This window comes from Ascidiella aspersa, chromosome 6 (assembly GCF_963924565.1).
Source record: "Ascidiella aspersa chromosome 6, kaAscAspe10.2, whole genome shotgun sequence".
Lineage (NCBI taxonomy): Eukaryota > Metazoa > Chordata > Ascidiacea > Phlebobranchia > Ascidiidae > Ascidiella > Ascidiella aspersa.
This window is the reverse complement of record NC_139452.1, coordinates 2023984-2096072: the sequence shown is the minus strand read 5'-3', so window position 1 is coordinate 2096072 and position 72089 is coordinate 2023984. Positions and strand designations below refer to the sequence as shown.

Here is a 72089-nt window from a genome sequence, read left to right as displayed (position 1 = left end):
GAATATCTTGGACGGGATATTGACCTTGAAAACGGTTACCACTTGGGCGATATTTTAACTAAAATATGCTTTGTTTGTGGCGATGATGCAATCTACGATCAAATGAAGATAAAAACAATTGACATCTTACAACAACCTCGTTTTGATGAGAATCTAGAAAACCAACTTAAGGAGGATACTGACAAATTTAACATAGATGAATGCTTGGCTTTGATGATTAATGAAGACTCAGTAAACATCAAAAGCGTCGTTTTTCGAAGCGTCACTTTGTTTATAGCAGCACTTGGTAGACGATATAATTGCAAATCGTCGTCTTCTTTCGATATTCTGCGGGAATTGACTCCAAGCCAAATAACACAGCAACAATCGGATGATTTTATGTCCGCACTTGCTTTCGCCTGTGAAGTTAGGTTGCGAGTTTACTTCAAATACTCCGGCCAGTGCGATTATCTTGACGCAAGATTCGAACCTTTTCATGATTTGTTGCTCGAAGTATTTGGAAAATCAAGAATTGTTGAATTTTTTACTTTGGCTTCCACTTTGCAATTGTTTACCAACAAGCAATCTGAAACAAGAGAATTAACTTGGAGTCGTGTTATACTTTCACTTATCTCTTTACGTTTGTTTAACGAAGCAATTAGGTCATAAAAAAAACAAGAAGCAACAATATATTTGAGTTAAAAGAAGCAAAATCACCGAGTTGCTTTTGGGAAGGTTTTTGTCACTATCATCTTAATCAGCATAAAATCGCTTTGAAGCGCTTTCGATGTGCTTTAGATTGCATGGAAGACCACGATCCAATGCGGTCTGTAGTGTTGTATATGATGGGAAGTTGTTACAATGAGCTTGGAATGAATTTGGATGCGATTAATTGCTACGAAAAAGCTTTGCATTCAAGCAGCACAGATATGGTTACACGAACAGTCCAATGTGGTTTGTTAGGGTTGTATGTTAAAGAGCAAATGTTTGAGAAGGCTGGTAACATGATTAATCTTGTTTTAAAAGACAATATTTCGAAAAACACTCAACAAAATGCTGCTCGATATTACTGCTATATTGGTAAATACAAAGAAAGTATTGAATACGGCGAGAAATATTTACTTCAATGTCGTGAAAAGGCCTTCGATGAAACTTCAGATCACGACACAGCAGATGCGTTGCTAAATCTCGCTTATACTTACATCGAGATGGAAAACTACACAGAAGCTAAAAAGGTCATTAAAATGGCGGAAAATATTTCTAAGAGTAAGCATTATGTTCCAAACAACAAATATCATCTCCCTGCTGAATGTAAATGGCTCTGGGCGATAATACATATAAAAAAGAAAAAATTTTTACAAGCAAGTGATTTTCATAAGGAAGCTTATGAGCTCTACTCCTCAAGCAAACAATTTCAGCGACGCAAAGTTCGTGTCAAAGCTGAAATGCATAGGTGTATTGGAATGCACAATGAAATCAACAATAACTACAAATTAGCGTTAGATCAGTATAAAGAAGCAATTTCCACATATGATGGACATCAGGGATATGACTTTATGATGTTAGTTGCAAATGCGAAATTAAATGCTGGAATTTGTCTCAACAAACTTGATCGTTCCGAGGAAGCTTACAACACACTAGAAACTTCTCTAGGAATGTTTTTAGGATTTCATAAAACAAAAAAAGATGAGTGTATTGGAAAATGTTATGGGGAACTTATTGTTGGTAGATTTAAACTAAACAAACATGAGCAGGTTGTTGATTATTTTGATAAAGGGCAAGAATATATAAAACAGCTTCCATTTGAAGATCTAAAATATTTATTATGTTTTGTCGGTCGTTCGTATCAACAACTTAATAAGTTTGAAAATGCGGTGAAATGCTTTAAACAAGAAATCGAATTTCTTTCGACGTCGGATCCCGATAAAGATGCAGCAATGTGTATTGCAGATTGTCACAAGAGAATCGGTGAATGTTATTTGCAGATGAAGCTTCATGACAAAGCAATACAGAGTTCAAAAACAGCAATCAAGATGTGGAGAAAAATCGACGATCCTTTGGCGAGTAAGATAATTAAGGAATGCGACAAAACAATAAAACTTGCAAGACGTGGTTTGAAACTGAAAAAATAAACTTCTTTCTAACTGTTGCTGCTCATTTGAAACCTTAAATGGTGGCCAAATCACATTTGAAACCTTAAATGGTGGCCAAAGCTCTGGCCTACAGACATGTACTTTTATTAGAAATTATTATAATTAAAGCGTTAAAACAAAATATGAAAGCTCATAATGCTTACTTTTGAATCCTATTCAGCCTCTTAAAGGTTTCTTATTGGTAAATTATTTGCAGTTGTCAAAAATTTGATCTGTAGAAGCCTAATATAAAATTTCGAAAATGTATATATGAGTGTTGTTCACCAATTGTTCTTTAATTAAAATTGACACAAATTAAACTTTATTAAGTTTTTTTTCGAAGATTCTATAAGGTTGTAAGAGTAATTAGGATAGGGTAGAGATTTTATTATGACGAAAAATTTACACAAAAACCTAATAAATATTAGTTTACTAACTTTGTTGATAGTTCAGTTGGTAGAGCAGTGGTCGCCTATTCCCGCATACAAGTTAAATATCAAGCGATTTCAAGCGAACTAGAGTTCCTAAAATATCAAAAATCTCACATTATAGAACCCAAGCCATTGTTTGGCAACACGCGTCACAATACAGCGCAGCGCTCGGCATTGTTACGTAACACCTTCCCTTTTTATGTGTCTCGAGTCTGTGAAGAGAGATCGAAATCAACTTTCACAGAATGGACGAAATTGAGTCACACGAAAATAATTGATTATTTCAATTAGTACTGTTGTCTCTAAGTGCAAATATATTTTAAAATGATTTTTAATAGTTTTGCAACAGATTAAATTACTCGTAATTGGTTCATTCACCATCTGAACTGAAAACAAACTTAAGAATTCACAAAATTTCCTCAAACTACGAAACTTACTCTAAACATGACTCGGCAATTTTATTTGCCCCCACCGAACTTTTTTACAGCGGTGACCTTTAACCTACTTTGCCGGCATTATACGAGTGCGTGTATCGAGTATGAAGGTGTATTTATGTGCTTGTTTATATTATGTCTGGGTGTTTTTTTGTGATGCAAATTGCTGGTTGGGCGATCACTTTGTAAACGTCGCTGTTTGTGTTGATTGATGAAAATGAGAACAATCGTGAAGTTAATATAATTTATTTGCGTTAGAATTAAGTATTTATGGAGAAATGTCCTCTTTGCTTACATCCCAGTATCATGGAAAAACTACCATGGTATCTATGAAACTAGAACACGTGCGATAAAAAATATTTACCTCCAGGAAATGAGTAAAGAATTTGCATTGTTAAATCAAATGACAACAGGGTAAATTAAACCAGAAGTTTTAACTAAATATGTTACAATTAAAAAGGTCAAATTATCAAAATTAGTGAAATTCTACAGCGTTTATGTCAACCAAAATAAAAAAGCTTGAATAGTTTATTTAAATTGACTCAAAATCCCTTGTATTGTGATTAGGTGGTTTAGGTTTCACTTGATTCCAGTAATAAAACAGTAATTGGAAAAACATCAACGTCAAAATAAAACTGAATTTTGAACCAAATTTAGACTAGCAAATAAGTGTCGCAATAGCATATTATCGAATAAAGGCCTAAGCCCTTTAAAATATGAAAAAAAAAAATATATGAGATGAAAAAATTAAAATATGCCTAAAAAACTTGTAACTAACCTAAAACCCTACCCTCAACATCATCACTAATCCTAACAATTCCAACTCTAACCCGAACGCTAGCCCCTTCCTATTAACACTCATCAACCCAAACAAGTTCAATCATCCGGTGCGTCCAACGGTGGCGTTTAGAGCAACTTTTTGAGACGTTTTTAGAGATGACGTCATAAGTTACGTCACGTTTTGCGCGAACACAGCTCGTTTGCTTCTAAAACAGTGAACTACCCAACAAGACTGCCCTCGTGCTCTAGAACGGTTTGCATCGCAAACAAAAGAAATGCCCCTCCAAGGCCAAAACAATAAGTCATTAGTAGGGCCCGCTAAAGTCAATAAAGTTAAAAGAAATTTTTTTTAAGGTTAAAAAATGGCCCTAGTGATTAGTAGTGAAAACGTAAAAGTATAACAGCAAGATACGAACTAAGGCAAGGAGTGAAGTGCATTGAAGCAAAGTAAATTAAACAAAAGAAAACCAGCTACTTTTAAAACATCTGCTGTTCTCCAGTGAACATGTGCGCAAATATGCAAGTGAAATCTCAGGTTAATCACGCGAAGCACAAAACAAATCTTTTTTAAGAAGTGGCATTAAATGATAATTTGGAAACAAACTGCATTTAGAGTTTGTGGCAAAAATAGTTTATGATTCCACACATGACAAAACATGCAATCGTATGCATATAGCGCCTTTGGGCTGACATATTGCATAAAACGGTCAAAAAAGGAGGAAAATAATAAGTTCGCAAAGTCCAGAAATTTGGTATTTGCACCCTAAATGCTGGAAACAACATGTTTATGTCGGGTGAGGACATGGCCTCGTGGCCACCCCCTGGGTCTGACCCATGGTAGCTTTACAATATCGCGTTTAAAGCAATCAGCATCTTAAGTGAGTTGCTGTGTTGGAGATTTATAATGAAGACGTCATAAAACACGGGTGGCAGCCTTGTTTGTGTTAGATGAAGCCAATAAGTAAACACATCAATTTTTTTACAGGGTTTATATTTGTGAGGCTTTCATTAAAATGACTGTGGTGAGTTGTGGTTAGAAATCTCGAATCAAAACGTAACGTTTACACAAGAAAAAGTGCGAAGTTTCAAAGATATCAAGGTTCGTCTGATTTGTCGATAAAAATAATGTAATGTTAAGGAGCCGCAATTGTTATCCACAAGCTAGGGCCACAAATATCGACAAATAAACGATAAATTAACTGCTGTGTGCAAAAATGAAACATCTCTCATTCGCAGCGCCGTGTTGTTCTGACAGCCTTGCTCAGATAAAGCTTCAGCCATTTGATCGCGGTTAATTAATCGAGCTCAAGGGCGACATCGAGCGGTTGAAGTGACACTTGTACGAGTTCTTGATTTTTAAGAAGCTTACAAGATTTATCCTTAAAAAATATTTTAAAAATATTTGTTAAATTGCTTCATTTGATTGTTCAGTCACGATTATTTACTTTGGCCTTCACTGGACGAAATACCCGGCGTTGCCCAGTTAAATAGATTACTTAGCAGTTAATTTCTAAATATTTACAATAATACGACAAAAAAAATAGTTTGTGAATGTTTTAGTGCGTTTTATTTTAAGATAACCTTTATATAACCAGCTAACCTTGCTCAGATTAAGCTTCAGCCATTTGATCGCGGTCAATTAATCGAGCTCAAGGGCGACATCGAGCGGTTGAAGTGACACTTGTACGAGTTCTTGATTTTTAAGAAGCTTACAAAATTTATCCTTAAAAAATATTTTAAAAATATTTGTTAAATTGCTTCATTTGATTGTTCAGTCACGACTATTTACTTTGGCCTTCACTGGACGAAATACCCGGCGTTGCCCAGTTAAATAGATTACTTAGCAGTTAATTTCTAAATATTTACAATAATACGACAAAAAAAAATAGTTTGTGAATGTTTTAGTGCGTTTTATTTTAAGATAACCTTTATATAACCAGCCAACCTTGCTCAGATTAAGCTTCAGCCATTTGATCGCGGTCAATTAATCGAGCTCAAGGGAGACATCGAGCGGTGGAAGTGACACTTGTACGTTATCTTGATTTTTAAGAAGCCGCGTGGCGCGAACAACAACGATGGTCTCTTTCTTGGGCGAATGTAGCTCGCTTGCTCCCAAAACAGCGACCATATCATATCACAAAAACAAGACTAATCTCGTTCTCCAAACCGGTTTGCAAACGAAGGAATGTCACTTCAAGGCTAAAACAGTAAAATAATGAGTAATTAGGAGTGTAAAGGTAAAAGGCTAGTGACAAAAAAAGATGTGAAGTAAAGTAAAGTGAAGCGAAGCGAAGCAAAAGGAATGAAAATTAAACTTTTCTGTTCCAATGAAAAGTCGTATAAGTGCACCAGAAGCGAACATAGAGACATTTTGATAAATAATGAAAAACATATATTGAGATATAATTAAATAAAAAAATTCAACTTTATTTTATGTAAACTAATAACTTTAAATTTTATAAAAATTGTAGGGGCAGCTAGAATAAAAAAGCGATTTTGTTACGAAATTAAACATTTACACAAATCTTAGTAAACATTAGGTTGTTTACTTTGTTGATAGTTCAGTTAGTAGAGCGGTGGTCGCCTACTTCCGCATACAAGTTAAATCAAGCGATTTCAAGCGAACCAGAGTTTGTAAATTATCGAGGACGTCACATACCAGAACTCTTGCAGTCAAGTTTGAAACTTTGCCAATATCAAGACATGTAACGTGCAAGAAGTTCAATAAACACGTAATTACAACAATCATGACAAAGTTTGCACGCAAGGAACGACTTAACAAACGTCGCAATAATTGATTTACAATGTTCCCAATTGTCTTTGGATTTCCAGTTCGCTCATTAACCTCCAGAAATTTTAATTTTAGTTTTTACTTTGCTCAACCGGTAAAACAATTACATTAAATTTAATCCAAAATTATTGTTGGTAAAACATATTGGCACAAATTTTTAATATTGGTTTTACTGTATTTTGTCCTGCACAAACTTAATGCTTTTGATGATAGTAATGTTTGTGTCCATTTTATGAATAAGCTTTGATTTAGAATATATTAATTAATGTTACAATTTGCTAAACCAGTGCTTCCCAACTTTTTCAGTTTAAGTTTCATTGCGCGACCCACAATGAAAAGACCGAAACGGTCCCGCAAATTCCTCTAGCGGTTTCCCAAATTTTGGACTTGCAACTTTTTGGTATTTAAATGAAACAATTGCGGTCTCTTAAAACTACTTGCGGTCACCCAAATCAAACCTTAAAAAAAAACTGCCAAAGAGTGAAAAAAATTAATGAGAAAAGAAACGGTAAAGTTTGATTCGCAATTGGTTGCTGGTCCAATCAAACAAAAACGACATTTTGGCAACTATAGCATTTTTAAGCGATTTAGGAGGAATTACAACCTAAAACAAAATGAACAAAAAACTACAAATATACAAAGAGGTTCGTAAAATTTTTCGTTTTAAATTTCTTGTGGACAAACTTGAACCTTTAAAAGCCAAATTAAAACAACCCGAAAGTGCAAGAATGTCGTTCCTGAAAAACGTGATTTCAGCATTAATGACAATATTGCACCCAAGATTGCCTAAACGTGACGGAAAAACGTCATTGCAATTTGAATAAACTTGATTTTAAGGCGTCGTAGTTGTTTGTTCTAAACAGATGGCTGGAATATATGGTCCGTGAAAGGTCTTCGCTAGAAACCGAAGCAGGGAAAGAAAATTTGAACAACTAACCTTAGGAAGCATGAGGTTACTGGAATATTAGTCGAAATACATTCAAAAGATACCTTTTTTACCAGTACGGAGTACCTGGATAATTATTTTTGTGAAATGTCTGTCCGACTTATTTTTAACACTGAAGCTAAGCGTAAAGAATTACAAGAATAACTTATTCTTTTTGAACACTAATTTTATTCAGAAAATACTAAACATGATAAAAGAGTAAGGTATAAAATTTCTATAATCTATATATCTACCGATTTTATGATATAAGATTTAAAATATTTTTAAAGGAAATATATGTAGCTTGCGTTTAACATATTGAATAAACAACTTTGTTTACAGTTTAATTGTAAAAGTTAGCGATAAGTTGAAAATGAACAAACTGATATTTCTTGTTGTGGTTTGCGCTGCTTTTTTGATGATGACTGATACTGTGACGTCACAAGGACCGTAAGTTCACGCAAATAAAAAAAAAACGTAATCAATAATGATAATAATTTGAACTACTGCTATCAATTTAAAACAGTTTGCTAAAATGTAAGACCTAAACAAACATTAAACTTTGATCGAAGCCAGAATGTACAAATATAGTTACAACAAACAGCCAAACCGGTGTTAAATATAGGAAAACATTTTACTCGTCGATTCGACTAGAAAATAGAAACAATGTTGTTGACTCCTTAAGTTGAAATTGGTAAACTCGTATAATTATAAGCCATAACTCAACCAAAAATAACAAAGATTACCTAAAGCAAATTGTGTTGTGTGCAAAAAGTATGATTAATAACACAATTTTATAAAATGTATTCAATGCAAACACTTCATTTAAGAGATATTTGACAAAAGTCCAAGTTATGTCTTGTTGCATGATTTTTCTGTACAGGGGTGGTGGCGGCCTTGGAAAACTAGAGAGAATCAGAAGTTTTCAGGCGAAAATAAAATTGAGGGTGAGAATAAGTTTTTGCTAATAAAGTATTGAGTTGTTGCTTGCTGGTTTGACACAACTATTATAATTCACTAGGATTAAAATAAAAATCCTCGTTTAAATCACTTTACATTTTTTGATTAATTTTGTAGGATACGCCCACATCTATACATAACACAATAATACTTGTTTAAACATTAATAATGTAAAATAATTTCAAATTCCTTCAGGAGGAAAATAATCAGATTGTGAACGACTTCAATCAAGAAAAAGCATCTTTATATAACAAAAAATGGTAAGTTTAACAATTGATTGAGAACTATGATGTTGTACGGACACTTAATTTATTTTAGTCCACATATTGGATATTAATTTTCCGTTATCGTTGACTAATGTCATTTTAGTGAAAAAAGTCGTTAATTTCTTGAAATTACTTTTACTTTGTGTATGTGCCAGTGTTGTAAACAATTCATTTTGAAACGGCTTAAGTCACATTTGAGTCAAAATCCCAATCAAGTCATAATCAGAGCAAGTTTTTAAGTCAAGTCTTTGTCATAAAAATTAAACCTCAAACTATTAAAATGGTTAAACTCATTCGATTATGAGTAACAATAAAACAAAGAATAACAAACACGCAACATGTAGCAAGTTAATTGTTTGTGTGTAAACAACTGAGATAAATAAGTCAATTTTATAAAAAAAAAGCTTAATAAAAACACTTTGTTTTAACCCAAGCCCCCTGTCCAAAAGACTTAAGTCAAGTCATTTGAAAATCGTAACCTAAGTGCACTTAGTCGTTAACTTAAGTCATTACAACACTGGGTTGTTGTTTTAATTATCGTGATTCATGTTTCAGAGATTCGTCATCTTCAAAATGGACCAAAAACAACATTGTACAAACAACATAATCAACTAATCTTTCTAATAATTAATCATTAGATGCTTTCCTAAGCTTATAAAGGTCACTAAATCGCTACAAAATATTATTACAAACTAACTGTAATGTTTCATGATTAAATTTTTTTTAAATATCGTTTTTCCTGTTTTAAAGATGATTTGCCATTATATCGTGAATTATTGTTTCGTTGTGTAAATAAACCAAATTTCTTGAATTAATATCATTGTTCTAATAAATTAGCAAAAATGTAGCAAAAGCCTCCCGATTGATTCATTTTTATTGTTTATTTGAATCAGGAAGCCGAACCGACCCTGAACGAAATAAAAACAGTTTTAAAAAAAAACTAACTTAGTTAGTCATTACAAAGCTTGTTTTTGGACTCCGCCATGGTGTTTTTTGTATTCGCTTCTGTTTGGTCACTACATTCGCCGAGATGATTCCTGGATTATTCTAATAATGCGTTACCACCATTTATTAAATACGCTGTACATAACCTCGCTAATTATTACGTAAAAGTTGTCTATGCACCTGGCATTAACTTTTTTTTGCTCGCCCAACAGCATTTGACGGAAACTTAAAGATTACGTGAAAGTTCTCGAAAAGTAATTAATTTGCTGCCCGAAAAAACGCTGACGCCGCACCACATATGGCTACATATAAAGCAAGACAGTAGTTGTTTCAATATTCTACTTTGAACATCCCTACTGGCGAGTAAATCAAAGAACGTGTCAGAAAAATGAGTTACAAAAAAGGCCATAATTAATCACAAATATAAGTTAACTGGCAAATTTGTAAATAATGACACTTGTTTCGTTGGGTTTTGCAATACTACGACCTAGCTCAAAAGTTATGCTTTTTCTAATGTTGTTCTTTTTTTCTCTGGTGTTAACTGAATTTGGTATTAGTTTTATTTAGTGTTTACTACTAATGGACAAAAAGTAACACTGAACACTAAGTTTTTTATTAAAACATAAGATTAACAATTCAAAGGCGTGTCCAAAATAAGGACTTAGCTCTATTTGCGTATTTAAACTATAGAACCTGGCATTATTATTCAGCATTAGCTAAACAACAACACGATCTTAAAAATACCAAAAAAAATTTTAAGTTTTACATAAATTACAGAAATGTTTAAATAACAAGGCTTTATTAACAATTGATGTAACATATCCACGACATCTATTATCTTCCAGGGATTAAACAGTGATTATAAAATCCTTACCTCAATATTATACATTTTGAAACTTTGACATCATTTTCTAGTTGACATGGAAGTAGTGACATTACCTATTATATAACACGTCATAATGACGTAACTAGACCAGCTCACGTGACTAAAAGAATTCCTAATTTTGGCAAAAATTGTTAGGCTTTTATAAACATCGTTGGTGATTTGAATCATGAAGGAAAAAACACAATTGTCAATGTAAAGACAACTTTAAAAGAAAATATAAAATATAAATGTAAAAGCAACCTAACACCGACACACTGACAACACGCCACCAGCAAACTGCCAAAATGACACTGATAATTTTCTAACAGGTCATTAAAACTGGCACTAAAAGTCCAGCCAATGCCACCGGCCACCAGCCAATATGACATGACACTGACAACCTGTCAAAATGACACTAACATGGCACTGAGTGACCACTACCTGCTAATGACAGCGACCAACAGCCACAAGCCAACATGACACCGGCAATCTGCCAACCACAACCTGTCACATTGTCGATGACATCGACAAACTACCAATATAATACTGACCACGCCATATCACCGTGTCAATGACATCGACGATCTGCCAACATGACACTGAACACAACCTGTCACCTTGTCAATGACACTGGTACCGAAAGGTAACCACCTGCCAACATGATGGCAACGGCCACCCTCAACACAAACCAACATGACTTCGCCAAACTGCCAGGATGAATACCACCTGCTCATTACACACCACCTGTCACAAGCCAACATGACACATGACAATGACACATGACACCACCAAATTACCAACATGGCACTGAAAGGCCACCACATGAAAGATCAACACTCTGCCAAAATGACACTAATAATTTGCTAACATGACACCGACCACCAGCCAACATGACTGCCAGCAATCTGCCAATAAGACACTGACCACCAACCAAAATGACACCGACCACCAGCCAACACCATGACACCGACCACCAGTCAACACCATGACACCGACCACCAGCCAACACCATGACACCGATCACCAGCCAACATGACACCGACCACGTGCCAACATGACACCGGCAATCTTCAAATAAGACACCGGCAATCTGCCAATAAGACACCGGCAATCTGCCAATAAGACACTGACCACCAACCAACACCATGACACCGACCACCAGCCAACATGACACCGGCAATCTTCCAACAAGACACCGGCAATCTTCCAATAAGACACCGGCAAATGACACCGACCACCAGCCAACATGACACCGACCACCAGCCAACATGACACCGACCACCAGCCAGCATGACCCCGACCACCAGCCAGCATGACACCGACCACCAGCCAACATGACACCGGCAATCTTCCAATAAGACACCGGCAATCTGCCAATAAGACACTGACCACCAACCAACATGACACCGACCACCAGCCAACATGACACCGACCAGCAGCCAACATGACACCGACCACCAGCCAACATGACACCGACCACCAGCCAGCATGACACCCACCACCTGTCAGCCAACGTGACACCGGCCAACATGGCACTGACCACAAAATAACTGACTAGGTGCCAACTTTCTACACTGAAAACATACAAACATTACATCTGACGTCATTGATTTGTTCAAGAATAGTAACTGATCTACTGTAAGCCACAAACTGACAACAACATCCACAAGTTGTGGTTATAAAAGTAAATGTATAAAAGTTGGTTGTATTCACCTTGTCTCCATCCATTGAATAAAACTTGTTGAGTTCACTTGGATTCCATCTTGTTCATGAAACGCCAGGAATCTTCAAACAAAAGTGGAAATAAATAAAAAGCTTTAACTCAACAATAATTACCCGATGCTAAATCTTGGTCTTTATTTACGATGTTGGTTAAAATTCTTCATGTTGATGATCTGCAATTTTAATGTTTTATATTTTTTGACGAAAGTACATTTTGTAGCGAATTTCTTGCACAATTAGTTTATTTGACTTCGAAATTCGGCATACTCACTTAATCGGCATGCCTTAATAAATTGGCCAAACCAATTAAACGTTTCAGATAGATTGACAAATTTTTTTAAACTAATTGCTGAAAATTTTATTATATTGACCTTGTTTTCTTCGATGAAAAGAAATTAAACTTCTTGGATTCGAGTTGATTCCAACTTTTCCAGGAAAGAATCTTAAAACACAAAACTCACTAAATATTGCTTTTAAACCCGACAATAATTACCGGATACTTAATCTTGATCTCTATTTACGATCTGGATTGGATTCCTTCATGTTGGTGATCTGCAATTTTAATGTTTATGTTTATAATTAGACGAAACTATATCTTGAAGCGAATTTCTTGCATGTTAGGTTATTTATTTTACGCAGCTGAAAGTAGCCTCGGCCTAGTTTTAGTATTTCGAAATAGTTTTATTTCATGTGAGGCAAGTTATTTATTTTTACCTTCTCAAGAATCAGGTGTGTCCGGTAGGTGGCAGCAGTAAGCAAATGTTGATCCTGAAAATCAAAAAAAAATCCGCGAGAAATTTGATGCAGTTTGCAACTGAAGTTAAAACGAAACTTACCCGAGCTCATATTATGACTCAGCAACTTTGGTGGTAAAACTTTCTTGCTGACTCAGCGGAATTTATCAGAATCGTACTTTTACATGAAAAAAAAATCTGATTCACTAAAAATGATTTTCTCTTCTTTTTTCTACGATAATCCTGAATAGAAATAAACTGTCTGCAATTTTATGATTCTGTTTGCGCGTGTTCTTTTGCAAACTTCTGAAATCTGCATAACTTTGAATTTTTCGGACATAGATCTAGACCATCTTACCAACTGGTTTTTAGGTTGTCGCCTTCGATCACCATTTTTGGTCCGCGATTATAAATAATAAAACATATAAATAAAATTGTAAACCTTTAATTTAATGTCCGCTATTTGATAAAACTAAAATGGTAATGTTTAAGCAAAATGCCGAGTGTTTAATTAAATAAATTGTTAGAACGCGAATTTACAATATTTAAATAGAAACTAAAAATGCTTGACCATTCGCAAAACCACAAATAAAAGCTGTAACGCGCCCATGGTTGTATTTTACTTATTATAATTAACATCGAATTTGTGTGACAAGTTTTCAAATTAGTAAAGTTTACAATAAATGCCAACTTCACTTGTGGTATAGAAATAATCTTAAAAGATTTTTTAATCGTATTTAAAGGGATTTGCAACAATGGTTAGAAAAGGAAAAAAATGAGATTGATACGAAATCTGTTACGCAAAGTAAAGTTATTCCTGCTGAATATATCTTTGTCTCAAGAAACTGAGTGGAATTCAAACTGAACCCTGAAATAGCTGAATTAAGGTAAGCTACGCAATATGAAACCTAAACCGGAATTGCACAACCTAGAACAGAGATTGTGCAATACTGAAATTAAATTACGCAATATTAAACTGAAATTACGCAACGTAGAACCAGGATTACGCAACACAGACGCGACATTACGAAATGTAAAACCGAGGTTGCGCAATGCTTAACCGAGATTACGCAATATACGAACAAGATTGCGACATATTTGTGATTTTAACAAAAAATATAAAATCCCACAAGCGAGGTTGACGCGCGCTACAGCCAACATACTATTGTTACGTCACTTGGTTAAAGACGATGCTTTATGACGTCACAAGAAATTAGATGCGAGTCGTCTTGGTGAAATAAACTAAAAAATAAAATTTAAATTTTGTTGTTACGAATATAGCTTAAAAGCCGATACCAGGGTTCAGTACCACAATACATAACACTATAGTCTGTTCTTTCATTACCTTCTGATTTCATGTTAATTTCACGACTCTTTAGTGGCACCTTGTGGAATAGATCCTTTAGTCGAGGATCGCTCTTGATTTCTCTTTCTTTGCTTGCATCTGTGATATTCAATTATATTGGGAATGTTGCTGTGGTACTATAATCGCAAATAACAAAATGGTATTTAACAATGTAGTCAACGAATAAAAATTGACAAACTAACTAAGATTATTTTACACGCAATTATCAAACGTAATGTGTATATATATATATATATATATAAAACGTTTGATGTGTATATGTATATATATATACTGTATTGTATATTGTAACTGTGTTAATTCTACACCATGTAACTAAATATAAAGTTTTTGTTTACCTTTAATGTGAAATATTGTGATAAAACCGTTGTAAAGTTGCTCCATTTTTATCAAAGGAGATGCACTTTAATCTGCGTATTTGAAACCAAGGTTAAATGTGAAGCAAGTAAGTGTTGTAGTCCATGCAGGAAAACTTACCAGCTGCTGCGTGCTCCGCTTAACTTGCTGCTCTTTCCTTGTTGGCTGCAGTCTTCGGTTGGAAGTTGATGTTCTGGGCAGAAAAAGCAACTTGTTGAGCTTTCTGTGAGTATATATTGACATGTGGCAGGTTATAGAAAACAATCAAGCTTAATATAAGCTAGGGTTAGATACAGTTGACTGCACAAATCTCAAATGTTTTTTGAGCCGGGAGCATAACTTGTAAAACCACAACATAGTTTTCAGTGGAATACATACACCTGCTATACTCTGTGGTCTATCACCATAAACTTCCAATTTATTTACTTCAAGTAATGACAAATTACGACAACAAAGGAATCATTCCGTAAACTCCAAAAGAAATTTCAACACAATCAAAACACACTATCAAGCAAAAATCAAACAGAAATTGTCATAAGATGCATTAAAATTAAAAAAAAAATATTGAACAAGCAGAAAATTTAATGTAAAATCATTCCAAGAACAACAAAAAGGTTTGAACAACAAAACCCTTCAATGACAAAACAGTAAAAGCAAAAACCTTCCATTACACTGAAACGACAAAATATTATCCAAGCAACCAAGAAGACAAATACAAAATCCTTCAAACAATCAAAAACAAAATATTCCATTCAAAAAAAAGGAAAAATACAAAAACAAAACCCTTACCACAACCAAAGAAGGCAAAAACAAAATCTTCAAAAACCAAAAAAGACAAAAACAAAGTTTTTCAAACAACAAAAAAAAAAAAACACAAAATTCTTCAAACAACAAATAAAGACAACACAAAATGCTTCAAACAATCAAGAAAGACAAAAACACAGTATTGATTTCAAATACCCAAAAAAGACAAAAACAAAATCCTTCGAACAACAAAAAGACACAACACAATCCTTCACCAAATTGAAAAACAAAAAGTGAAAACAAAATATTTCAAAAACAAAAAGGACAAGCTAAAATCGTACTACAAATTAAAACCGCAGCAAAATATATCCAAAGATTAAAGCTAACAAACCAAAGATGTCAATGAAACCTTCTATCGACCAAGGCATAAAATGACAATCAACCACCAAACAAAGTGAACACATAATCCGCCTTTCATAAACTTAAAAAAAATATATATTATTCATAACAGAAAACCAACAACAAAATTTTAGTAGATATGAAAATATCAGCTGTATAAATAGATAGCTATATATCTTACACTTGTATAACCTTCAGTAAAACACATCGGCCATGCGATGCAACAACAAAGTATAATAAATACTAACTGAAGGTTGTAGCGGCCCTGTAATTTCCCACATACGTGTACACGAAGTGAACCTTTTTCTTATTTTCTCTTCTCTCGTTTTTTATGCGCGCTGTCACCGCTCGTTTGCCTTTTCGTTTTGATCGCTGAATAAACTGGTTGTCGCCTTATTGGTGACCCCGCAAGTTCGTTTGCTAACGGAAGCATGAGCATAGAATCGCAACACGCAGTCGCTCTCAAGTTGCCGACATTCTGGACTGCTCAGCCGAAAGTATGGTTCCAGCAAACCGAGGCGCAGTTCGCCTTACGAAAGATTACAACGGACATCACAAAGTACTACCACGTGGTCTCCGCTTTGGACCAAGATACTGCTGGCTGATTAATAGACATTTTTGACAATCCGCCGGACGACAACAAATACACAAGTCTGAAGGAGCGTTTACTCCAAATGTTCACTCAAACAAAGTCGCAGAGAGCGCAGCGTCTCCTTCAGATGCCCCCTTTAGGCGACAAAATGCCATCAGCACTAATGGACGAAATGCTGATTTTGTTGGGCGAGGAAGAAGCAGGTTTCTTATTGGAAGAACTTTTTCTACAACTCATGCCAACGTATGTACGCACAGGGCTTGCTGCACAGACTTTTACCGATTACCGAGCTATGGCTCGGACAGCCGATGTTTTATTGCACGCTGGACGCCATGATGCCCAGAATGCTTTTTCTGCCAGCGTTAAATCAAAGCTGCCGCAAAACAAGTTCAAAACGTCAAGTAATAGTGGCTTGTGTTTTTATCACGAACGATTTGGAAATAAAGCTAAGTGTTGTCGACCTCCCTGTTCTTGGGAAGCGGGAAACGAGGAAGCCGATCGACGCTAGCTGCTGCGACGGTCGGTACAACAGGTAGCCTTTTCCACGTGTTTGACCGTACTTCAGGTTACAGTTTTCTGGTCGATACTGGCGCCGAGGTCAGCGTTTTTCCTTCCACTGGACGCGAACGCCGATTAAACCTTCCAGGCAAAACCCTGATTGCTGCAAACGGAAGCGAAATACGTACATGTGGAACGCGCCACATTGCCTTGGATTTACCTTTGGGCAAGTTTCAATGGGTGTTCATTCTTGCCGATGTCTCGAAACCTCTGTTGGGCGCTGATTTCCTGCGGGCACACGCGCTTTTGGTTGACATCAAACGCCGACGCCTAATCAACGCCCATACGTTCTCTAGTAATTCTATTGGCAAGATTGAGCAATCAGCACCACAGTTAAATGCCCTCGCGAGCAGTGCGTCAAACTATACGCGTCTACTCGGCAAATTTCCGAGGATTACCACTCCCCATTTTTCAGAATCATTTCCTACACACGGTGTAGAGCATTACATTCCCACAAGCGGCCCACCGGTGCACTCCAAGGTTCGGAGACTGCCCCCTGAGAAACTGATGATTGCTAAGAAGGAGTTCAACCAAATGTTGAAACTTGGTATTATCCGAAGATCATCTAGCCCATGGGCAGCTCCATTGCACATGGTCCCAAAAACGTCCGGAGATTGGAGACCTTGTGGGGATTATCGACGATTGAACGCTGCGACACAGCCCGACAGATACTCAATACCCCACATCCAGGACTTTTCTGCTCGTTTAGCGGGAAGCAACGTTTTCTCCAAAATCGACCTTGTGCGTGGGTATCATCAAGTACCTGTGGCACCGGTCGACATTCCAAAGACGGCCGTCGTAACGCCTTTTGGATTGTTCGAGTTTATCCGGATGCCCTTTGGTCTTAAAAACGCCGCCCAAGCTTTCCAGCGACTGATGGACACTGTCTGTCAACCTTTGGATTTCGTGTTCGTCTACTTGGACGATATCCTGGTGGCCAGCAACTCGGTTGAAGAGCACCTAATGCATTTAAGGAAACTTTTCATACAGCTTACAAGCCATGGTTTGGTCATCAACGTGGGCAAATGTCAATTCGGCGTTTCCGAAATTGATTTTCTGGGGCACAAAATAACGAAAGATGGCGCACGGCCGCTCCCCGACAAAGTTGAGGCTGTACAGAAGTTTCCACGACCAACGACCATCAAGGGCCTCCAGCAGTTCGCAGGTATGATAAACTTTTATTATCGGTTTATTCCCAACTCTGCCAAAATTATGTCCCCGATATATTCCGCTTTTTCGGGAAAACCTAAAATCCTTGTTTGGAACAAATCTCTAGATTTAGCTTTTCGACATGCAAAACAGGCTCTAGCCAATGCAACTCTTCTGCACCACCCGTTACCTCAGGCCCCGACTGCCCTCACCACGGATGCATCTGAATATGCCGCTGGCGCCGTTTTACAGCAATTTATAGACGGCGGGTGGCGCCCACTGGCTTTTTTCAGTAAAAGGTTTCGGCTACCGGAAACCAAATATAGCGCATTTGACCGAGAATTACTTGCGTTGTATCTTTCTGTGCGGCATTTCAGGTATTTTCTTGAAGGTCGTCCTTTTGTTGCTTATACCGACCACAAGCCATTGACTTTTGCGTTTACTAAAGTTTCATCACCATGGTCTGCCCGTCAACAACGACACCTAAGCGCCGTTTCGGAATTCACCACTGATGTACGTCACGTAGCCGGTAAGAAAAATTGTGTGGCTGATACCTTATCTCGTGGAGCGCTTAACGTTGTTCATTTTTCGCTCGACATGGATTACGTCGCGTTCGCCAAAGCTCAGCTTGACCCGGAGGTTCAAGCTTATCGTACAGCAGTAACCAACCTTCAGCTTGAAGACATTGAGGTGGGACGCTCAGGTACAAAACTTCTCTGCGATACGTCTCAAGGCTCGCCACGCCCGATAGTACCAAAATCGTGGCAGCGTAAAGTGTTTGACATGATACATGGTCTTTCCCACCCATCCATACGAACAACGAGGAAGCTAATGTCTACGAAGTTCGTATGGCACGGGCTTCTGAAGCAAGTTGGTTCATGGGCTAAAGAATGTGTTCATTGTCAACGTTCGAAGATCCAGAGACATGTTCGCGCACCCTTGTCAAATTATCCGATGTGCAGCGGTCGTTTCACCCACGTCAACATTGACATCGTCGGACCACTTCCGCCCTCACAAGGTAATATGTATCTTCTTACAATGGTTGACCGTTTTACACGTTGGCCAGAGGCAATACCAATGCCTGAAGCAACGACAATCACGTGTGCGCGCGCTTTTGTTTCTAATTGGATTTCGCGTTTTGGAGTTCCGCAGGATATTTCGTCCGACAGAGGCGCTCAATTCACCTCAGCCATGTGGACATCGTTTAATGATTTACTGGGCATTAAGGTGCATCGGACAACAAGTTTCCATCCACAAGCGAATGGCCTCGTGGAGCGTTTTCACCGGCATCTCAAAACGTCGCTGATGGCTCGTTTACAGGGTCCTAACTGGATGGACGAGTTACCGTGGGTAATGCTAGGAATTCGCACTAGTCCTAAGGAAGATTTACTAACATCTTCAGCGGAACTAGTTTATGGTTCCACCTTGTCTGTTCCAGGTGATTTTTTCTCATCCAGGCCTGACAGCCCACAGCAGCGTTTACCAGCTTTGCGAGATTCCTTTCGACACCTGGCGCCAACCCCGATGTCGCGTCACGGTAGAGCAAAGACGGACGTTCCTACATCACTTGGCACGAGTAATTACGTTTTCGTACGAGTTGACAAGCATCGCCCGCCCCTTACGCCGCCGTACAACGGGCCATTTCGAGTAATTCGGCGCAGTGACAAGACGTTCACAGTGGATATAGGTGGGCGAAACCAAACGATTTCCATTGATCGCTTGAAGCCAGCATACATCGACGAGACACAACCGATCGAGGTACCTCAAGCACCCCGCCGAGGAAGACCTCCTTCGCGCAACATCTCGACACCAGCTTTGCCCAACGAATTGGAGCAAACATTCGTACAAACGCGCGCTGGTCGTGTGATTCACCCCCCTGATCGTTTTTGATAGGTTCACTTCCGGGAGGGGGTCATGTAGCGGCCCTGTAATTTCCCACATACGTGTACACGAAGTGAACCTTTTTCTTATTTTCTCTTCTCTCGTTTTTTATGCGCGCTGTCACCGCTCGTTTGCCTTTTCGTTTTGATCGCTGAATAAACTGGTTGTCGCCTTAAGGTAAACATAAAAGTTAGCGGTTTTCTTCACTTAAATGACTGAAACAACTCTTTCTTCAACCAAGGCTCGCTGTAGAAACGCTCAAATGAACAAGGTTTGTCGAATTGTTGCAACAAACTGACTTCTTTGCAGCCCAAAGCATGCTGGAAGCCACAAGAACGCAATGGTTGATTGGCAATTTATTGATTACCTTAAGGTGAGTTTCGGGTGGAATTTTCAGGAATTGAATTATAGTTGTTCATTTTAAAGTGCCAATCGATGTGACTTGCAGGAAACTTACATAATAATGTACAATGCAACTGCTATGCTCGTGTTTGTCTTTAAGTTTTTACAACTCAATTTATTGTTATTTATATTTTTAAACTAGTTAAATTTACTCTATTGTTAAACTGTGGAGCATAATGGCTGAAAGTTACTTATAAGTTTCGAGACAGTAAAAAGTTAAGTTCACTGGAGTATTCAGTCCATTCAGAGCTAGGGTCAATACTAGAGTATATTGAGTAAAGTAAACGAGGTTTATAGGCGCTTTCAGCTAAGTTTATATTTTTCAACGGTACATTATTACAAACCGCACATTGAACTGCAACAATTAGGACCCCTTAATATTTTCGAGCTATTTCAAGGTAAACTTGTTACACAATTTACAGCTTAGCACAATACATAAATCAAGTTATGATGTAATCATTAAATATTTTAAAATACGTTGAATAAATGTTTGTCCGCTAGACGGTGATAAAGATCCACAAAACAGCTTTTTAACAGTTTGAAGAAAAAAAATGAAACTTGTTACGTTTCCGAAATTGCCGCATAAAAATCGAGTGCACAAAACAGTTATAATGCATGCATTTTTTAAAAGTGGGTAGTTTATTAGAAAAGTAACGTTTACCAAAGAATACCCCATTTAGCACATGTAAAATTATTCAGGTGTTTTAACTAAATTTGTTACATTTACAAATTCTAATTATCAAAATCGGGTGATTTAAGTTATGTTTATGCTAAGTTGCCACTGTTTACAATTTGCTTTTTAATATGACAAGCAATCTGCTAATCTTAGAAATTGATATTTGGCCTGGAACACACTTTTGTTTGGATTATGTGTAAGTTCAATCTCACAAAAAACATAATTATTAAACAAGAACTTACAGCTAACTTGTTGTTTAATTAACTATAAATAGTTGTGCATTTCCTTCAATCGAAAACAGTTACTAAAAACATTTTGATACAAACTACAAGTTGTTATTCGCCCTGGAACATTTTTGTCCGGTTTAAAACAAACATCACTAGGATTATGTTTGCTCGTTGCTCGCTTCGACAAACAATGGCTAAAGGTCCATATTTATTCTCGCGTTATAACCAGCTAACCTTGCTCAGATTAAGCTTCAGCCATTTGATCGCGGTTAATTAATCGAGCTCAAGGGCGACATCGAGCGGTAAAAGTGACAATTGTATGAAATCTTGATTTTCAAGAAGCTTACAAGATTTATCCTCAAAAAATCCTTTCAAAATATTTGTACATTTGCTTGTTCAGTATTTTTTATTTACTTTGGTCTATACTGGACGAAATACCCGGCCTTGCCCAGGTTACCAGTTTATTTATAAATATTTACAACGATATGACAAAACAATTATTTTCTGATTTTTTTTTAGTGGAAAAATATAATGGGTTTTGAAAGTAAGGTCAATTTCCCTTTCACTTTGGTGTAAAGTTTTAAGTCAATTAAAAAACTATTTTGATATGCGATTTTCGGCGATAGAAGGTAACATAACATAGGCTTCAAACAAAGTTTTAAAAGTTTAAAAATTTTATGAAAAGTTCATAAAATACACCTGAAATATGGCATAAGGTCAAAATACCTGCCTTGATGAAAGATACATTTTATTACGTTAACTTCGCGTTTGACTGGTTATTAAAAAGTACCCTTAAAACAGCAAGTAGCACACCCCCGGGAACGTCGCGTCACACCGGTTGCCAAGCACTGCTCTAGAGGGCGATAGAGATCCACAAGACAAGGTTTAACAATTTGGTTTAAAGAAAGTATGGCCAAAATAAATTTAATTAAGTTATGCAAAGTTATTTTAACCAAGTTACCAATGAGTTACAATTTACTTTCAAATACAACAAGCAATGTGGCAATCTTGGACATTGACGTTTAGCTTTTCACAATTTTTGTTTGGATTTTGGGGAAATTTAATCCAATCAAAAACCTATAATTTCTGAAAGTCTTATCAAACAAGAACTTACCGAGGAAAACGGGAAAACAGACATTTCAAATATTTTTATCCAAACTACAAAGTTGTTGCTTCGCCCTGAAACATTTTCGTTCCGGTTTAAAACAAACATCACTGGGATTATGTTTGCTCGTTGCTCGCTTCGACAAACAATGGCTCAGGGCCCATATTTATTCTCGCGTCACAATCGAGTATTGTCGCGTCACAACCAGCCTACTAGTATCGGTTTAAGCATAATGTTGAGCTTCAGGTACATAATGTTGAGCTTTCAGGTAGGCTAACGCACAGTCAGTAGTACTTGGTTGCTTGTAGTTTAGAAGTCGTTTTAAAGTTTGTTAAAACAGATGTGCAGTTAATATTCAAACAACACGATTGCTTTCTATCTGTTTTGCGCTACTTTAAACAATCAGTTAAAATATGCAAGGGTGCTCAGATATAATCAAGCTACTATTTGCAAAGCTAAAACTTTTAACTGGCAAAGGAATTGAAGTCATTATGTTACGCGAACGGAAAGGAACGTGAAGTAAATATATACTCAGTGCTTTCTCCCCCATGTTCAGAGTGAATTAAGATTAGTTATAAACATTCTATTAATAATTATTTATTCTACGTTTTATTTATTAGAAATTTACATTAATTAGGAAATACTGACGACGGTTTGCCGGAGAAATAAATGTATATATCTTAATATTGACTGACTAGCTTTGCTAGATTATTCTACTATTATAATTTTTTATTTGTTTAAATTCACAACATTTGAGAAAGTTCACTTTCTTTTTCACAGCTGGTCAGTTTAATCCTAAAATGGGAAACATTGTGTCGGTTGAATATTTGACAAGCTTTACTGAACCTTTAGCAAAAGAGTTAAAGTCACAATGCTTTGCAAACGGAAAAGAAAGAGACCCCAAGACATCTGCTAAAGTCATGCACAGACTAGGCCTAGCGTATAAAATAATTGCACGAATATCAAAAGGACGCGACAAGAAAATATCCTACATTCGAAGCGCCACGTTGTTAAAAGCAGCTGTTGTAAGGAAACCTGACAACGTTGCTGAGGTTGAGAAAGATCTCGATGAGCTTTGTTCGCATGTTATTCAACTTGCTTGCAGCCATGACACCAGTGTGGACAGTTTGAAGCAACTGGTTGAAGCATCTGTCACTAAAGTGAAAGACTTTCGGTGTTGGATAAAGGATATTGCGTTAAAAGCAATTTCACTTGCAGAAACCTATCAACGTAGAGCTAGTCTGATTGAGAGTTTACAAAAAATCATCACAGAAAAATACAAGTGGCTCATGGCAGATATAATGGAGTTTTGTGTGGAAGCTACAGGTCAGGCTCCTTGTAAATATGCTTTGGTTGGAATGGGATCACTTGCTAGAAATGAAATCACTCCTTATTCAGATTTCGAGCACATCTATTTGTTGGAAGAAGGTGTTCAAAATCGTTCAGATTATAATGATATACTGGAATATTTCCGTTGGGTGTCTGTGATGTTTCAAGTCGTGGTTGTAAACTTTGGTGAAACCATAATACCAAGCGTCGCTTTGCCTTTCATTAATGATCAGGAAAACGACCAAGATTGGTTATTTGATGCGCACACACCTCGTGGCCTTTCGTTTGATGGAATGATGCCACATGCTTGCAAGTTCCCACTTGGTAGGTCAGCTACACCGAACAAACCCTGGGATACTGAGCTGGTCAAACCTGTTTCTGAAATGCTTGAATATCTTGGACGGGATATTGACCTCAAAAACGGTTACCACTTGGGCGATATTTTAACTAAAATATGCTATGTTTGTGGCGATGATGCAATCTACAATCAAATGAAAATGAAAACAATTGACATCTTACAACAACCTCGTTTCGATGAGAATCTAGAAAAACAACTTAAGGAGGATACTGAAAAATTCAACATCGATAAATGCTTGCGTTTGATGCATGTTGAAAACTCAGTAAACATCAAAAGCGTCGTATTTCGAAGCGTCACTTTGTTTATAGCAGCACTTGGTAGAAGATACAATTGCAAATCGTCGTCTTCTTTCGATATTCTGCGGGAATTGACTCCAAGTCAAATATCACCGCAACAATCGTTTGGTTTTATGTTCGCACTTGCTTTCGCCTGTGAAGTTAGGTTGCGGGTTTACTTCAAATACTCCGGCCAGTGCGATTATCTTGACGCGAGATTCGAACCTTTTCATGATTTGTTGCTCGAAGTATTTGGAAAATCAAGAATTGTTGAATTTTTCTCTTTAACTTATAATTTGCAAATGTTCACCATCAAGCAATCTGAAGCAAAGGAATCAACTTGGATTCGTGTTATACGTCCGCTTATGTCTTTACGTTTGTATAACGAAGCAATTAATATCGTTAAACAATGCAGAAGCGGAAATGCATTTAAGTTTAAAAAACGAAAAGCAGACATTTTTTTTTTCGAAAGCTTGTGTTACTACAGACTTAATCAGCATGAGCTTGCTTTAAATTTATCTAAACATTCATTGGAATATATGGGAGACCACCATCCAAAGCGAGATGAAACGTTGTTTATGATGGGTGTTTGTTACAATAATCTTGGAATGAACTTGGATGCGATTAAATGCTACGAAAAATCTTTGCATTCAAGCTGCACAAATATGGTTTCACAAAAAGTACAATGTGATTTGTTCCGGTTGTATGTTGATGAAGGTATCCTTGAGAAGGCCAGCAATATGCTTCACATTGTTATAAACGACAATGATTCGATAAAGGCACAACGACATGTTTCTCGATATTACTATGAGCTTGGCAAATACCAAGAAAGCATTGAATACGGTAAGAAATTTCTACTTCAATGTCGTAAAACGGCTTTCGATGAAACTTCAGATCACGACACAGCAGTTGCGTTGCTAGAACTTGCTCAAACTTACATCGAGATAGAAAACTACACAGAAGCTGAAAAGGCAATTGAAATGACAAAAAATATTTCTAAGAGTAAGCATTACGTTCCAGACGACAAAGATAATCTTCCTGCTGAATGCAAAGTGTTGCGGGCTAAAATTCACGTATATAAGGAAAACTTTCTACGAGCAAGTGAATTGTTTAAGGAAGCTTATGAGCTCTACCCTTCAAGTAAACAATTTCAGCGAAGCAAAGTTCGTGTCAAAGCTGACATGCATAGGTGTATTGGAACACATAATAATTTCAACAACAACTACAAATTAGCATTAGATCAATATAAAAAAGCAATCTCCACATGTGATGGACACGAGGGGAATAACTTTATGCGGATAGTTGCAAATGCGCATTTAAACGCTGGAATTTGTCTTAACCAACTTGATCGATACGAGGAAGCTTATAACACACTAGAAACCTCTCTGGGAATGTTTTTACGTTTTTACAAAACTGTAGAGATAGATGTCCTGATTGGAAAATGTTATAGCGAACTTATTAAATGTAGCTTTACATTAAACAAACGTAAGCAGGTTGTTGATTATTTCGAACAAGAGCAAGAGCACATAAAACTGGTTCCACCAGAAGAATATACATTTGTGTGCTGTTATGTCGGTTGTTCATATCAACAACTTGGCAAGTTTGAAAATGCGGTGAAATGCTTTGAACAAGAAATCGAACTTCATTCGACGTCGGATCCCGATAAAGATGCAGCGATGCATATTGCAGATTGTCACAAGCAAATCGGTGAATGTTATTTGCAGATGAAGCTATATGACAAAGCAATGCAGAGTTCGAAAACAGCAATCAAGTTGTGCAGAAAAATCGACCATCCTTTGGCGAATGAAAAAATTAACGAGTGCTACGGCATTATAAAACTTGCCGAGATTTTTTCATAAAAAAAAATAAAAAAGCTACATGAAAAGGCAATTAAGAGTTCGAAAACAGCAATCAAGTTCTGCAGAAAAATCGACCATTCTTTGGCGAGTGAGAAAATTAAAAAATGCGACGAAACAATAAAACTTGCAAGACGTGGTTTGAAATCGAAAAAATAAACTTTTTGTCATTTGAAACCTTAAATATAGGCCAAATAATTTGGTTTGACCCAAAGACAACTACTTTTATTGAAATTCGTGTAATTAAAGCGTGGAAACAAATCATAAAACTTAATAATGCTTAACTTTAAATCCTATACAGCTTTTGAAATGTTTTTTATTGGTAAATTATTTGCAGTTGTCAAATAAAATTGGATAAATATATATTCAAGTGTTGTTTACTAATTTGTATTGAAACCTTTTAAGATGACGTAGTTAGGATAACGGAGACGATTTTGTTGCCAGGTAAAAATTTACACAAAATCTTGATAAACAGTATTTTGTTCACTTTGTTGATAGTTCAGTTGGTAGGGTAGTGGTCGCCTATTCCCGCATATCAGGTAAATATCAAGAGATTTCAAGCGAACCAGAGTTTTCGCGAAATATCAATGACGTCGCATTCTAGAACTTAATCCATTGGTTGGCAACAGGTAACAGGAAATATAATTTACTTACAAACTAATTGAGTTAAGGTTTAAACACACTGATGCAAACTGCTTGGCTGACGATTCAACATATAGTTTCATAGCATTCCAGTTTTGTCGTTAGATCGACATAATAAGATTTATTCGTAATATACTTACATTATTTCGTAAGTTTATGTTATTACCAGGAAAATTTAAACTTTTTGCACTAATACTTTAAATCAGGGTTCGGCAACTTTTTCTAGTCGTGGGCACCAATCAAACTCAAAAAGGTCTCGCTGGCCGCACAAATTGTTAACTAAGAATTGTGTTAATAAAATGTTAGAACAACTGTCAATCAGGCGGGCGTCGGATTTTTGTTGCACTTTAAAAACGTGTTTAATTACATTTAAGGAGGCATTATGTGTTGGCGCAAAGTGCAAAAAAAAAGCGTTTGTTTGGTATAAAATTCGAGTTCACACGTCGCCATCCACACTACTAATGAAAAGTGCAATAGAACTACTTCGAGGAAACGCGATAACCTTGATAGTTAAGTCCGGGCGCACTCGGAGAGCGAAGCGGGCCCGATGATTTTTTGGTATACCGGCATTTGTTTGAAATTGCAAGTTTTTATTACATTGCCGAAAATTAAGAATGAAAAATGTTAAAAAATATATGTCCAACATTTTTAAATACGTTTTCCATTTGTCCGCGCACTTGGCAGCCTTCCGCGGTGCAACGGTAAAGAAGCGCTGATTTATTTCAAAAGACAGCATCAAAAGTAAACAAAGCGGATGTATAAAGATCATTCGCGCGAAGCGCGAATATTTTTCGCATTAACATTGTTAAAATATTCAAAAAGTATTAGCAATAGACTCGTGTCTAGTTTGTCAAAGAGACGGCGGGCTGGATGAATTACATTGGCGGATCAAGCTTGCGGGCCGTAGGTTGCCGATCCTTGCTTTAAATATGTAAACATTTTGCCACGTTTAAATCGGTGAAACGCAACAACAATCAACACCCTTACATAAGAAAGCCAATTAAACTATTACATGTTCGCATTACTAAAGTTGCCATTTAAGCTTAAAAGAAACATATTACAGTGATGTTTGTATTCTTTTTATGTGATAAAAAATGCGGAAAAGTACTTTCATAAAGTACTTTTAAAACCCCAAAACGCCCCCTTGTAACTCGCCAACGCCCACACGTTTGGGAACCGGTTTAATGCATTTACTGTGTATTGCCATTTCAATTCTCTCCCAAGAGACAAATATCAAATTCAACTGTAAAATTATAAGGTTCCTATTGGTAAATTATTATCAGGCGCCAAATATTTAATTTAAAGACGTTTAATATGAAGAAGAGAAAATGTAAGTGTTATTCATAAACTGTTACTTAATTAAAATTAAACGCTAATTAAACTTTATTTTATTATACAGACCTTGATTGACTTAAACAGCGCAGAGATAAATAAAGGATGTGATTTTTATTAAATAATTAATATTTACACAAAATCTTACTAAACATTAGTTTGTTCCTTTTGCTGATAGTAAGGAGCAGTGGTCGCCTATTCCCGCATACAAGTTAAATATCAAGCGATTTCAAGCGAACCAGAGTTTGTAACACATCGAGGACGTCACATTTGTAGAACTCAAGCATTGTTTGGCAACACGCGTCACAATACAGCGCAGCGCTCAGCATTGTTACGTAACACCTTCCCTTTGTTCACTTAAGTCTAGAGCAGTGTTTCCCAACCTTTTTTACACTAGTGCCCCCTTGGGCTCAATATTATTTCATATCGCCCCCCTCATCTCGCTTAACAGTAAAGCATTATATTAATCGTTGTCTAGCATCATAATGTAGTAACCTTTTTTATTTTTTTTGTAATAAAGCTACTTTAAGGAAACGCATTACCTTAATAGATAGTGAAGTCCGGGCGCACCTCGCGAGCGAAGCGATCGCGATTTTTTTGGGATATACCAGCATTTCTTAAAATTTCCTGCCAGTTTTTATTACATTGCCAAAAAAAAAAAAAATGAAAAAAATACGTATAACATTTTTAAACACGTTTTTCGTTTGTCCGCGACGCACCTGGCAGTCATCTACGGCGCAACGGTAAAGAAGCGCTGGTCTAGTCCAAAGACAGCATCAAAACGTAAACCAACCGGACGTTGCAAGATCATTAGCGCAAACGCGAAAATTGTTTGCCCGTACTAAGTAAAATAGTCAAAAAAGTATTTGAAATGGATTCGTGTCTAGTTGACAAAGGGACGGCCCTTTAAATATACAAACATTTTGCCGCATATAAAACGGTGAAAGAAACGCAATAGCACCCAACATTTACATAGAAAGCCAATTATTACGTAACAATGGTCGGGAAGTTGCCATTTAAGGTTAAAAGTTACCTCCAGTGCTGTTTGTTACTGTTTTTTATGTGAACTTTTTATAAAATGTTGCCATAAGTTCTTTCATGTAACGCCCATATGTGCGTTCAGCGCCCCCCAAATTAGAAAAAGATAATGATCCTTCTCCATTCGGTTTGTTTACGTTTTGAGGCTGTCTTTTGAAATATAGATCAGCGCTTCTTTACCGTTTTGCCGTGGAAGGCTGCCAAGTGCGTCGCGGACAAACGGAAAAGGTCACAAATATTGGACATATATTTTTAGCATTTTTTTTTATTGTCGGCAATGTGGGCTAATGAAAACTTGCAAGAAATGGCGTTATACCAAAATAAAATCGCGCTCGCTTCGCTCGCCAGGTGTGCCCAACTTTAAAAGGTTGAAAAACATTCAACTATGGATTAACTAATGTTATTTCGTTTCCTCAAAGTAGTTTTATTACACTTTTCATTAGTAGTATGGATGACGATGTGTGGACTCGGATTTTAAACCAAACAAACGCCTTTGTTTGCGCTTTGCGTCAACACTTTACTGCCTCTGTAAATGTAATTAAACACGTCTTTAAGTGCAAATAATATCCAAGGCCCGCCTGATTCACAGTTGTTCTAACATTTCAATAACACAATTCTTAGTTAACATTTTGTGACCACTCTGAGGTTGGATTTGGCCCGCGACTACAAAAAGGTTGCCGAGCCCTGGTGTAATTACTAGTTTATTTCTAAATATTTACAATAATGATAAAAAATAATTTCTGAAATTTTGTTTTTGTACTTGAAACCTATTAAGAAAAATAAACATTGTAAGAATAAACGGGCAGTGGTGCCTGGACTTTAGCACTGATTCGCTTAGCGTCCTGTAGAAATATGTTCTAACAAGCTTTATAAGGTTGGTAGTTCGTCCTTTTATTTATTTACTTTTCGTTACTTCTTTCCATGGAGTCTGTTTGCAAAAGAAAAACGCTCATCAATAAGCTTTTGTCTGGGAGAAAGGGCTGACCAGCAAACAAGGGAACTTTAAAAGTGACCGAACTCTTTGACCCTGTATTCCTGACACTTTTTATTACCGAATTAAACAAAATATGAAATTGTGGCGTTACTAGAAAAGGTTGTCATGCCCAGCGATGTAAGTTAACTACAACCGCAATAAACGCGGTAATTTGCACAATTAATCTGAATTTTGCGTGGTTAACAACAGTAGGCATCCATCATGTTGTGTGCTGGTATCACTAACACCGTGTAAATGTGCTAGCCTCTCGTTATAGCCGATACAAAATGAATGTGGTAATTAACATACAACCAAAAAGTAATGTTACGGAAAGCGTAATAGCTTCTTCAGAGGGCTAAGCAATTACAAAATATGTTTTTAAACACATAACATTTTTACCTGTGCCTAAACGTTGCACTACGTGGCTTTTGGTAAATATAAGTTTCATAACATGTGTTTTTTGTATTTCGCGATGATAATAAAACGTGTAGCCTACATTGTAAAAAGCGAAAGCGCTGGTCGCCCCCGTCCCTTGACAGTTTGCCGCTGATTGTCTTACGTCATGTTTTGTTCCTGCTTAAGGCTTGTCGCTGACCTCGAGTACGCACACAGCTGATTATAAAACCTTATTATTGATGAAAGGCCCCGTCCGTGGCGCGATCGTCAGCGCCGGTCACTTCCTTAAGTAAACGTTTCAACTTGCTCCTTAAACAGTGACCATCTCACACAACAACTAAAACAAGATTAACCTCGTGCTCTAAAACGGTTTGCATTGCGAACGAAAGAAATAAATGTCCCTTCAACGCTAAAACAGTAAAACAATGAGTGATTAGGAGAGTAAAAGTGTAACGGCGAGAGACGAAATAAGGCAAAAGTGAAGTGCAGTAAAGTAGAGCAAAGTGAAGCAAATTAAACAAGAAAACCAATAATACACAACAACTGTGTATGAAATGTGTTAATTTAATACTTTTCCACAATGCGATTTACACATTATAGGGAAACAAACGGCCTCTATAGAAGCGGCGTTTAATCGATGTCAGGACTGCGGAATCTAATTTATAAAAAATGAAAATTGAAAGATTTTTTCATTTGTTGAAATCTTTACGATGTGTTTGGTCCTTGGGATTCGACATCAGACAAGTTTACAGCCTTTGATTGCTGTTATAAAACATTGCATTTTAATTACATCGTCTAGTACCGGCTTGTAAACGTCATCTAATAGGTTTAATTAAAGTGCTGAAAAGCAATGTTTTGAGTTGTAATTAAAACAGATCGACTAAATAGGCAGCCTGCAAAAAATGCAAAAAGCCAATTAAGCATAAAAGTCGTTACTTTGCAACAATTATTTTTTTACCGTGCCTTTGGTTGCTTGTAGTTTAGAATATGTCAAAGGCTTAAATATGTTAAAAGCTGTTTGAACTCTGGTTTGCTTGAAATGTGAGGGACATCAGGGATATGACTTTATGCGGTTAGTTGCAAATGCTCAATTCAACGCTGGAATTTGTCTCAAAATTGATCGATACGAGGAAGCTTATAACACATTGGAATCTTCTCTGAAAATGTATTTGAGTTTTCATAAAACTGTAGAGGTAGATTACAGGATTGGAAAATGTTACGGCAAACTCATTAAATCTAGCTCTAAATTAAACAAACATCAGCTGGTTGTTGATTATTTCGAACAAGCACAGAAATATATAAAACTTCTTACATTAGAAGAACGAAAATATTTATTATATTTTGTCGGTCGTTCGTATCAACAACTTGACAAGTTTGAAACTTTGAACTTTGAACAAAAAATCGAACTTCATTCGACGTCGGATTCCGATAAAGAAGTAGCGATGTGTATCGCAGATTGTCACTTGGGAATCGGTGAATGTTATTTGCAGATGAAGCTACATGAAAAAGCAATGCAGAGTTCGAAAACAGCAATCAAGTTGTGGAGAAAAGTCGACCATCCTTCGGCCAGTGGGAGAATTAAAGAATGCGACCAAACAATAAAACTTGCAAAACGTGGTTTGAAATCAAAAAAATGAACTTCTTCCTAATTATTGTGGCTTATTTAAAACTTTAAATAGCAACCAAATGACTTGGTGTGGCCTATGTACATAACTACTTATTGAAATTCTTATAGTTAGAGCGTTGAAACAAAATATGAAAGTTCATAATGCTAAATTTTAAATCCTATTCAGTTTCTGTAAGGTTCCTTGTTGGTAAATCATTTTCAGTTTCCAAATATTAGATTTTGAGAAGTCTAATATAAAATTTAGATAATGTATATACGAGTGATGTTCACTAATTGTTCTTTAATTAAAGTTGACACAAATTAAACTTTCTTCATTTGATATTAAAGATTTTAAACGTTGTAGGAGTAGTTGGGATAAAAGTGAAGCAATTTTTTTATGAAGTCAATTTAAAGTAATTACTCAAAATATTGATAAATATTAGTTTGTTCCCTTTGATAGTTCAGTTGGTAGAGCAGTGGTATTCGGGCTGGAATTGTTACTACAAAGTGTATATATAGTAGAACTAGAATAAGGCACTACAAAAGTGTGTAGTGTGTTAGACAACGCACTAAAGTCTTGTGTAGTAGAGCTAGAACGGTTCCAATTCGACTTTGGTTTGCCGAAAAACACAAGGATACGATGAGTCATGTGATCGGCGGTTAGTAGCGGCGTGAGTGTACTTTCTCTAATTCGTTTCGTGTCAGTCGATCGAACAAATTAATTTTAGTTCGAGACTTTTCGGTTTTAAAAGTTCTCGTCATTAATTGCTCGCTGCTATTAGTTGTGTTGGTCCGAAATAAACTGCAATTTCATGTTTTTGGTGTGTTTTTTTAATGACCTGTTACTACTCTTTATTACTGCAATAGGATTAGCACAAAAAAGTATCAGTGGTCGCCTATTCCCGCATACAAGTTAAATATCAAGCGAACCAGAGTTTATCGATGACTTCACATTCTAAAAATGATGCCATTGTTTGGCAACACGCGTCACAATACAGCGCAGCGCTCGGCATTGTTACGTAACACCTTCCCTTTGTTTACTTAAGTCTCGAGTCTGTAGAGCGAGAGAGATCGGAATCACAGTTTTTTTTTCACAGAATTGAGAAAATGATTTAGACGAAAATGCAGGAATACTTGGGAATGATTTTTAATAGTTTTGCCAAAGATTAATTGCTTGTGATTGGTTAAATAACAAGCTAAACTGAAAACAAACTTAACAACTCACAAAAGTTTTCCCAGCGGTGACCTTTAACCTACTTTGCCGGCATTATACGAGTGCGTGTATCGAGTATGAAGGTGTATTTATGTGCTTGTTTGTATTATGTCTTGGTGCTTTTATGTGTGGATGCAAATTGCTGGTTGGGCGATCACTTTTGTAAACGTCGCTGTTTGTGTTTATTGGTGAAAATGAGAAAAATCGTGAAGTTAATATAATTCAATTGCGTTAGTTTTAATTATTTATGGAGAAATGTCTTCTTTGGTTACACCCCAGTATGATGGAAATGAGTGATGACTTTGCATTTAGCCACATATATTACAATTTATCAATTCAAAACCCAATTAAAATAATTAAATAGCATTTTTACCTTGTTTAAATCAATTGCGATAAAATAACCAATTTAGAAACAGTGTGAATTAAACCGGACGTTTGGACTCAATTGTTTCAATTACAAAGGACAAAGTTGTGGAGTGACGTCATGCAAGTTTCAATTACAAAGCGCCGTGTTGTTCTGACGGCCTTGCTCAGATAAGTTGATCGCGGTTAATCAATCGAGCTCAAGGGCGACATCGAGCGGTGGAAATGACACTTGTACGAAATCTTGATTTTTAAGAAGCCGCTTGGCGCGAACAACAACGATGGTCTCTTGAGCAAATCTAGCTCGCTTGCTCCAAAACAGTGACCATATCATACCACTAGAACAGGATTGCCCTCGTGCTACAAAACGGTTTGCAAACGAAGGAATGTCACTTCAAGGCTAAAACAGAAAAACAATGAGTAATTTGGAGTGTAAAGGTAAAAGTGTAAAGGAAAGAGACGAAAAAAATATAAGAAGTAAAGTGTAGCGAAGCGATAGGAATGAAAATGAAACAAAAGAAACACAATAATAAACCAGACAGGGTTCGGTTGTTGTATATTTTATCAGGGGATACATTTTCAGGGTTTAGTGTTTATTTTTATTTGTTTTATTTTATTTTTTAGGGGGGGGGGGGTTAGTGGACCGTTAAAAATAGCGTTACTTATCAGGGTTGCTTTCAAACATTTTTAATTTGACTTTGGTTTGTGGTTTAGTACAAACGTTGGCTGTTCTACAGTTTCCCTAACTTGTTTCTGCAAGCAAAAACAGATATGGACCGAAAATTTCCAGCCTTAACTTATATGTCTTATAAATGCGAAAGGTTTAGTTGCCAGGGTTTCATGTTCTTATGCGTTAGTTTGGTAAAGACTGTACAAAATTAATTTTATAATTAGTTTGCGTCATAAAAATATTCACTTTTTATTCAATTTCCTGTTTGCCACCTCAAAAAAATCCCATTTCCAGAGATAGTGACCAATAGGCACTTGCCGCCTAAAAACTTAACCTTCGTGAACATTTTTGAGCTTTTTTCCTTATGGTCCATTCTGGTGACACAGTTCACGAACGTCATATAAATGAAGCTTCTCGCAATGCTTCCCTGCGTTCTACGATGGGTGAAACTTCAGTACATGGCCTTGCCTCTTCATGTATTACCGCAGCAATCAACTTAAATTCGACGAGGTATTTGGGGAATGTTCGAAAAATATATTAGATAACATACTTCATGTAGATAATGCGTACGGACATATTATTAAATTTTGGACAGCTAACATGTTTAAAAAGCAAGTATAATCATTCTCTTAAGATGGTTTAACGCTGATGGTATACTGACTGTTGCCAATGGATTACTAAGACGCGTCACTGCGCACAATGAAAGTCGCGCCGCGGGACAATAAAGCGCAGCAGGGGTCTCTAGTCGCTTCGTCGCTTAGCGAGCTGAACAAAGCAAGCCAATATGACCAAATTCTGAACTGAAGTTCTTTGATAGCTACAGATAGCCTAAAAGATGACGTCACAATATGTTAGGTTTTTGTTCCCCAATCGAAGGCCCTTAGGGGTGCCGACTCATAAACCTCTTATAACGCCCACATAGCACTCTACGCCATGTGTGAAAATTTGAAAGTTCTACGATGTTAACTTTTTCTATAAAGCTTCGAACAAAAATCGGTCTGACACATTTAACGGCAAAAACAAGATATGTCACGAAAATCACACAACAAATGTGTCTAAGATTGGTTCCCTGAATACTTAACTGAATGCCCGACGCAGAGTGTGACGTCACAGCTCCTACTTTTCTGTTCCAATAAAAAGTCGTATAAGCGCACCAGAAGCGAACATAGAGACATTTTGATAAATAATGAAAAATATATATTGAGATTTAATTAAATAAAAAAATTCAACTTGATTTTATGTAAACTTATAACTATAGATCTTATTAAAATTGTACGATTAGCTAGAATGAAGAAGACAGTTTTGTTGCGAGGTAAAAATTTACTTAAAATATTGATAAACATTATTTTGTTCACTTTGTTGATAGTTCAGTTGGTGGTCGCTTATTCCCGCATACAAGTTAAATATCAAGCGATTTCAAGCAAACCAGAGTTTGTAAAATATCACGGATCTTACATTTGTAGAACTCAAGCCATTGTTTGGCAACACGCGCCACAATACAGCGCAGCGCTCGGCATTGTTACGTAACACCTTCCCTTTGTTTACATAAGTCTCGAGTCTGTAGAGCGAGAGAGATCGAAATCAACTTTCACAGAATGGACGAAAATGGCGAAAATATTTAACACTCTAGGATTGAGAGTTAATTAATTATTGTACACATCACGGTATATTAACCATTGGTTAATATTAAAGTGTTTGTAAGCATTGTTCGCATTTTTCTATGTTCGTTTCACTTCCACATACCTTGATGCCAATAAGATTTTGCAACTGTATTTTTCGTTGCATCTGTTACTTTATCGTTGGTTGTTATTTATATGTGTTTTATTTTTACCATTATATTTTCATTCTTTCTTCTTCACTCAAGTTACTTTTCGTCGCTTTTATTTCTTATTTTACCACGTTTTCTGTTGACATTAATATAGAGTTGAGGAAAACTAGAGAGAGTCGAGAAGGAAAGCTTTGGAGCGACAATTTTTCTCAATAATTAGTTTTTACAGTGTTCGCGACGAACAGCATGTTGTTGCTTTATATCGGGTTCGCGCGTGAATGGGTTGTCTCATAAAGACAAGAACTTTCCATTGATATGTGTTTTATTTTATTTAATATTTGGCATTTATCGTTAGTTCCAGTTTGAAGGAAACACCACTGGCATTATGTTCGCTCGGTTCTCGCTTCGACAAACAATGGATCAGGTTTCACTTTCTAACTCTTTTCTAAGAGTTACAATCGGTCTTTGTTGCGTCACAACAAGCCTACTTGTATTGTTTGGCCAAATGTTGTGCTGTAGGTACAATGTAGGCTAAAGAACAGTCAATAAAACTTGGTCGCATGTAGTTGAGAATATGGTAAAAGCTAGAATATGTTAGAGGCTGTAAAACAGAAATTCAGCTAACAGTTAAATAACTTGATTGCTTGTAACCTGTATTTCATTAATTTACAGCAATTGCTTCTTTAGAAATTCACCATCAGTAAAAATATGCAAGAGTGCTCAGATAATAAAGCTAGTATTTACAAAGCTAAAACTTCTGAAATTGCAAAGGAATTAAAGTCATTATGTTACGCAAACGGAAAGGAACGTGATGTAAAGCAATCCGCCAAAGTTATCCATCAACTCGGCCGGGCATATCACGAAATAGCTGATGAATTACCCGAGGGTAGAGACAAGAAAATATCTCTCATTCGAAGCGCCGTGTTGTTAAATGCAGCTGTTGTGAGGAAACCTGACAACGTTGCTGAGGTTGAGAAAGATCTCGATGAGCTTTGTTCGCGTGTTCTTCAACTTGCTGGCAGCCATGACACCAGTGTGGACAGTATGAAGCAACTGGTTGAAGCATCTGTCACTAAAGTGAAAGACTTTCGGTGTTGGATAAAGGATATTGCGTTAAAAGCAATTTCACTTGCAGAAACCGATCAACGTAGAGCTAGTCTGATTGAGAGTTTACAAAAAATCATCACAGACAAATACAAGTGGCTTATGGCAGATATAATGGAGTTTTGTGTGGAAGCTACAGGTCCAGCTCCTTGTAAATATACTTTGGTTGGTATGGGATCACTTGCTAGAAATGAAATCACTCCTTATTCAGATTTCGAGCACATCTATCTATTGGAAGAAGGTGTTCAAAATCGTTCAGATTATGGCGATATACTGGAATATTTCCGTTGGGTGTCTGTGATTTTTCAAGTTGTGGTTGTAAACTTTGGTGAAACCATAATACCAAGCTTAGCTTTGCCTTACATTAATGATCAGGAAAACGACCAAGATTGGTTCTTTGATGCGCATACACCTCGTGGCATTTCGTTTGATGGAATGATGCCACATGCTTGCAAGTTCCCACTTGGTAGGTCAGCTACACCGAACAAACCCTGGGATACCGAGCTGATCAAACCTGTCTCTGAAATGCTTGAATATCTTGGACGGGATATTGACCTTAAAAACGGTTACCACTTGGGTGATATTTTAACTAAAATATGCTTTGTTTGTGGCGATGATGCAATCTACGATCAAATGAAGATGAAAACAATTGACATCTTACAACAACCTCGTTTCGATGAGAATCTAGAAAACCAACTTAAAGAAGATTCTGACAAATTCAACATCGATAAATGCTTGGCTTTGATGGATATTGAAAACTCAGTAAACATAAAAAACGTCGTATTTCGAAGCGTCACTTTGTTTATAGCAGCACTTGGTAGACGATATAATTGCAAATCATCGTCTTCTTTTGATATTCTGCGAGAATTGACTTCAGGCCAAATATCACAGCAACAATCGGATGATTTTATGTTCACACTTGCTTTCGCCTGTGAAGTTAGGTTGCGGGTTTACTTCAAATACTCCCGCCAGTGCGATTATCTTGACGCAAGATTCGAACCTTTTCATGATTTGTTGCTTGAAATATTTGGAAAATCAAGAATTGTTGATTTTTTCTCTTTAGCTTCCACTTTGCAAATGTTCACCACCAAGAAATCTGAATTGAAAGAATTAACTTGGCGTCGTGTTATACTTTCGATTATGTTTTTACGTTTGTATAACGAGGCAATTAAGGTCATAAAAAAAACAAGAAGCAAAAATATGTTTGAATCAAAAGAAGCAAACTCACTGAGTTGCTTTTTGGAAAGTGTTTGTTACCATAGAGTTAATCAGCGTAAAACTGCGTTAATGGTTTTTCGATGTGCGTACGATTTCGTGGAAGATCACGATCCAATGCGGACTGCAATCTTGTATTGGCTGGGAATTTGTTACAATGGGCTTGAAATGAACTTGGATGCGATTGAATGTTTCGAAAAAGCTTTGCATTTACGCAGCGTAGATATGGTTGCACGAACAGTCCAATGCGAGTTGTTTGGGTTGTATGTTATAGAGCATATGTTTGAGAAGGCTGGTGACATGATTGATCTTGTTGTAAACGACAATGATTTAAAAAACGCACAACATTATATTGCTCGATATTACCGTGGAATTGGCAAATACCAAGAAAGCATTGAATACGGCGAGAAATATCTACTTCAATGTCGTGAAAAGGCCTTCGATGAAACTTCAGATCACGACACAGCAGTTGCGTTGCTAGATCTTGGTAAAACTTACATCGCTATGGAAAACTACACAGAAGCTGAAAAAGTTGTTAAAAAGGCGGAAAATATTTCTAAGAGTAATCATTACGTTCCAGACAACAAATATTATCTCCCTGCTGATTGTAAATGGTTCTTGGCTGAAATTCAAGTCAAAAAGAAAAACTTTCTTCGAGCAAGTGATTTGTATGAACAAGCTTATAAGGTCTACCCCTCAAGTAAACAATTTAAGCAAAGTAAAGATCGTGTCAGAGCTGACATGCATATGTGTATGGCAATACATAATGATAACAACAACAATAAGTTCGAATTAGCGTTAGATCAGTTTAAAGAAGTAATCTCCACATATGACGCACATCAGGGGCATTACTTTATGTGGTTAGTTGCAAATGCACGAGTGAACGCTGGAAATTGTCTCAACAAACTTGATCGATACGAGGAAGCTTATAACACACTAGAAACCTCTCTGGGAATGTTTTTACGTTTTTACAAAACTATAGAGAGAGATGGCATGATGGGAAAATGTTATAGGTCACTTATTGGATGTAGCTTTAAACTAAACAAACATGAGCAGGTTCTTGTTTACTTCGAAAAAGGGCAAGAATATATAAAACACCTTACATTTGAAGAACGAAAATATTTATTATGTTTTGTCGGTCATTCGTATCAACAACTTAGCAAGTTTGAAAATGCGGTGAAATGCTTTGAACAAGAAATCGAACTTCATTCGACGTCGGATCCCGATAAAAATGTAGCGAGGTGTTTTGCAGATTGTCACAAGCAAATCGGTGAATGTTATTTGCAGATGAAGCTATATGACAAAGCAATGCAGAGTTCGAAAACAGCAATCAAGTTGTGCAGAAAAATCGACCATCCTGTGGCGAGAGAGAAAATTAAAGAATGCGACAAAACAATAAAACTTGCAAGACGTGGTTTGAAATCGAAAAAATAAACTTTTTGTCATTTGAAACCTTAAATAATGGCCAAATAATTTGGTTTGTATCAAAGACAACTACTTTTATTGAAATTCGTGTAATTAAAGCGTTGAAACAAATCATAAAACTTAATAATGCTTAACTTTAAATCCTATACAGCTTTTGAAATGTTTTTTATTGGTAAATTATTTGCAGTTGTCAAATAAAATTGGATAAATATATATTCAAGTGTTGTTTACTAATTTGTATTGAAACCTTTTAAGATGACGTAGTTAGGATCACGGAGACGATTTTGTTGCCAGGTAAAAATTTACACAAAATCTTGATAAACAGTATTTTGTTCACTTTGTTGATAGTTCAGTTGGTAGGGTAGTGGTCGCCTATTCCCGCATATCAGGTAAATATCAAGAGATTTCAAGCGAACCAGAGTTTTCGCGAAATATCAATGACGTCGCATTCTAGAACTTAATCCATTGTTTGGCAACACGTAACAGGAAATATAATTTACTTACAAACTAATTGAGTTAAGGTTTGAACATTCTGATGCAAACTGCTTGGCTGACGATTCAACATATAGTTTTATAGCATTCCAGTTTTGTCGTTGGATCAACATTGAAGGTTTATTCGTAATATACTTACATTATTTCGTAAGTTTATGTTATTACCAGGAAATTTTCAACTTTCTGCACTAATACTTTAAATCAGGGTTCGGCAACTTTTTCTGGTCGTGGGCACCAACCAAACTCAAAAAGGTCTCGCTGGCCGTACAAATTGTTAACTAGGAATTGTGTTAATAAAATGTTAGAACAACTGTGAGTCAGGCGGGCGTCGTATCTTTTTTTGCGCTTAAAAACGTGTTTAATTACATTGAAGGAGGCATTATGTGTTGGCGCAAAGTGCAAAAAAAAAAGCGTTTGTTCGGTGTAAAATTCGAGTTCACACGTTGCCATCCATACTACTAATGAAAAGTGCAATAAAACTACTTCGAGGAAACGCGATAACCTTGATAGTTAAGTCCGGGCGCACTCGGAGAGCGAAGCGGGCCCGATGATTTTTTGGTATACCGGCATTTGTTTGAAATTGCAAGTTTTTATTACATTGCCGAAAATTAAGAATGAAAAATGTTAAAAAATATATGTCCAACATTTTTAAATACGTTTTCTAGCATCATAATGTAGTAACCTTTTTTCTTTTTTTTTGTAATAAAGCTACTTTGAGGAAACGCATTACCTTAATAGATAGTGAAGTCCGGGCGCACCTCGCGAGCGAAGCGATCGCGATTTTTTTGGGATATACCAGCATTTCTTAAAATTTCCTGCCAGTTTTTATTACATTGCCGAAAAAAAAAAATTAAAAAAATACGTATAACATTTTTAAACACGTTTTTCGTTTGTCCGCGACGCACCTGGCAGTCATCTACGGCGCAACGGTAAAGAAGCGCTGGTCTAGTCCAAAGACAGCATTAAAACGTAAACCAACCGGACGTTGCAAGATCATTAGCGCAAAGGAGAAAATTTTTTGCCCGTACTAAGTAAAATAGTCGAAAAAGTATTTGAAATCGATTCGTGTCTAGTTGTCAAAGGGACGGCCCTTTAAATATACAAACATTTTGCCGCATATAAAACGGTGAAAGAAACGCAATAGCAACGAACATTTACATAGAAAGCCAATTATTACGTAACAATGGTCGGGAAACTACTACAAGTTCGCAGTACCGAAGTTGCCATTTAAGGTTAAAAGTTACCTCCAGTGCTGTTTGTTACAATTTTTATGTGAACTTTTTATACATTTTTCCCCCCTTATGTGCGTTTAACAACCCCTAAATGAGAAAAAGATCCAAAACGCCCCCTTCTAACTCGCTAACGCCCACAAGGGGGTTGGGAACCTCTGGTCTCGAGTCTGTAGGTCGAGAGATCGAAATCAATTTTTAATCAAGAAAATGAGTCAAAATTATTCGATTATTGTTTTTTTTTGAAGTTTTAATTCGGTGCAAAAGTATTTGGGAAAAAATTGCGAAACGATTTTAAACACTTTTAGAAGTAGTTAAGATAAAATCACTGTTTAAAACAACAACTAGCTGCAGGATTTGTAAAAATTAGCAAAATCTGTATCAACTTTATCGTTGGTTAGTATATTTGACAAATAAAGCGGTGACCTTCAACCTAGTCCGTCGGCATTTGACGAAACAATAATGAATTAACAGGGTTTTTGATTTGCAAACTAGTTTTTCATATAACAAATAATGCAATATTTGCTAAAAACTTTAACTCAGGAAATGAACTGATTGCTTTTCTTTCTTTAGCAGCAAAAAGTTAAAATAAGTCATTTTTTAACTAGTGTTCGGAAACTTTTGATTGTAAGATAAAGTCAGTTCATCGGACTTCAGTTAAAATAAGGGTATACAGCTGTATGTGGTTTTTATTTTTCCTTGTTACTTAGTAAGCTGCCGGTACAGATGTTATTTTTAATTTCAGTACAACCACCATTAAATGATTAAGAATCACTAATTCTAAAATATTTTACTGATATTCAAGCAAATTCTTACCCCTAAAATATTTAGCACCGGGGGCGGCTACAGGGGCACGTGACAATGGGCCCCAAATAACTACAGCCTTTGCCGACAATTGCTTTGTAAATGCCGAATGTTTCGCGCTCGGCACGAATCCTAAATATGTTTCTAATATGTCTTGGCCAACTTTTATTAAATTGTTTTCGCCTAAAGGCGTCGTGTGTTTTATCGCAATATGTAAAATTAACAGCTGGGCAACCTTAACGATTTAAAGCAGTGCTTTTGTAAGTAGCACCTCTCCTGCCTAGTTTAATAAAATAACTAAATGTGTTGTTTTCTTTAGGTTACTTGCATTTGACGTCACATTTTGGGGTTTCTTAGCTTAACGCGGCTATTTGTTTAATTAATTTAAAAGGAGAAACACAAAATTGCGCCGTTAAAAACAATGTACATTGTTTTATCACGTGACTTATATTGACCAATCAGCACACGGGATTTCCAAGCTAATTAAAAGATTTAAAAGTAATAGGTTAGTTAGTTATATACTGGCAGTAGTTCTATGGATTGGTTAAAGAGCATTAAAGCTTGCTGAGTTTGAGCTTTATTTGCGGTGAACTAATGGAGCTTAAGGGCGACATCGAGCGGTGGAAGTGGCACCTTTACGAAACCGCCGATTTTGCACAAAAACCTGCAAGATTATTCTCGCACGTATTTTTAAGGTTAAACTTAGTTTATTTGAAAGATTGTTAAATTGCTGCTTTTGTAAGTTTAATTTAACCTTTAATTTACTTTTATCTACTTTTGTTTATAACTGTTTCGAACAATTGCAAATTTGAATGCATTTTTTGTTGGCATAAATAACATTGTTTAAATACTTGGATACACCATGGTGTTTTTCTAAACACTGTTAGCTATAATGTTGATTTATTATTGTATAGATTACTTTATTTCAACCACTTGTTGATGTAGTTCGCCATTTAAACTTCTACTCGTTAGCATTGCATGCATTTTACCATGTTTTGTTAATGCACTTGGATATACTTTTAATGCTGTTGTAGTTCTTCTTCGCATCTGTTTTTTGCATATTTAAATAAATGTGTTGCTAATACTGTTTTATATAATGTCTAAAGTTTCACTGTGAATTTGTTGGTGGAAATACCTATGTCCGATAATATCGGATGGAGCCGATACCCGATACCAGTTTGTATATAAACTATACCGTCAGATAATAGGTCGACATAATTATTATTGTTGTATCCAAGCTTTGCTTTCAAAGCAGCGTTTTATTGACGAGAGGGTTTTAGATTCTTTGCTCAGTCAAGTAATATCCCTAAATAACCAAAAATGTAAACAAAGATTAATTATGTGAATCCCGTAAAACCAAACTAATATAAAACCATTAATTTCTTGATCGCCTGGACAACGATAGAAGGTTGCTTAGTAATCTCTATTTTCCCAGTTTCGTGCAATAAATGGAAAACCCTAAGTTATATTCTCCCATTGCCACATTTAATCCACTTTTAAACTGGAAGAAAATTTAAGCAAATCCGAAGTAAATTTTTATTAAAAGGTTCGCGTGCTTTCGACAAACAATGGCTCATTTACAGTGTCACAATCGGTTATTGTCTACTTGTATTGGTTTAATCTTAATGTTGGTGTCTGTAGTTACTTGCAAAACTTCCATTAAAAAAAATTACATTCTTTCTAATTATTGCACAGCTGTACGACTGCGCAGAAACCATGTAAACAGTAACGAAACGTAAAATCGTTTTGCAATATTCAAAGGTTGTGGTGACATTTACGATACAAAACCATATTAAAAAACGTTATAATTTCTCGCAAATGGCAAAGAACTAACTGGATGAACTGACGAACGGCGCTGCCCCTGAACAAACAGTAAAGGCGAAGTAAAAAAGCTTTTAGGAAGCGGGATACATTTTATCGTTTACATAGTTGACAAATAATATGCCAATATATAATCGCGTATTTGGGCTGAAATAATTTACAAGTGCAAAAATTTGAATAGTTAAGTTGACCAAAATGTATTCTTTACGGGTCCATAGTATGACCCGCCATTTAATACGCCCTGTTTTTATTCTATGTTGTATTTTCTGTATATAGGTGGAATACTAACACATTCTGAATAAAATATAAAATATTTAAGCACAATTAGGCTGAAGGTGCACACAATTTATGCTTTTACCACAAAAAAAATATTATTGCATATCTTTTTTTGCCATTTTGTGTAATTTGGACTCATTGTTGAATTATCTTCTCATTTAAATAAACGCCAGCTGCTGCGAATGCCATTGTGGCACACAGACCTAGGATTAGACATCATAAAAGGTCATTTAGCAAGAAAACACAGTAAAGAAAAAAAACGCTGCATCAGATTTAAATCCATAGCTAAATCTATTTGCTTTGGGCTGAAGAAAATTGAAACACGTGAAATAAAGAAACAGTAATAAACTATTTCATATATTTCAAAGTGCGTTGCCACCTCACAAAATGTGTCGCTGGCTTGTGTGTGAGACCCTTGATTTCATTTAGTTTCTATCTGGTCCCCGTGTAATGTTTGTTTTTGTAGTCTAGCTTGGAGATCCCTGAACTAGAGCAAACAGGAATATAATATATATTTATATATTGCATATGCCGTATATAGTTAAAACGTTTGGTTTGTTTGACAATATTATAAAAGGTGGTATTATGGATAAGGTTTGTTTAGACTTCACTGTTTCTCAGCACTTTGGGCTTGAAGTTGATTCTTGATAACTACTTGACATGTAGCTCACCATTTAAACTTGTACTCGTTAGCATTATATGCATTTTACCATGTTTTGTTATGCACTTGGATATACTTTTAATGCATTTATGCAATTTTGTATGTTATCATTGCATCTGTGTGTTATATATTCAAATAAATTAGTTGCTAAAACTCGTTAAGATAACAACTAACACGGTACTTCGCGGAAGAGTTGCTGTACGACGAGTGCTTGGAAAATGCATTTCTGCCGCCGACGAAATGCGTCCAGCGTACAAGAGAAGATGGCCGACTACCCGCGTGAGCGCATCACGCCCAACCATCCGCCATTCTCATTTGTGGGCCTCCAATGTTTTGGTCCGCTCGTGGTTAAACAAGGCTGTAGCCAAGTCAAGCGCTTCGTTTCACGTACTTCGTGTGCGCAACCCTACCGCTGTTCAACGCCCTTAAAACTTGATAAATCGCAACATTTTGTGAAATGTGCGAATATTTATCTTTGCATATTTCGTTACCTCCTCTAAATCCTAATTAAATGTTGCATTTTAACTGAATAGTGGCAATCGTTTCACTTTTAACGCGACGTCTTGTCTCTTTTTCTTGACATTCGCCTTCAGTTGCACATCTGCGGATTACAATTTTAAAGTTATAATCAGGGCTGCGGAGTCGGACTCGGGACTCGGGACTCTACGGAGTCGGTTTGTTTTGCCGGAGTCGGACTCGGGACTCGAGTAAGACCGCGTAAAACTACCCGAGTCCAGAGTCCGAGGTGCGCATGCGCAGTATCAAATTTTAAAACTTTTAAGGCGGCAAAATGTAAGTTGTAAGAGTGTAATAGCAAATGGTGAAATATTTCTAACCACGTAATGCGGGTGGATCAATTATGACACCAATATAAGTGGATTGCAAAAAAATCCACCTTAATTTAGTTGCGTACAAGGGTAAAATACAGGCTGTAGAGTAGGGCCACCATATTTTCAGCACCTTAAAAGAGGACATTTTCTTGCCTGCAAGTAAAACGAAAGTAAAATTTTTACGTTTGAGAAAAACGTGCCATATCTAAGTATTGCATTCAGCATCGAAATTAACATTGTAGCAAAAACACGGATACTTCTGGCGTAGCTTATCAGTAAACAGAGTTTTCCTTTTTATCATTATAATGTATAGCTTATATTTTGCTTTATTGTTGTCTTAATTTGAAGAAAGCGTCTGCTGAGAACCACCTTATACCAGACAAACAAACGTGTCGCGAGGGCATTCACTCCACAGTTGTAAGGCTGCGATGTCAGCGCAAATAAAAAAGTAAGCGCAAAAAATAAACTTTGTGTTATCGTGTTTCAAAAGATGTGATAACACACAAGAACACAACAACAGCAGCAATATTGCAAAAACATTATCGATTCGCACGAAAATGTTTGAGTCCCCTGTTACTAGCCTGTTATCCAATTAAATAAAACATGGATAAAAAATAGTTCGACATTTCGCCGGAGTCGGACTCGGGTTTATTTTAACCGACTCCGCAGCCCTGGTTATAATAATATCAAGTTTCGCAAAAATGCTGTTTATAGCGTCTCGGTATGACGTCATATTGTGGTGTCATTCTGATTCTATTTTGGACTCGATATAATATTTTATGATTCACATGTGGCTGGGGGTAAAAACTAACTTCCCACCCCTGATCCAACTTAATCCTCGCCCTACAAGTTGCTACTTCGCCCTGAAACATTTTCGTTTGATTTGTGCGAGAACAAACATCATTAAAATTATTTCCCTTCGATGTTTGCTTTCGACAAACAGTTGAATGGAAGGAATCGTCGTATAACTCTTCACGGTCGTTTTATTGTCTACGCACAAAAGCGCCACAGGTGCTTTTTGCTGCACCACCATCGCGTATTTGCCGTCTCAACCAAAAACCAGCCTATTTTATTGCTTAATGTTAAGCTGTAGTTAGAATGTAGAAAATGTTTGGTTTGTCGATAACAATAATTTAAAACAGTGGTTCAAACAATTTTTCTTTTAAACTACAATTTGTTGCTTCGCCCTGAAACATTTTCGTTCCGGTAAGAAACAAACATCACTGGGATTATGTTTGCTCGTTGCTCGCTTCGACAAACAATGGCTCAAGGTCCATATTTAATCACACGTCACAATCGGTTATTGTCGCGTCACCATCTTGTTTTGCTTTGAGATTAATGTTAAGCTGTAGTTTCTTGCACAAAATGTGTTGTGTGTTATTTTCGCTTTATGTTCACTTTCGCGTTCTCACTCACTTTTACTGCCTCTCCACTTTTGCACCCCACCGTTCACGCTTTATTTCTTATCTTATCACGTTTTCCGTTGGCACCTAATAATCAGTTACATTCGACACTCACGCCATTTTTTCCCCTCGTTGTAATTCGCAGACCCGAAATCCAATGTAGGCGGTCAGGTTTGTGCAAGGCTGGGATTACGAGCTTTCAAGATCGTCGTCGTTTACGCCCGATTTTAGTCGTTGGCCGCTTATATATTACGTGCTTTTATTGTTTTATGATTCTTTATCTAAGTTCGCTTGTTTCGCCTTACATAACAACACTAATATACGTCTCGTGTAGTGCCCGGGCACCCGACAGGCCGTTACGTAGAGAGTCCTGAAACTTTATTGTAACATAGATACTTGCAAAACTTGTATTTAAACTTGAAAAACTTCTTCCTAATTAGTAACGCTCTTTTTAAATGTTGAATTGCGACCGACGGACTAAATTATGAAATTTCAACACACAGTAAAGAAAACATCACTACATTAAGGTTAAAATTAAAAGGTATAGTTGGTTTGGGAGTTGATTATTGCCTAGATGAAATTATTTCAACTATTTGTTGAAATTGTAGCTCACAATTTAATCTTGTACTCTAAATATTGCGAGCATTTTACCATGTTTTTTTATTCACCTGGATACTTTTATTGTATATATTTAATCTGTGTTTTGCATATTTAAAAAAATTAGTTACTAAAATTCGCTTTACTCATTTGCGTTATTAAAGGTTGAATTAAAACTAAAATGCTTAATCTGAACTGGGTTTTACTAGTTAGGATCAACAATGTCCGATAATATCGTAGTATAGGCGATAACCGATACCAGACGTCGACAACTAGGTGGATTTTCAGTTTTAGCGAAATCGAATTTAAGCAAACCTACACTATTGCGTCACAACGGCAAGAGATTATGAGTATTTGAACGATGATACTTTTTTTGTATCTAGCAATTTGCAAAACAACTAAAGTTTAAGCCAAACCGACACAAATTTAAAGTAAAACTTTTATTGCGCATTATTTATTTTCGAAAGAACCGTATTGCTTAAATTGATTTATGTTCATTAAAGCCATAAATTCGATAAAAAACTTGATCCCAGTTCTAGCTTTAGATTTCAGATTAAGGTTTATTTTAAAAATAATGGGTGGATTTTCTGTGGCAAGAAAGCGTAGTACTTACGGTAGCCGCAGAGACGATTAGAATTAAAGTTAACGAGTTCGCGAAACTCTTAAATAGAATCCCAACTAGTTCAAATTAAAAAAAAAATTTTTCGCGTAAGAGTGTGAAAAAAAAATATTGACGCTTTTTATTTTACATTCGCGGCTGAAAATCTGTTTGGAGTGAGAAATTGAAAAACGCAGTTTACATTAGAACTAAAATTACAACACACAAACAGTTCCCCATTAGACTAGAACTGGTATTAGCAGCAAAATTGTTTTTGCCGAATTAGGAAACTACAATTATCTCGTTGTGCAAGTCTGCCTGATACCAGGTTGTAGTACAAGCTATCGTCAGATACTAGGCTGATTCCACAGCTAATCATTGTTAATTGCTTCATCCATGTTTGCTTTTGAAAGAAGCGATTTCTACCAAGAAATGGTTTGAGATTATTTGCTCATTTAACGCGAATATGACAAGCTGTGCGAAGTGTGCATCGAATGCCAATTTTCATTCATTAGGAAACGGTTAATATCTGAACCAGCCTGGACAACATCAGAAGGCTGGTAGCGATTTGTTTTTATTTGATCTTACATTTGAACAAAACCAAGTAAAAAGGTTTATTTTTTCATCTTTTAATATTCCAGCCGACGCCGAATAACTTCAGTATAAAAACTCAATGTTTGGAAAACGTCGCTGTTGTTCAATAGAGATAAAACCACCAACTGTGGATGCTTAAACAGCAACCAACTTATTAGCGCAGTAGTTTTTAAACTGCGTTCATGGTGACCTTTGCGCTGACGTTGTTCTCGGTCAGGACTTTCTGAAGAAACGTGTCGAGGTTAGTTTCTTCCTGGGTGGACCGGAAGCACCCCTGAAAATTGGATTCAATGATTTCTCCCACCTTTCTTTGGCCGTCGCTGACTTAAACCCCCCTCGCCTATTTGAGTTTTTGCTTCCAGGTTGTACTCCCATAGCTGCACGCTCTCGTCGATATAGTAAAGAAGACTGGAAGTTTATCAATGATGAGATCCGGCGTCTCTTGGAGTCTGATATTATAGAACCTGCTCGTTCTCCTTGGAGAGCTCCTGTACTAGTGGTCTCTCGTGGTAACAAGAAGAGACTGGTTGTCGACTACTCTCTCACCATAAACCGATTCACCCAGTTGGACGCCTATCCATTGCCGAAGATTGAGGAAATAGTAAACAAGGTCGCTCAAGATAAGTTCTTTAGTTCGCTCGACCTGCGTTCCGCTTATCATCAAGTTCCGTTGTTACCTGGGGAGCGACACTACACGGCTTTTGAGGCTGGCGGAAAACTGTATCAATACAAACGCCTGCCGTTCGGCGTCACTAATGGGGTCGCCGCGTTTCAGCGCGCTATTGACGAGTTTATTGAAGCTAATAAGCTGAAAAAGGTCTATGCCTATCTCGACGACATAACTGTAACGGGTTCGACTTTGGAGGAACATGACAGCAACCTTCGACCTCTACTTCAAGCTGCTGCTCGGCAGAATCTCACTCTTAATGAAGAGAAGTCAATGATTCGCCGTACTTCTTTAGATTTCCTGGGATACCGGATTAGTCAAAACAAAATACAGCCGGATCCTCAACGTCTACAGCCTATTCTCGAGCTCTCGCCACCCACGTCACCCAAAGCCTTGAAACGCGTCTTGGGGATGTTCTCCTACTACGCTAAGTGGATCAAGGACTTTTCTCGTCGCGTACAGCCGTTGCTCACTGCAAAGTGTTTTCCTCTGAATGAGACGGCCGTCCGTTCCTTTCGTGATTTAAAGACTGAGCTCGAAAGGATAACTCTTGGGGCTATTCGCGACGGCGTTCCCTTCGAGGTGGAAACCGATGCTTCTGACTTCGCTATTGCTACAGTTTTATCGCAGAACGGGCGCCCTGTAGCTTTTATGTCACGTACTCTTAGCAAGTATGAGCGGAACTATCCTGCTATTGAGAAGGAAGCGACCGCCATTGTCGAAGCAGTCCGCAAGTGGGCTCACTTCCTAAAGGGCCGTAGTTTTACTCTCATCACCGATCAAAAGTCTGTGTCCTATATGTTCGACCGAACCAATCGAGGTAAAATTAAAAACGCCAAGATCACTTCGTGGAGGCTAGAGTTGGGTCAATATTCTTACGATATCCGTCATCGCCCTGGTGTTCAAAACGTGGTCCCCGACGCTCTATCACGGGTATGTGCTTTCACAGGTTCTACGCGAAATCTTGAGGAGTTACATAAAGCGATGGGACATCCGGGATACGCCCGTATGTATCACTTCATAAAAAGTAAGAACCTACCGTTCACTCCCGAGGAAACCAAAGCCGTCGGGCGGAACTGTCGCTCTTGCGCCGAACTAAAACCACGTTTCTACAGACCGGAACCTCAGGATCTGGTAAAAGCAACGAGATCGTGGGAGCGACTGAGCATGGACTTCAAGGGTCCTGTACAGGGACCGAATCCGTACCTTCTAGTGCTAGTTGATGAGTATAGTCGATATCCGTTTGTTTTTCCTTGCAGAGACATGACGTCCCGCTCCGTCATCGAGTGTCTCTCCTTCCTCTTCTGTTTATTCGGTTTTCCCGAATATATTCACAGTGATCGTGGGACCTCTTTTATCAGCAAAGAAACTCGTCAGTTTCTTACTACTCGGGGCATTGCAACGAGTAAATCGACACCCTATCATCCACAAGGTAATGGTCAGTGCGAAAAGACAAACCAAACGGTTTGGAGAACTATTAAACTTCTCCTTCACAGTCGTGGTCTGTCAGGCAACCGCTGGGAGGAAGTGTTGCCAGAGGCTCTTCACGCTATTCGTTCGCTTCTCTGTACGGCGACTAATGAAACACCTCATGAAAGATTCCTCCGTTTCCCGAGACGAGCTTTAACCGGAACCGCTATGCCTTCGTGGCTACTTAATCGAGGTGTTGTTCTTTTACGTAGGTTTGTTCGAACCAAGGGAGAGCCCCTGTGTGACCCTGTCACATTGCTCGACGCGTATCCATCCTACGCCCATGTTCGGTTTTATGATGGGCGCGAAAGTACAGTCTCTACATCCGACCTCGCTCCGTGTCCTGGTTCTCCTGAGTCGCTCCATGACGCTTTTCCCCCTTGCGACGCCGAAACCTCTCGGACCTCTGAAGGCGAGGCACCGGTATCGGTTGAAGATGAACCGACCTCTGAACCCGCCCCATCTCCTGGAGACGAAGTACCTCTCCCCGACATCCGACGATCGGGTCGTGAACGTCGGGCTCCTGTCCGCTACGGAGACTGGACTGTCTGAAGGGTCTTTTATCTAGAAGGGATGAATGTAATGATTTATGTTTCTATTGTTGACTCTGATTTCTATGCTATTTGCTTCTGTGCGTTTCTCCTTTCTTTTCCTTGCCTCTCTCCGTAATTATCATTATACGTCCCGCGTCTTGTTACATTCTTCCCTTCCCTTTATAACTCGTGTAACTTTACTGTGCTTCGTCAGTCTTTGTCAGTTTCTCTTATTGGGTACTCTTTTATATTCGTTACTAATAACGTTCTTTTTGTTACAGCACTCTATGTTGTAAATTGTTGATTAAGGCTATAGTAAACGAACTTGACGACGTTTATTGTTAGTTACTTCAGTTTTCAAATACCCAAAAAAGACAAAAACAAAATCCTTCGAACAACAAAAAAGATAAAACACAATCCTTAACCAAATTGAAAAACAAAAAGTGAAAACAAAATATTTCAAAAACAAAAAGGACAAGCTAAAATCGTACTAAATTAAAACCGCAGCAAAATGTATCCAAAGATTAAAGCTAACAACCCAAAGATGTCAATGAAACCTTCTATCTAACGACCAAGGCATAAAATGACAATCAACCACCAAACAAAGTGAACACATAATCCGCCTTTCATAAACTTAAAAAAAATATATATTATACATAACAGAAAACCAACAACAAAATATTAGTAGATATGAAAATATCAGCTGTATAAATAGATAGCTATATATCTTACACTTGTATAACCTTCAGTAAAACACATCGGCCATGCGATGCAACAACAAAGTATAATAAATACTAACTGAAGGTAAACATAAAAGTTAGCGGTTTTCTTCACTTAAATGACTGCAACAACTCTTTCTTCAACCAAGGCTCGCTGTAGAAACGCTCAAATGAACAAGGTTTGTCGAATTGTTGCAACAAACTGACTTCTTTGCAGCCCAAAGCATGCTGGAAGCCACAAGAACGCAATGGTTGATTGGCAATTTATTGATTACCTTAAGGTGAGTTTCGGGTGGAATTTTCAGGAATTGAATTATAGTTGTTCATTTTAAAGTGCCAATCGATGTGACTTGCAGGAAACTTACATAATAATGTACAATGCAACTGCTATGCTCGTGTTTGTCTTTAAGTTTACAACAACTTGTAGGACAACATACAACTCAATTTATTGTTATTTATATTTTTAAACTAGTTAAATTTACTCTATTGTTAAACTGTGGAGCATAATGGCTGAAAGTTACTTATAAGTTTCGAGACAGTAAAAAGTTAAGTTCACTGGAGTATTCAGTCCATTCAGAGCTAGGGTCAATACTAGAGTATATTGAGTAAAGTAAACGAGGTTTACAGGCGCTTTCAGCTAAGTTTATATTTTTCAACGGTACATTATTACAAACCGCACATTGAACTGCAACAATTAGGACCCTTAATATTTTCGAGCTATTTCAAGGTAAACTTGTTACACAATTTACAGCTTAGCACAATACATAAATCAAGTTATGATGTAATCATTAAATATTTTAAAATACGTTGAATAAATGCTTGTCCGCTAGACGGTGATAAAGATCCACAAAACAGCTTTTTAACAGTTTGAAGAAAAAAAATGAAACTTGTTACGTTTCCGAAATTGCCGCATAAAAATCGAGTGCACAAAACAGTTATAATGCATGCATTTTTTAAAAGTGGGTAGTTTATTAGAAAAGTAACGTTTACCAAAGAATACCCCATTTAGCACATGTAAAATTATTCAGGTGTTTTAACTAAATTTGTTACATTTACAAATTCTAATTATCAAAATCGGGTGATTTAAGTTATGTTTATGCTAAGTTGCCACTGTTTACAATTTGCTTTTTAATATGACAAGCAATCTGCTAATCTTAGAAATTGATATTTGGCCTGGAACACACTTTTGTTTGGATTATGTGTAAGTTCAATCTCACAAAAAACATAATTATTAAACAAGAACTTACAGCTAACTTGTTGTTTAATTAACTTTAAATAGTTGTGAATTTCCTTCAATCGAAAACAGTTACTAAAAACATTTTGATACAAACTACAAGTTGTTGTTCGCCCTGGAACATTTTTGTCCGGTTTAAAACAAACATCACTAGGATTATGTTTGCTCGTTGCTCGCTTCGACAAACAATGGCTAAAGGTCCATATTTATTCTCGCGTTATAACCAGCTAACCTTGCTCAGATTAAGCTTCAGCCATTTGATCGCGGTTAATTAATCGAGCTCAAGGGCGACATCGAGCGGTAAAAGTGACAATTGTATGAAATCTTGATTTTCAAGAAGCTTACAAGATTTATCCTCAAAAAATCCTTTGAAAATATTTGTACATTTGCTTGTTCAGTATTTTTTATTTACTTTGGTCTATACTGGACGAAATACCCGGCCTTGCCCAGGTTACCAGTTTATTTATAAATATTTACAACGATATGACAAAACAATTATTGTCTGATTTTTTTTTAGTGGAAAAATATAATGGGTTTTGAAAGTAAGGTCAATTTCCCTTTCACTTTGGTATAAAGTTTTAGGTCAATTAAAAAACTATTTTGATATGTGATTTTCGGCGATAGAAGGTAACATAACATAGGCTTTAAAAAAAGTTTTAAAAGTTTAAATATTTTATGAAAAGTTCATAAAATATACCTGAAATATGGCATAAGGTCAAAATACCTGCCTTGATGAAAGATATATTTTATTACGTTAACTTCGCGTTTGACTGGTTATTAAAAAGTACCCTTAAAACAGCAAGTAGCACACCTCCGGGAACATCGCGTCACACAGGTTGCCAAGCACTGCTCTAGAGGGCGATAGAGATCCACAAGACAAGGTTTAACAATTAGGTTTAAAAAAAGTATGGCCAAAATAAATTAATATAATTATGCAAAGTTATTTTAACCAATTTACCAATGAGTCACAATTCACTTTCAAATACAACATGCAATGTGAAAATCTTGGACATTGACGTTTAGCTTTTCACAATTTTTGTTTGGATTTTGGGGAAATTTAATCCAATCAAAAACCTATAATTTCTGAAAGTCTTATCAAACAAGAACTTACCGAGGAAAACGGGAAAACAGACATCTCAAATATTTTTATCCAAACTACAAAGTTGTTGCTTCGCCCTGAAACATTTTCGTTCCGGTTTAAAACAAACATCACTGGGATTATGTTTGCTCGTTGCTCGCTTCGACAAACAATGGCTCAGGGCCCATATTTATTCTCGCGTCACAATCGAGTATTGTCGCGTCACAACCAGCCTACTAGTATCGGTTTAAGCATAATGTTGAGCTTCAGGTACATAATGTTGAGCTTTCAGGTAGGCTAACGAACAGTCAGTAGTACTTGGTTGCTTGTAGTTTAGAAGTCGTTTTAAAGTTTGTTAAAACAGATGTGCAGTTAATATTCAAACAACACGATTGCTTTCTATCTGTTTTGCGCTACTTTAAACAATCAGTTAAAATATGCAAGGGTGCTCAGATAATAAAGCTACTATTTGCAAAGCTAAAACTTTTAACTGGCAAAGGAATTGAAGTCATTATGTTACGCGAACGGAAAGGAACGTGAAGTAAATATATACTCAGTGCTTTCTCCACCATGTTCAGAGTGAATTAAGATTAGTTATAAACATTCTATTAATAATTATTTATTCTACGTTTTATTTATTAGAAATTTACATTAATTAGGAAATACTGACGACGGTCTGCCGGAGAAATAAATGTATATATCTTAATATTGACTGACTAGCTTTGCTAGATTATTGTACTATTATAATTTTTTATTTGTTTAAATTCACAACATTTGAGAAAGTTCACTTTCTTTTTCACAGCTAGTCAGTTTAATCCTAAAATGGGAAACATTGTGTCTGTTGAATATTTGACAAGCTTTACTGAACCTTTAGCAAAAGAGTTAAAGTCACAATGCTTTGCAAACGGAAAAGAAAGAGACCCCAAGACATCTGCTAAAGTCATCCACAGACTAGGCCTTGCGTATAAAATAATTGCCCGATTATCAAAAGGACGCGACAAGAAAATATCTCTCATTCGCAGCGCCGTGTTGTTAAATGCAGCTGTTGTGAGAAAACCTGACAACTTTGCTGAGGTTGAGAAAGATCTCGATGAGCTTTGTTCGCATGTTCTTCAACTTGCTGGCAGCCATGACACCAGTGTGGACAGTTTGAAGCAACTGGTTGAAGCATCTGTCACCAAAGTGAAAGACTTTCGGTGTTGGATAAAGGATATTGCGTTAAAAGCAATTTCACTTGCAGAAACCGATCAACGTAGAGCTAGTCTGATAGAGAGTTTACAAACAATAACCACAGAAAAATACGAAGGGCTCATGGCTGATATAATGGAGTTTTGTGTGGAAGCTACAGCTTCAGCTCCTTGTAAATATGCTTTGGTTGGAATGGGATCACTTGCTAGAAATGAAATCACTCCTTATTCAGATTTCGAGCACATCTATTTGTTGGAAGAAGGTGTTCAAAATCGTTCAGATTATGATGATAAACTGGAATATTTCCGTTGGGTGTCTGTGATGTTTCAAGTTGTGGTTGTAAACTTTGGTGAAACCATAACACCAAGCGTAGCTTTGCCTTTCATTAATGATCAGGAAAACGGCCAAGATTGGTTCTTTGATGCGCACACACCTCGTGGCATTTCGTTTGACGGAATGATGCCACATGCTTGCAAGTTCCCACTTGGTAGGTCAGCTACACCGAACAAACCCTGGGATACTGAGCTGATAAAGCCTGTTTCTGAAATGCTTGAATATCTTGGACGGGATATTGACCTTAAAAACGGTTACCACTTGGGCGATATTTTAACTAAAATATGCTTTGTTTGTGGTGATGATGCAATCTACGATCAAATGAAGATGAAAACAATTGACATCCTACAACAACCTCGTTTCGATGAGAATCTAGAAAATCAACTTAAGGAGGATACTGACAAATTCAACATCGATAAATGTTTGGCTTTGATGCAATATAACTCGGTCAACATCAAAAGCGTCGTATTTCGAAGCGTCACTTTGTTTATAGCAGCACTTGGTAGACAATATAATTGCAAATCGTCGTCTTCTTTCGATATTCTGCGGGAATTGACTCCAAACCAAATATCACAGCAACAATCGGATTATTTTATGTTCGCACTTGCTTTCGCCTGTGAAGTTAGGTTGCGGGTTTACTTCAAATACTCCGGCCAGTGCGATTATCTTGACAAAAGATTCGAACCTTTTCATGATTTATTGCTGGAAGTTTTCGGAAAGTCAAGAATTGTTGAATTTTTCTCTTTAACTTCTAATTTGCAAATGTTCACCATCAAGAAATCTGAAGCAAAGGAATCAACTTGGCTTCGTGTTATAAATTCTATAATATCCTTACGTTTGTATAACGAAGCAATTAAGGTCATTAAAAAAACAAGAAGCAAAAAAGTATTTGAATCAAAAGAAGCAAACTCACTGAGTTGCTTTTGGGAAGGTTTTTGCCACCATAGAGTTAATCAGCATAAAACTGCGTTAATGGTTTTTCGATGTGCGTTCGATTTCGTGGAAGATCACGATCCAATGCGGGCTGTAATCTTGTATTCGATGGGAATTTGTTACAATGGGCTTGAAATGAACTTGGATGCGATTGAATGCTGCGAAAAAGCTTTGCATTTTCGCAGCGTAGATATGGTTGAACGAACAGTCCAATGCGAGTTGTTCGGGTTGTATGTTACAGATCATATGTTTGGGAAGGCCGGTAACATGATTAAGTTTGTTTTAAACGACAATGTTTCGAAAAACGCACAACGACATGTTTCTCGATATTACTGTGGAATTGGTAAATACCAAAAAAGCATTGAATACGGCGAGAAATATTTACTTGAATGTCGTGAAAATGCCTTCGATGAAACTTCAGATCACGACACAGCATTTGCGTTGCTAGATCTTGGTGAAACTTACGTCGCAATGGAAAACTACACAGAAGCTGAAAAAGTCATTAAAAAGGCGGAAAATATTTCTAAGAGTAAGCATTATATTCAAGGCAACACATTTCATCTCCCTGCTGAAAGCATGGTGTTGTGGGCTAAAATTCAAGTCAAAAAGAAAAACTTTCTTCGAGCAAGTGATTTGTATAAACAAGCTTATAAGCTCTACCCCTCAAGTAAACAATTTAAGCAAAGTAAAGTCCGTGTGAGAGCTGAAATGTATATGTGTATTGGAATGCATTTATTTGACAGCATTAATTACAAATTAGCGTTAGATCAGTTTAACGAAGTAATCTCCACATATGACGCACATCAGGGGCATTACTTTATGTGGTTAGTTGCAAACGCACGAGTGAACGCTGGGTTTTGTCTCAACAAACTTGATCGATACGAGGAAGCTTATGACACGCTGGAAACCTCTCTGGGAATGTTTTTACGTTTTTACAAAACTGTAGAGATAGGTTTGATGGTTGGAAAATGTTATAGCGAACTTATTAGATGTTGCTTTGAACTAAACAAACATGAGCAGGTTCTTGTTTACTTCGAAAAAGGGGAAGAATATATAAAACAACTTCCATTAAAAGAACGTAAATATTCATTTTATGGTGTCGGTCATTCGTATCAACAACTTGACAAGTTTGAAAATGCGGTGAAATGCTTTGAACAAGAAATCGAACTTCATTCGACGTCGGATCCCGATAAAGATGTAGCGAGGTGTATTGCAGATTGTCACAAGCAAATTGGTGAATGTTATTTGCAGATGAAGCTACATGGCAAAGCAATGCAGAGTTTGAAAACAGCAATCAAGTTGTGCAGAAAAATCGACCATTCTTTGGCGAGTGAGAAAATTAAAGAATGCGACAAAACAATAAAACTTGCAAGTCGTGGTTTGAAATCGAAAAAATAAACTTTTTGTCATTTGAAACCTTAAATAATGGCCAAATAATTTGGTTTGTATCAAAGACAACTACTTTTATTGAAATTCGTGTAATTAAAGCGTTGAAACAAATCATAAAACTTAATAATGCTTAACTTTAAATCCTATACAGCTTTTGAAATGTTTTTTATTGGTAAATTATTTGCAGTTGTCAAATAAAATTGGATAAATATATATTCAAGTGTTGTTTACTAATTTGTATTGAAACCTTTTAAGATGACGTAGTTAGGATAACGGAGACGATTTTGTTGCCAGGTAAAAATTTACACAAAATCTTGATAAACATTAGTTTGTTCACTTTGTTGATAGTTCAGTTGGTAGAGCAGTGGTCGCCTATTCCCGCATACCAGTCAAATATCAAGCGATTTCAAGCGAACCAGAGTTTATCGATGACGTCACATTCTAGACCTGAAGCCATTGTTTGGCAACAGGTAACAGGAAATATAATTTACTTACAAACTAATTGAGTTAAGGTTTAAACATACTGATGCAAACTGCTTGGCTGACGATTCAACATATAGTTTCATAGCAATCCAGTTTTGTCGTTAGATCGACATAATAAGATTTATTCGTAATATATATACATTATTTCGTAAGTTTATGTTATTACCAGGAAAATTTAAACTTTTTGCACTAATACTTTAAATCAGGGGTCGGCAACTTTTTCTAGTCGTGGGCACCAACCAAACTCAAAAAGGTCTCGCTGGCCGCACAAAATGTTAACTAAGAATTGTGTTAATAAAATGTTAGAACAACTGTCAATCAGGCGGGCGTCGGATTTTTGTTGCATTTAAAAACGTGTTTAATTACATTTAAGGAGGCATTATGTGTTGGCGCAAAGTGCAAAAAAAAAGCGTTTGTTCGGTATGAAATTCGAGTTCACACGTTGCCATCCATACTACTAATGAAAAGTGCAATAAAACTACTTCGAGGAAACGCGATAACCATGATAGTTAAGTCCAGGCCCACTCGGAGAGCGAAGCGGGCCCGATGATTTTTTGGTATACCGGCATTTGTTTGAAATTGCAAGTTTTTATTACATTGCCGAAAATTAAGAATGAAAAATGTTAAAAAATATATTTCCAACGTTTTTAAATACGTTTTCCATTTGTCCGCACACTTGGCAGCCTTCCGCGGTGCAACAGTAAAGAAGCGCTGATCTATTTAAAAAGACAGCATCAAAAGTAAACAAAGCGGATGTATAAAGATCATTCGCGCGAAGCGCGAATATTTTTCGCATTAACTTAAAATAGTCAAAAAGTATTAGCAATAGACTCGTGTCTAGTTTGTCAAAGAGACGGCGGGCTGGATGAATTACATTGGCGGATCAAGCTTGCGGGCCGTAGGTTGCCGATCCTTGCTTTAAATATGTAAACATTTTGCCACGTTTAAAACGGTGAAACGCAACAACAATCAACACCCTTACATAAGAAAGCCAATTAAACTATTACATGTTCGCATTACTAAAGTTGCCATTTAAGCTTAAAAGAAACATATTACAGTGATGTTTGTATTCTTTTTATGTGATAAAAAAAATGCGGAAAAGTACTTTCATAAAGTACTTTTAAAACCCCAAAACGCCCCCTTGTAACTCGCCAACGCCCACACGTTTGGGAACCGGTTTAATGCATTTACTGTGTATTGCCATTTAAATTCTCTCCCAAGAGACAAATATCAAATTCAACTGTAAAATTATAAGGTTCCTATTGGTAAATTATTATCAGGCGGCAAATATTTAATTTGAAGACGTTTAATATAAAGAAGAGAAAATGTAAGTGTTATTCATAAACTGTTACTTAATTAAAATTAAACGCTAATTAAACTTTATTTTATTATACAGACCTTGATTGAATTAAACAGCGCAGAGCTAAATAAAGGATGTGATTTTTATTAAATAATTAATATTTACACAAAATCTTACTAAACTTTAGTTTGTTCCTTTTGCTGATAGTAAGGAGCAGTTTTCGCCTATTCCCGCATACAAGTTAAATATCAAGCGATTTCAAGCGAACCAGAGTTTGTAACACATCGAGGACGTCACATTTGTAGAACTCAAGCATTGTTTGGCAACACGCGTCACAATACAGCGCAGCGCTCATTTTTAAACACGTTTTTCGTTTGTCCGCGACGCACCTGGCAGTCATATACGGCGCAACGGTAAAGAAGCGCTGGTCTAGTCCAAAGACAGCATCAAAACGTAAACCAACCGGACGTTGCAAGATCATTAGCGCAAACGCGAAAATTTTTCGCCCGTACTAAGTAAAATAGTCAAAAAAGTATTTGAAATGGATTCGTGTCTAGTTGACAAAGGGGCGGCCCTTTAAATATACAAACATTTTGGCGCATATAAAACGGTGAAACGCAACAGCAACCAACAACCTTACGTAAAAAAGCCAATTATTACGTAACAATGGTCGGGAAACTACTACAAGTTCGCAGTACGGAAGTTGCCATTTAAGGTTAAAAGTTACCTCCAGTGCTGTTTGTTACATTTTTTATGTGAACTTTTTATAAATTTTTTTCCCCTTATGTGCTTTTAACGCCCCCTAAATGAGAAAAAGATCCAAAACGCCCCCTTGTAACTCGCTAACGCCCACAAGGGGGTTGGGAACCTCTGGTCTCGAGTCTGTAGGTCGAGAGATCGATATCAATTTTTAATCAAGAAAATGAGTCAAAATTATTCGATTATTGTTTTTTTTTTTGAAGTTTTAATTTGGCTCAAAAGGATTTGGGAAAAAATTGCGAAACGATTTTAAACACTTTTAGAAGTAGTTAGATAAAATCACTGTTTAAAACAACAACTAGCTGCAGGATTTGTAAAAATTAGCAAAATCTGAATCAACTTTATCGTGGGTCAGCATATTTGACAAATAAAGCGGTGACCTTCAACCTAGTCCGTCGGCATTTGACGAAACAATAATGAATTAACAGGATTTTTAATTTGCAAACTAGTTTTTCATATAACAAATAATGCAATATTTGCTAAAAACTTTAACTCAGGAAATGAACTTATTGCTTTTCTTTCTTTAGCAGCAAAAAGTTAAAATAAGTCATTTTTTAATGTTATTTTTAATTTCAGTACAACCACCATTAAATGATTGAGAATCACTAATGCTAAAATCTTTTACGGATATTCAAGCAAAATCTTACCCCTAAACTATTTAGCACCTGGGGCGGCTCCAGGGGCACGTGACAATGCAGCCAAATAACCACAGCAATTGCCGACAATTACTGTGTAAATGCCAAATGTTTCGCGCTCGGCACGAATCTTAGTTATGTTTCTAGTATGACTTGGCCAACTTTGATTAAATGGTTTGTCCCAAAGACGCCGTGTGTTTTATCACAACATGTAAAATTAACAGCTGGGCAACTTTAACGATTTAAAGCCGTGCTTGCCAACCAGTGGTCCCCTGAAAATAACAATTCTGGCAACTTAGCAATATAATGACGTTTTGTTCTTTGCGCGAATCGATAACATCGTTGTAGCTTTTGTATCATAAGTAACACCTCTCCTTCCTAGTTTTACAAAATAACTAAATGTGTTGTTTTCGTTAGGTTACTTGCATTTGACGTCACATTTTGGGGTTTCTTTGCTTAACGCGGCTATTTGTTTAATTAATTTAAAAGGAGAAACACAAAATTGCACCGTAAAAGCAAGGTACATTGTTCCATCACGTGATTATTATTCACCAATCAGCAAACGGGATGTACAAGCTAATTAATGTTTATAAGTAATAGGCAAGTTAGTTATTTACTGGCAGTAGTTCTGTGGATTGGTTTAAGGGAATTAAAGCTTGCTGAGTTGAGATTTATTTGCGGTGAACTTATGGAGTTCAAGGGCGACATCGAGCGGTGGAATTGGCACCTTTGTGAAGTTGTCGATTTTGCACAAAAACCTGCAAGATTATTCTCGCACGTATTTTTGAGGTTAAACTTAGTTTATTTGAAAGATTGCTAGAGTTGCTGCATTTTGGTACGTTTAATTTAACCTTTAATTTATTTTTATTTATATTTGTTTATAACTGTTTCAATCAATTGCGAATTTGTATGCATTTTTTTTGGCATCAATAACATTGTTTAAATACTTGGATACACCCTGGTGTTTACTCAAACACTGTAAGCTATAATGTTGATTTATTATTGTATAGATCACTTTATTTCAACCATTTGTTTATGTAGTTCACCATTTAAACTTCCACTCGTTACAATTGCATGCATTTTACCAAGTTTTGTTTGCACCTGGATATACTCTTAATGCTGTTTTATTTTTTTGTGCATCTGTGATTTGCATATTTAAATAAATGTGTTGCTAATACTCTTTTTTTTATTATGTCTAAAGTTTCACTGTGAATTTGTTGGTGGAAATACCTATGTCCGATAATATCGGATGGAGCCGATACCCGATACCAGTTTGTAAATAAACTATACCGTCAGATAGTAGGTCGACATAATTATTATTGTTGTATCCAAGGTTTGCTTTCAAAGCAGCGTTTTTTGACGAAAGGGTTTTGGATTCTTTGCTCAGTCCAGTAATATCCCTAAATAACAAAAAATTTAACCAAAGATTTATTATGTCAATCCCGTAAAACCAAACTAATATAAAACGATTAATTTCTTGATGGCCTGGACAAGGTTTATATTTGAGTCTAATTAAAATAGCTGTGGTGAGTGATGACTTAAAGTCTGTTATCTAAACGCGACGTTTACACAAGAAAATGCGAACTCGCAAAGAGATCAAGGTTGCTCTGATTTGTCGATGAATATAAGTCAATGTTAAGAAACCGCAATTGTTATCCACAAACTAGGGCCACGGATATCGACACATAAACGATAAATCAACTGATGTATGCGTACATGAAAGATCTCTCATTCGCAGCGCCGTGTTGTTCTGACAGCCTTGCTCAAACTAAGCTTCAGCCAATTGATCGCGGTTAATTAATCGAGCTCAAGGGCGACATCGAGCGGTGGAAGTGACACTTGTACGAAAACATGATTTTTAAGAAGCTTACAAGATTTATCCTCAAAAAATCTTTTCAAAATATTCGTTATTGCTACATTAGATCGTTCAGGTTACTTTTATTTATTTTGGTCGCAAAATAGCGGGCGTTGCCCAGGTTATATAGAGAACTATAGTTTTAAGTATTTTTTCAGTGCAACTTATTTTAAGCCTGTAGGAAAACAAAATCTACGTCAAAAAGGTCACCGGGACTCCAGAATAGACATTGAAATAATAAAGAGACATTGATACCTGGACTTTAGCATTGAATTGCTTAGCGTCCTGTAAAACTGTGTTGTAACAAGCTTTATAAGGGTTGGTAAGTTGCCCTTTTACGCATCGCGCCCAACCATCCGCCATTCTCATTTGTTGGTGTCCAATATTTAGTATCCGTTCGTGGTTAAACAAGGCCGTAGCCAAGTCAAGCGCTTCTTTTACGTACTTTGCGTGCGCAACCTTACCGCTGTTGGGTCAACGCCCTAACAACTTGATAAATGCCAACATTTTATGAAATGTGCAAATATTTTATTTCGTTACCCCCTTAAATCCTAATTAAAATATGCATTATAATTGAATGGCCGCAATTGTTTTACTTTTCGCGCGTAGCTGTTTCTTCGCACTCGCCTTCAGTTGAATATTTGCGGAAACTATAACAAAGTTATAATAATATCAGGTTTTGCAAATATACGTTTTTATAGCGTCTCAGTATGACGTCATATAGTGTGACATTCTGATCCTATTTTTGACCCGACAAAATATTTTAAGATTCTCATGTGGTCTGACGTAATAACTCAACCCTTTAAATATTTTGCACAAACCAACTAAATATCTTCCTAAAATTATTTTGCGCCATTATAAAAATTCAGATTCTGCAGAATCCTCACATGTACAGATTTATAAATATAAATATTTTCTATTTTTGTAGGTTTTTTTTTAAATTTTTTCAAACACAACGTAAAGTTTGCATTTTGTGCTTTAATTATTTGTAATTATTATAATTTATAGATTCTTCAGCTACCGAAATGGAAATTTCAATATTACAACCAACTAATTTTGTCATATCCCTGTAACAAGTTTCCCGAGTTACGAATCAATGATATCTAATAAGTAATAAAACAAACACCAATGGTTGATTTTATACTGATCAATTTTCAAGCATTTCGCGACCATCATAATAATTCGGATAACCGCTTCGTCTTGTAAATCAGCCAATTTATTATCGCTTGACGTTTCAAATAAACCTTAAAATAATGGCTGAGGGTTGCAGTTAGACGTAGAATGAATACTAAAGCCCATACAGAAGTAGGTAGGATTTTAGTTAGAATTTTGCAATCGTTTCGAATAAACCTTGAAATAATGGCTAGAGATTCTAGCTTCCTACTTATATATTGGCTTTAGTATTGCATTACTGTTTTCGTACAACGGCATTACTGTTTTCGTACAACGGCATTACTGTTTTCGTACAACGGCATTACTGTTTTCGTACAACGGCATTACTGTTTTCGTACACAAACACTCATCCTAACTCCCAGGTATGAGAAACGCTTTTTGCGGCCTGGGGCAGAGCGCAGTATTGTTCAGCAACAATAGAGACCAGAAATACGGGGGTTCCCTGATAGAACAGGACAGACTTTAATTGAACAAAAAAAATGATAAACCGACCATTTGTCAAATCAGCACAAACCGAACGCATAAATTTGCATGTAATAAACCAATTATTGCCATCAAATGTTTGGAAAGAATCGAGAGATTTCTAACCGCCGTACAAGACTACGGAGTCGCAAAAAATATTTCAGGTACGTTATTTAAGGAATTTAGATGCGGGTATTGATCAAAGCCGAATAAAAAGAAACATTGTGGACTGCAAACACAGTTACGAAGATACTTGAAATGTGCAGTTAAAATCACAGTTCTGTGAGAAATTAAATTATTATTATTATTTACTTTATTATTTAGTTTGCTTGTTCCCCTAACCAATATAGCCCTACACTCTTACAACACATGGCTACATGATCAGCAAAACTATTTCCGTCCTAAGGTAAAAACAGACTCTGGAAAAATACATTAGGATACTTAGGTACGCAATATTGGGAAACCATCCCTTGTAAATGTTAAATCACTGCCCTTTAAATATTTTGTACGCTCGATAAAACAAGCTTACTTTGAATCGTACCTCTTGTGAACACAACAAACCAAAACCACGTGGGTCATAAAATAAGGTGAACGCAGCCTAGCAACCGTTACGCTTAAGAGATCTTCAGGCACCATAGAACCTTTTAATTTGTCTGTCGTGCCCGTATTAGCTGTTTATTAATTTGTTTTGACTGTTGTATCGTTACCGCGCTGTTTTGTTGCATTGTTGCATTGTTATATTTTTGTTTCTGTTTGTCATACCCTATTGTTCGTTGTGTTTTATTGTATTGTATGGCAAATGTGCCATTTACAAATTGTCTTCCTTCTGTTGCACTGTTACCCTTTTGTTTGTTTGTTTGTACCTCTTTTTGTTTTTGTTTTTCTACAAAAGTTGTTCACTTTTATAACCAAATGCAGCCGAAGATTATGTTGTTCATTGTATTTTACTTTGTTCTCTAAGTATTTATTTTGCAAACAATAAACCTACTGAAGAGTTTTGTGACTTGTAGGTAAAGTATTCCATTTTAATTGTGGGGCCACAGAGTTATTGCATCTAAGAATATATAGCGGTTGTATTCGGAAAGGATATTAGGGAAGTAGAGACTATTATAATGCAAGCAAGGACTCACTGGAAAAATCTCGCTCTACCAACTGAGCTATAAATAAGCTCAGAGGGGAGCAAGTCGAAAAACGACCATAGCACCGTTACATGCTGCATCCTAAAAATACATTTATTACAATATGTCGTTCAAGAGTGCCACCTGATTTCCAAAAATATAGAATTAAAGAAATACGACTACCAACAAAGATTAAAACTTCAATTTATGTACAGGCTGCTGACTTATATGAGGACCAGAACATGCCTCAGGTGCTGAAAGCAATCCAACAACTGGCGGGCATTTGGCGCTTTAAGACCGGTAGGGTTGCAGCCATCGGGGTAGAACCGGCCACAGCAAACGTAGTTCGGTTGAAACCAGTGTAATTAAGTCACTCTTCCAATGGCTTGCCTTACGATCACTTTGAAAACCATTTATGTTTTCAACGGAAATAACTAATTGCTAATGTTTATGACAATACACTTCTCTAAATATAAAATGCAGAATATTATACACCTCTCAGCTTCCATTACATCAGTGAATATTGTACAAAAAAAAACGTTTGAAAAAAACCTATGAAAAAAGGAGTAAATATTTGTCTGTATTGAGGTTTAAGTTGCGTATGCTGTACGAATGCCAAAATCAGCAGTGTTTTACTTTTCACATGTGGGGTTGGGTTGCGCACGTTTACTGAGGTGAGATTATTGAGCTTATGAGTTAAAGTACTTATTTACCATTTGTTTATACGCAATGAATCAAAAAAAACAAAAAACATGGATTGTTGAATTTATGGCTACACCCACAAAGTGTTGTCTTATTGGTTAATTAATCAGTAAAATATAAATGGTGTTGTAATGTTGAGCGATGCCGCTTTTAATTTTGATACGCAATCCTGGCCTCTCGCTATATATTTTATCGCTGGTGAATGTTTCGTCACAGTGTTGTTGTTTATTGTGGCAGCTTGGGTTGGTTTCAGGCTCCTAACCATCCGCTGGATTTCTTAAATGTTGATGTTGCTTGGAAGAATGATCTATTCCACTCTACCTCACAACATTTCGCCAGATTTCTGATAAATGTTGATGTTGCTTAGAGGAATGATCTGTGACACTCTACCTCACAACATTTCGCCAGATTTCTGATAAATGTTGATGTTGCTTGGAGGAATGATCTATTCCACTCTACCTCACAACATTTCGCCAGATTTCTGATAAATGTTGATGTTGCTTAGAGGAATGATCTGTTACACTCTACCTCACAACATTTCGCCAAATTTCTGATAAATGTTGATGTTACTTGGAAGAATGAACTGTTGCACTCTACCTCACATCATTACGTCAGATTGGTGCAAATGTTTACTGCGAGCGACTGCGACGTCCAGCGCTGCTGAGATCGCAAACATGAGCTAGTCGAAAGCTTACTTGGAAGTGACACGACGTTCTCTGTTCCAAACCAGCTCCGCTATTTCTCTAGCTTCTTCGTAATTCCTTTTTATCCCAATATGGCTATTTTTCTTGAGACGTCCTGCTCATAAAACCTCCATCAATCTTGCATTTGTAGCAGTTGGAGAAAGAAAAATTGTGAGTGAGACTGTTCGGTGTAAAGCGGTTTAGGTGCGATAAAAATCTAGTGTTATTAAAATAGTTGATAGAATTAAGTTTTGGCAAACCAATTTCCTAATTTATGCTGTTTGAAAGCAACCGAAGTGATACTTTAGGTATGTTGCATGTTTCTTTTTATCTGCAATAGTTTTGCTGAAGAGATGCTCTATGTTCGTGAATTTAGATAAAAATCAAAATATTATGATTTCACAAAATGCAATTTCTAACAAATCTGACAATGTGCCTTTATTTTTTTTTGTTTTTCGCCTTTTAATGTAAACATATTAAACTTTGGTTGCAACAGAGCTTGTTGCCTAATTCTCACATATGTTTGAAGCACCATATGCACGGATCTGTAACGTAGCTTGAAAACGAATATCAAAGACAAAAAGTCCCAACTAAACTACAAAGTTATCGTGAATTTAGATAAAAATCAAAATATTATGTTAATTAACAACCACAAAAACGCTTGATATACGTAATTGGGAATTCAGTATTTTAAACAAATTTAATTGAAGCGTAAATATAGTTAATCCCAACGACCGCCGTAATTAATGTTATAAAATAAGTTTCTACGAGAAATACGTTATAAAAAAAAATACATTTGGTTAAAATTTTTAAAATATGAGTAACAATATACAACTGTGGGATCTGATAAAGTGCTTTCAAAAATGATTTCTAATTAATATAAACAAATTAAACTTTAGTTGCAAAAGAATTTGTTGCCTAATTCTCACATATATTGGAAAATTTTAGTATATTTTAATTACCATATGCATGGATCTGTGAAGTAGCTTGAAAATGAATATAAAATCCAAAAAGTTCGAGTAGATTGATGTTATCTTGGAAAATACTTTTCGATACAAACTTGTACCACTATCAGTTAATAGGTCCTTAGCACGATGATGCTGATTTATTCAATCTTTTCGACTTTCAAATTCATTTTTTCTTTAGTTTTAACTGTATGAAAAAAATCGTTTTTTTATTTTTGCAAAACCCGGAACGCCGGACAGAGAATGTTGCAAAAGTTTAAATTACGACCTAAATTTAAATAATTACTTCATTGGTCATTGCATCGCACTTAAACAACATGTTCTAGCATTAAAATTGTTAAAAACAAACGTCACAAAAATCATTTAATCAAACATGTGTTTTTTTTAAACATTTCGTACAACATAGGATTTAAAATGGAGCATTCATTGGAGCAAAAGTATTAATTCATTTAAAAATAGGAAATTATTTAGGTTATACTAAGCAATTGGCAAAACACTTTCGCACTTATGTCAAGAGTTCGTCGCGCCGCATTAAAAGAAAAGAGAGGCCCCAACTAAATTACACAGTTGTTTAAAGTTCTCCGGCACGACAAGAGATTCCCCAACTAAACTACCAAATTATTAAAAGTTCCCCGGCAGGACAAGAGAGGCCCCAACTAAAATACAAAGGTATTTAAAGTTCCCCGGCACGACAAGAGAGGCCCCAACTAAACTACAAACTTATGAAAAAGTTCCCCGCCACGACAAGAGAGGCCCCAACTAAACTACCAAGTTATTAAAAGTTCCCCGGCACGACATGAGAGGCCCCAACTAAAATACAAAGTTATTTAAACTTCCCCGGCACGACAAGAGAGGCCCCAACTAAACTACAAAGTTATGAAAAAGTTCCCCGGCACGACAAGAGAGGCCCCAACTAAACTACCAAGTTATTAAAAGTTCCCCGGCACGACAAGAGAGGCCCCAACTAAAATACAAAGTTATTTAAACTTCTCCGGCACGACAAGAGAGGCCCCAACTAAACTACAAACTGATGAAAAAGTTCCCCGGCACGACAAGAGAGGCCCCAACTAAACTACCAAGTTATGAAAAAGTTCCCCGGCACGACAAGAGAGGCCCCAATAATACTACCAAGTTATTAAAAGTTCCCCGGCACGACAAGAGAGGCCCCAACTAAAATACAACTAAATTACAAAGTTATTAAAAGTTCCCCGGCACGACAAGAGAGGCCCCAACTAAACTACAAACTTATGAAAAAGTTCCCCGGCACGACAAGAGAGGCCCAACTAAACTACCAAGTTATTAAAAGTTCCCCGGCACGACAAGAGAGGCCCCAATAATACTACCAAGTTATTAAAAGTTCCCCCGCACGACAAGAGAGGCCCCAACTAAACTACCAAATTATTAAAAGTTCCCCGGCAGGACAAGAGAGGCCCCAACTAAAATGCAAAGTTATTTAATGTTCCCCAGCACGACAAGAGAGGCCCCAACTAAACTACCATATTAAAAGTTCCCCGGCACGACAAGAGATTGCCCAACTAAACTACAAAGTTATTTAAAGTTCTCCGGCACGACAAGAGATTCCCCAACTATACTACCAAGTTATTTAAAGCTCCCCGGCACGACAAGAGAGGCCCCAACTAAACTACAAAGTTATTTAAAGTTCCCCGGCACGACAAGAGATTGCCCAACTAAACTACAAAGTTATTTAAAGTTCCCCGGCACGACAAGAGATTGCCCAACTAAACTACAAAGTTATTTAAAGTTCTCCGGCACGACAAGAGATTCCCCAACTAAACTACCAAATTATTAAAAGTTCCCCGGCACGACAAGAGAGGCCCCAACTAAAATACAAAGTTATTTAAACTTCCCCGGCACGACAAGAGATTGCCCAACTAAACTACAAAGTTATGAAAAAGTTCCCCGGCACGACAAGAGAGGCCCAACTAAACTACCAAGTTATTAAAAGTTCCCTGGCACGACAACAGATTCCCCAACTAAACTACAAAGTTATTTAAAGTTCTCCGGCACGACAACAGATTCCCCAACTAAACTACAAAGTTATTTAAAGTTCCCCGGCACGACAAGAGATTCCCCAACTAAACTACCAAGTCATTTAAAGCTCCCCGGCACGACAAGAGAGGCCCCAACTAAACTACAAAGTTATTTAAAGTTCCCCGGCACGACAAGAGATTGCCCAACTAAACTACAAAGTTATTTAAAGTTCCCCGGCACGACAAGAGATTGCCCAACTAAACTACAAAGTTATTTAAAGTTCCCCGGCACGACAAGAGATTCCCCAACTAAACTACCAAGTTATTTAAAGCTCCCCGGCACGACAAGAGAGGCCCCAACTAAACTACAAAGTTATTTAAAGTTCCCCGGCACGACAAGAGATTGCCCAACTAAACTACAAAGTTATTTAAAGTTCCCCGGCACGACAAGAGATTGCCCAACTAAACTACAAAGTTATTTAAAGTTCTCCGGCACGACAACAGATTCCCCAACTAAAATACAAAGTTATTTAAAGTTCCCCGGCACGACAAGAGAGGCCCCAACTAAACTATCAATTTATTTAAAGTTGCTCGGTACGACAAGAGAGGCCCCAACTAAACTACAAAGTTATTTAAAGCTCCCCGGCACGACAAGAGAAACCCCAACTAAACTACAAAGTTATTTAAAGTTCACCGGCACGACAAGAGATTGCCCAACTAAACTACAAAGTCATTTAAAGTTCCCCGGCACGACAAGAGAGGCCCCAACTAAACTACCAAGTTATTAAAAGTTCCCCGGCACGACGAGAGAGGCCGCAATAATACTGCCAAGTTATTAAATGTTCCCCGGCACGACAAGAGATTGCCCAACTAAACTACAAAGTTATTTAAAGTTCTCCGGCACGACAAGAGATTCCCCAACTAAACTACCAAGTTATTTAAAGCTCCCCGGCACGACAAGAGAGGCCCCAACTGAACTACAAAGTTATTTAAAGTTCCCCGGCACGACAAGAGAGGCCCCAACTAAACTACAAAGTTATTTAAAGTTCCCCGGCACGACAAGGGATTGCCCAACTAAACTACAAAGTTATTTAAAGTTCTCCGGCACGACAAGAGATTCCCCAACTAAAC

At 36.7% G+C, this 72089-nt stretch overlaps 3 protein-coding genes and 1 long non-coding RNA gene across 4 annotated transcripts; all 4 read left to right on the top strand.

Annotated features, from left to right (window-relative positions):
* Window positions 1-8355: 8355 nt before the first annotated feature.
* On the top strand, window positions 8356-9453 carry LOC146139116 (uncharacterized). Its single transcript, XR_014501331.1, has 3 exons — window positions 8356-8419; window positions 8628-8692; window positions 9254-9453. It is a non-coding gene; the product is annotated as an uncharacterized LOC146139116 (long non-coding RNA).
* A 7051-nt stretch (window positions 9454-16504) lies between these two features.
* LOC146139115 (uncharacterized) lies at window positions 16505-20019 on the top strand. The gene is made up of 5 exons (XM_083391667.1): window positions 16505-16625; window positions 16680-16823; window positions 16988-18145; window positions 18578-18819; window positions 19282-20019. The coding sequence occupies exons 1-5, from the start codon at window positions 16505-16507 to the stop codon at window positions 20017-20019; spliced, it is 2403 nt and encodes an 800-aa protein (XP_083247793.1).
* A 3201-nt stretch (window positions 20020-23220) lies between these two features.
* Window positions 23221-52165, top strand: LOC146139114 (uncharacterized). Its single transcript, XM_083391666.1, has 3 exons — window positions 23221-24369; window positions 36927-38105; window positions 49455-52165. Exons 1-3 carry the CDS (start codon window positions 23221-23223, stop codon window positions 51975-51977), a joined length of 4851 nt encoding a protein of 1616 aa, XP_083247792.1. The 3' UTR covers window positions 51978-52165.
* A 3646-nt stretch (window positions 52166-55811) lies between these two features.
* LOC146139113 (uncharacterized) lies at window positions 55812-58777 on the top strand. Its single transcript, XM_083391665.1, has 3 exons — window positions 55812-57345; window positions 57865-57972; window positions 58695-58777. The coding sequence occupies exons 1-3, from the start codon at window positions 55812-55814 to the stop codon at window positions 58775-58777; spliced, it is 1725 nt and encodes a 574-aa protein (XP_083247791.1).
* Window positions 58778-72089: the final 13312 nt, after the last annotated feature.

Bases quoted from the DNA above. Each gene is read 5' to 3' on its own strand.
- LOC146139115 (XM_083391667.1), top strand. From the start codon at position 16,505: ATGTTCACTCAAACAAAGTCGCAGAGAGCGCAGCGTCTCCTTCAGATG. The intron at 16,626-16,679 runs GTTTCTTATTGG...ATGTACGCACAG, and splicing joins GTTGGGCGAGGAAGAAGCAG to GGCTTGCTGCACAGACTTTT. The intron at 18,820-19,281 runs GTGGGACGCTCA...GGAGTTCCGCAG, and splicing joins TTCAGCTTGAAGACATTGAG to GATATTTCGTCCGACAGAGG.
- LOC146139114 (XM_083391666.1), top strand. From the start codon at position 23,221: ATGGGAAACATTGTGTCGGTTGAATATTTGACAAGCTTTACTGAACCT. The intron at 24,370-36,926 runs GTAAACATCAAA...TTGCTTCTTTAG, and splicing joins TGATGCATGTTGAAAACTCA to AAATTCACCATCAGTAAAAA. The intron at 38,106-49,454 runs GTAAACATAAAA...TTAGCGCAGTAG, and splicing joins TGATGGATATTGAAAACTCA to TTTTTAAACTGCGTTCATGG.
- LOC146139113 (XM_083391665.1), top strand. From the start codon at position 55,812: ATGGGAAACATTGTGTCTGTTGAATATTTGACAAGCTTTACTGAACCT. The intron at 57,346-57,864 runs GTTTGTATAACG...ATGAAACTTCAG, and splicing joins AAATTCTATAATATCCTTAC to ATCACGACACAGCATTTGCG. The intron at 57,973-58,694 runs GTAAGCATTATA...TGTTATTTGCAG, and splicing joins GGCGGAAAATATTTCTAAGA to ATGAAGCTACATGGCAAAGC.